The sequence below is a fragment of the Mirounga angustirostris genome, unplaced genomic scaffold (assembly GCF_029215605.1).
Source record: "Mirounga angustirostris isolate CCGP_5_RB_7025 unplaced genomic scaffold, mMirAng1.0.hap1 SCAF_13, whole genome shotgun sequence".
NCBI classification, from domain to species: Eukaryota; Metazoa; Chordata; class Mammalia; order Carnivora; family Phocidae; genus Mirounga; species Mirounga angustirostris.
In genome coordinates this window covers 17639383-17711471 of record NW_026991721.1, presented here as the reverse complement: position 1 = coordinate 17711471, position 72089 = coordinate 17639383, and the positions used below count along the sequence as shown (strand labels likewise).

At 40.7% G+C, this 72089-nt stretch overlaps 1 protein-coding gene and 1 long non-coding RNA gene across 3 annotated transcripts; one reads left to right on the top strand and one right to left on the bottom strand.

Annotated features, from left to right (window-relative positions):
• Positions 1-30895: 30895 nt before the first annotated feature.
• LOC135362325 (uncharacterized) lies at positions 30896-64413 on the bottom strand. The gene is made up of 2 exons (XR_010406891.1): positions 64294-64413; positions 30896-32788 (listed from the first exon to the last, which is right to left on the bottom strand). It is a non-coding gene; the product is annotated as an uncharacterized LOC135362325 (long non-coding RNA).
• API5 (apoptosis inhibitor 5) lies at positions 42970-71601 on the top strand. 2 transcript variants are annotated; one of them, XM_045893879.3, is made up of 14 exons: positions 42970-43184; positions 51057-51218; positions 52439-52532; positions 53009-53074; positions 53700-53851; positions 55654-55860; positions 56577-56681; positions 57564-57653; positions 58829-59010; positions 60210-60303; positions 61101-61157; positions 64358-64434; positions 64961-65097; positions 69477-71601. In XM_045893879.3, exons 1-14 carry the CDS (start codon positions 43116-43118, stop codon positions 69497-69499), a joined length of 1515 nt encoding a protein of 504 aa, XP_045749835.1. In that variant the 5' UTR covers positions 42970-43115; the 3' UTR covers positions 69500-71601. The 2 variants fall into 2 exon arrangements, with proteins under 2 accessions (XP_045749835.1, XP_045749834.1); XM_045893878.3 differs by having other exon boundaries at positions 69472-71601.
• The last annotated feature ends 488 nt before the right edge of the window (positions 71602-72089 follow it).

The following is a 72089-nucleotide window of genomic DNA, read 5'->3' as shown; positions in this document are numbered from 1 at the left end:
TTTTTTTTTTTTTTTTGCCCTGGAACTCAGTAAAGGGTGGACAAGGTGCAGAGCCCCCCAAAATGCCATTTTCTAAATTTTCTTCTTCTCTCCAACCCTCTTCCTCTCCACTTCCAGAGGTCTTGTCCAGGTTGTGGCTTGAAGTTTTGCCCTCACTTATTATTTAGTCCCCTCAAGGCCCAGATTCTTTGTTTTTGTTTTTGTTTTTTAAGATTTTATTTATTTATTTTACAGAGAGAGAGAGACAACGAGAGGGAACACAAGCAGGGGGAGTGGGAGAGGGAGAAGTCAGGCTTCCCGCTGAGCAGGGAGCCCAATGTGGGGCTCGATCCCAGGACCCTGGGATCATGACCTGAGCCAAAGGCAGACGCTTAATGATTTGAGCCACCCAGGCGCCCCTAGATTCTTTGTCTTAACTGCATTCTGTTGCATCAGTCCTTCACTAAGGCAGTAAGCATAAAATACCTTATCTGAATGCATGGGGAGAGCACTGGGGAGGGGCACCTAGGGATATAAGAAATGAGGGATGAAAGGGGAAATCTCCCTTAATATTTCAAAATAGTGCCAAATCACATTTGCTATGGTAGAATTTGCCAATATGGGACTTTTACAGTGACTTAGGGCTCTCAAAGTGTCCGTGCATATTGAACTTCTGAAAAGACGGCCCCCTTTCACACCAGGCAAATTTGGAGGGTCTCTCATTTTAAAAGATCCCTCCCCTACCAGGCAGAAAAAGAGATAACAGACAGAGCTTAACTTGAGCAATATTGGAAGTCTTCTTAGTCCAGAAATGTCTTCCCACTGCTATATTTAGAGCCTGAAATTTATTGAGTATACCTTCATCCTTTTGTGTCTCTATTATATTTTTCTTCAAGAGTCTCAGGGTGATGATAATGTCTCAAGCCTTTAGCAGAGATTAATTCCCACTGCAGTACTGGACAGGACACTGTCTAAGGTCAAGAGACCCAGTTGTGGGTCTGCGACTGACCAGCTGGGCAATATACTTGGAGTCAGTCCATTTTGGGATCTCAAATTCCCTGTCTATAAAATGAAGGGTCTGGACTGCTGCTCCTTATAACTCTAAACACCACTGAGTCCTAAAACACTGTGACTCATAAGACAACTGAAGATCAATGCCTTTGAGAGAAGAAAATAGGATAAACTGAAAAGAGGATGGGTATTGAATGAGTATAGGACAAGAGAAGGCAGGATTCAGGAAGGCTTTGTGAAAAGGGAGGCCAGAGGGCCTCCACAGTCAAGCTTTTGTCTATTTCATGATTTTTTCCTTAGCTGTTTCACCTCTCCCCTATCTGTCCCATCTCTAGCTGCAAAAACAGGTGTGCAACCAGAGACCCAGATGGATAGGTTTACACATGCCCCCTATTCTGATAGAAGCTCCAACGTCCCTGCGACTGCCTTTTCACTGCTCCCTGGCCACTCTCATATCCTCTGTGGCCTGTATATCATTTTTATAGGCTCAGGTACTAAAAACCAGGAAGTTATTAAAGCTTGGGTCTGGCAATTCCACTGAACTTGACAGATCATTAAGAAGATTCATCCTAAATACATTCAGATCAGCTCTGGCACCTTCCCCAGGCCTGAAAGATAGGCTGTAGTCACACAGGGCAGAAGAAAGCTAGCTTTGTCCTATCAGCCCCCACTTTGCCTCTAAGATTGTCAGGGACTCCCGTTGGGATTCTTCGGCATGCAATGCCCAGAGCAAGAACTGGAACTGTAAATCCTGGTAGCCAGCCCTCTCATCACAGGGCATCTCTTTTGCAAAAGAGTGTTTTGAGGTATGTATATTTGACATTAATTTGTTGTCAGTTCTTTGTCACTTCTCAAACTGATGTTTCAGTACTATTTTTCCTTTGAGGGTGTGTCTTGATTTTACTTCTTTCCTTTACATCAAACGTAACGAGCAAAAGTCAAGATGATGAGCAAAACCAATAAGTTTTAAAAACCACCTATTCCAGTGATGTTCTGCCTGATGTATATAAGGGCACTCAATATTTTTTGAATGGAAATGAATGAATGAACAAATGGGCAAACATTTACTCTAAGTGAGATCTTAGCTAGACATTCTTATCAGTTACTACTGCATTATAAGCAACCACAAACATATCCGTGTCATAAAATTAAGCATTTTTTGAGTTGCCTGGGGCATATTCTTCCTGTGGCTGACTTTGAAAGCTCCCAGTGGGGTGAGTAGAAAGAGCAATGACTCACCCCAGCTCAGAAATGGCACCTTGTTACCTGTACCCACATCTGATTGGTCAAAGCAAATCATATAGCCAAGCTCAGCCTCAATGGATGGGTAGGTCGTCTTCTCCCATGGAGGCAGAAAGAGAGTGGGAATGAATACTTAACCACCCCACCCCCCCAAATCATCTAAGCTATCAGAGACTCCAAATATAAAGTAGGAGCAACACTAGTCACCCTAGTTGATGGTCAGGACAAGCTAGCCCATATCTTCTCTAGAAACCTGGCATCTCTCTCCTGCCTTCCATGGTGGTTTCTGGGGCAATTCATCAAGAATCAGGACTCTACAGGACACAATTTTAAAATAAAAGCAAGTGTTTTTATTTACCCAAAAAAATGATACCTAAGTACCAGGTTCATAAGTGGAAAGGGAATTCTAGACTGAGACAAGAAGATAAACAAAAAACAGCTTCTGGGTGGGGGGGTTGGGTGTGTGTGTGTGTGTGTGTGTGTGTGTTTTAACATTTGTCCCAAGTACCAATTACTAACCTTAGTCCATGGTAGGTGCTCATTAATGAGTGTTTGACAAAAATGAATAAAAATCATAGGGAAGACACAGACTCAACCCAACTGAACAGAACAGTTTGTAAAATTTTCAGCTAGGTTTCAACTTAAATTTATCATCAAAATCCCTTGGTACTTCACCCCACAGGCTGCCAGTGGAGTCAGTGTAAGCAGGAGTCTCAAGATGCAGGTAGATTGAATCTTATGCAGGAACCTGGAAGGCAAAAACCTCACACTTAGTTGGCCAGGGAAGAGCAGAGCTGGTTTCTAGGATTCTGAAATGCACTGAGAATTTGCTAAAGCAATGTTGAGGCACACGTAAAAGGCATAAACATACCCATTATGCATTTCATGAAGCAACTAACCCAGATCCAAAATCTTAATCCAACCATTCCATCCAGATACTGCCTTTTGACCTCAGAGCCCCTGGGCTGGCTGACCCACTTTCTAAACGAGCAACTGCTCAGGAAAGCATTCATGCAAACAGACCAAAGGGCCATAAACATCATGATCAGCCTACTTTTCCCAGGTATAATAATTGGTAGCAATGAGGCTGGCTGTATTTACCACGACCGAGATATTTCCAGGTAAGAAAAGCTATTGCTATACAACTTCCCTCCCAGTTGCACTGATGCAGCTTTTAAAATCTGGACTATTTCCCCGCATCCAAATGGGGCCACTTATAGTTTATCATCCACTGATAGGAAAAGTTATCTGCACAGCTGTGGATCCACATTAGTTATGCTCTGAGCAGGACAACACTGTAAATTATTTGCAATATGCTGGAACTCAACACAGATTGAGTTTTTAAATATGATATTAAACTCTTAAGAGGGAGTTGCAGACCTTTTATAAAGCCATTAATTTTTAAAGTGGTTTAGAAGTCCAAATTAGCAGCCGGGTGTGGGTACCATCCAAAAACAGATGGCAATGGCTTTTCTAGAAGCAACAACAAGATCCTCAGATCAAATAAGAAGATCAGGACTGGGATGCCTTTTGGAAATCTATTTCAAAGTCCTGAACAATGAAGAAAATTCAAAGTCCTTCTCCTGGAGGCTTCCCTGGCTGCCCCCAGTCCAGTCTCAACTTCCTTCTGAATGTCTATTACGCTTTGCTGCATGCTCATTCATTTTAAAACTAATCACACACATCATTGCATTATAGATAGTATTTCATTTCTCTTATTTGTATCTTATTATATTCCTGACTGAATACTAAAATGCCAAATGACTAAAATACTTCTGCTTACTATAAAATCTTCTAGAAATATTTTACATGAAAGAAAAGTCCTCCATCATTTGACCTCACAAAGGTAATCACTGTTAACCACTTGGTGCAGAGTTCTTTTGATATTATTTTTGGTCCACATACTGACATACATGTATTTTTAAACAGAAATAATAACATTTATACTATATTACAACTTTTCCTTTTTTTAATTTCTTCTATATTTTAAATAGTTTAAGATTTTATTTTAGTTGTCAGAGAGAGAGAGAGAGCATAAGCAGGGGGAGCAGTGGGAGAGGGAGAAGCAGGCTTCCAGCTGAGCAGGGAACCCGATGCGGGACTCGATCCCAGGACCCTGGGATCATGACCTGAGCCGAAGGCAGATGCTTAACCGACTGAACTACCCAGGAGTCCCCACAACTTTCTCTTTCATATTTCCCCACTGTACATTGGAAACTCCTTGAAGGCAGGGATCAGTCAATTATTTATGCCACACTTATTAAATATCCACTATATTTAGGGTCTAGTACAGATATAAAAATGAGTAAAGCAAAAAGCCTCAAATTGAAGGAGATTACCTAACTGGCAAAAAAAAAAAAAAAAAGGCATGAGAAGTAATTATTATAAAACAATGTGAAGTGGGCTGTAATGCAGGTTCCTCTAAGTGCCGTGAAGAAGGCTTTCAGTCAGCCTGCAGGAAGAAAGGACACACATCTGTCTAATTCAACCAGCTCCACAGAGACCTGTTTGGATCAGGACTCAGCTCTGGACTCTTCTCTCCACACGCCCAAACCTGGAAAGATCAGCTCTAAATGCCTTCTTGGAGACAGTGAGTGTGCAGTGCATTAAAAACTCTTCTCTTGCCCTCTTAGCTGACCACACTAACGCGGAAGTGTAAGATGTTGCTAGTTGCCTGAATCTAACCTTGTGGGATTCCAGGATTCTGGAAGTGAATGTGTTTCCACAAGAAGGAAATCACTGAAACCACGTCCTGCACTTCCCGGCCTCCAGTCTCACCATCCAACCCTTCCTGAATGTGCGATCTGGTCAAGTTACTTCAACTCTCCAAGCCCCAGGTTCCTCCCTGTAAAGTACAAATAATCATGCCACTTCAAACACTAAGAGAAAAATAGCTGCTCTCCTTAATTCTGATGGTTAAATGAGGGAGTATCTATGACAGTTCCCAGCTTTTAGTGGCTGCTCAGTAACTGCTAAGGTAATGGGCATATAAAATAGGCAGGACCCTGGGAATGTAATCAGCAACTTTATTTTATTTTTCAACCCAATATCTCTTTAGAAAGCAGATAAAATTTCAAGTAGATCCCAAGACATTTCTGCTCACTCCAGGGAGTCCTAGGGCTACATTAAGCTGTAAACACAGTCTCAACTCAATAATTCTAAAGTGGAATATTCCAAACTTCAAACTCAATGTAACGATAAATCTCCCTTCCTCAGCTGGAGCTGACTGCAAACTACCCACTTTCAGTGAAAAAGGGGTTGTGGTCTTTCTTATCATCTTCTCCACCTGGCACTTCCATCCTATTTCCTCTTCTTGACCATCAAGGTTTCTGAAGTCCCCGCAGTGGTGCTGGGGGTTGGGAGGTGAAGGGTGGAAGCAGGGAAGCTGGAGATGTTAGGGAATTAGGAACGTCTTCACATGACTGGCATGTTCCAGATGGTTCTGTGCTCTCAGAGCCTGGCATATGTTTAAACCTGGCTTTCTCTCATAGGTGCTTTTTGCTCATTCTTCAAAGACCCCCCTCCCCATATCACCTTGATCTAAGCCGGAGTTCTCAATCTTAACACTATTGACATTTGGGTCTGAATAACTCTTTGTTGTGGAAAGCTTTTCCATGCATCAAAGGATGGTTAGCAGCTTCCTTGCCCTTTCCCTTCTAGATGCCAGTAGCATCTCCCCCAGCTGTAAATAAGGAAGTCTCTGGACATTGCTGAATGTCTGCTGGAGGGCAAAATCGCCCCTGGTTGAGAACCACTGACCTGGGCAAATATATTCTATTCCAGCAGTCTGAAATACTCCCTGTGCTATCCCACAAATCCAGCAACCACTGCCAACTTCCTTTCCACCAAGGTACAGTTGCCCTCGAGGGGGCCTGCTTTGGCTAGATCTAAGTTGACTCTCATACTATCTCCCTTGCATACAAGATCCACATTCAGTCCACACTCCCACATGGTTTTACCTTGAAAGTTTTGGGGTTATATGCCAGTCACAAAACACAGAAAGCTTCCAGATTACATTATCAAGGCACTCACACTTAACCTCTTGTTCTCTGGATTTCCTGGGTAAGACTGAAGCAGACTAACCCACTGTGCCTTCCAACTGCAGAGAACACATATCAAGCTCTCCAAATGGTCCAGCTGAAGTCTCTTGCACTAGATCTGAGAGAAGAAACATGCACTCCACTGTAGCCTCTACTTTGGAGAACATGCTCGAAGAAAACAATCCTTGGAAACTAGTTCCCCATCTTTATTCAATATCCTTTTATGCCCTCAATCTGGTGATACCTAAATAATCTTCTAGGACCCCTACCTTGAACTTTTTACTGTTTGGCCTATAACACAACCTATTTTGGTGACAGAAGTCTATCTTATTACTTCAATCAAAACTCCCAGTTTAACATCCTTTTATATGGGTAACATGCCTTTTATCTTTCCTTTCTAATCAATCCCAGAGGCTGCATGATGATAGTAAGAAAATATCTAGAACTGTATCAGTTATCTCCTGCTGAGATAACAAACCACCAAAACCCAGTGGCTAAAAACTATAAGCATTTATTATTGCTCATGGATCTATGAGTCAGCTGAGTAGCTCTTTTGGCCCCAGCTGGAGACACTAATGCATCCGTGGATAGCTATGGGCTGGGTACACAGTTCCGTGGATCTTGGCTTGGCTTTCTCACACATTTGGGAGTCAACCAGCTATCAGAACTTGTCAAGGATGGCTTTGGTTGGGGGGGGGGGGGGGGGGGGAGGGTTAGGAAAACACACAGCTCTCTTGAAGCCCAGGCTTGAACCAACATACTGTCACTTCTACCACATTGTATCGACTAAAGCAAAGCCCAAGCCCAGTCCAAACTCAAGGGATGGGAAAACAGACTCCATCTCTTGATGAGAGGAGCTTCAATGTCTCATTGCAAAGAGTATGGACATAGGGAGATGTGAAGAACTGGAGCCATTTGGCCCTCAATCTACCACACTGGGTATGGTGGCGAATCTTAGCTATCCATCAAAATCCACCCTCCATTCTTCCATAGTAATAGAACTGCAGCCAGCCATGCAGATTCTATTTCACGGTCTCCTTTGCAGCTAGATGTACCATGAGTGACTAAGCTCTTACAGTGGACTGAGTGTTCACCAATGCAATGTGACCAGACATGACGTGTGCCACTTAAGATATCTGGGAATGTCTGCTGGGAGGTTTTATTCTACCTTCTCACCAGCTGGAATCTCAATGTAGCAACAACCTAGCATTATTTACACAGCTAATAACAATGTCTCAGGGAATAAAAGAATGACTAGCAAGGAGCTTGGGATCTCAAATGACTGAGAGAAGCAGAACTTTCTCCCTGACCTGAATTGTTCACATCAGGATTGTTGTATGAAGGAGAAATAGACTTTTTTGGTTCTTCTAACTGCCCTTCTGTCAGATCTCTATTACAGCAGCTTACCCTCTCCTAACCAACACGCTGGGACAACTGAAAGTACAGTCTCCATTCACTTAGAAAACTGGGTCAACGGACACTTCACTCTGGTATTTTGTAGAAAGAACCCAAAGTCAGCCCTATGGCCCTCCATGGCCCAAGGCATAAGGAGAAAATAAAAATGATCTGAGTATTTTTTTTAAGTGAATTTGGGTTAGGAAGGCAACAAGGGGAAATACCTCTGCCAAAACTTTATAAATACATCCATTCATATAGAAGCTGGTATTTTTCTCATCTGATGAATCCATAAAATGGATCTTTAACCTTTGCCTGAAGTATTTTTGATTATGATTGCTAGGGCTTCATAACACTGGAGCATTGAAATTCTGACATCATAAGTCACTGGTCCAGGGTCTGCCGTCTACTATACCTTCCTCCCAGCTGGAATCTCAGAAACTGACTCAAAGAGCGATCAAATAGAGCTTCCAAATTAAGAGGTGCATCATTATTGAGCTTGAGGGGAGCCTAGCAACTAAAGATTAGGATCATATTGTTCCTTTATTTTTAAAATCTTCAAATAACTCCTAATGTAAAATCTTGAACAAAGGCTACCAGGCCCTGAGCGATCTGGCTCTTTGCTATCACACAGCCTCATTTCATCCACCTGCCCCCTTGCTTGCTTCTTGCCTTTGTTCCTGCCTCACTGGCATTTTCCCTGTCTCTCTATTGTACTAAATTTCCTTCTAGATTTTTCTGTGCCTGGATGGTCTTCTCTAAATTCTCTGCCTAAGTCCTGTTCATACTTCAGATCAAAGCTGCAATGTCCGTTCCTCAGGGAAATTTTCCTGGAACCCTGAGACTAGGATAGAGACCTCATTTTACACTCTCATGGGACCCTTCATAGCACTACCACAATTATAACTAAACAAGTATTTCTTTAATGTTGAATACTAGATTAACAGTCCCTAGAGGGCAGGAAATGCACCTATTTCCCTTACTTTATATCCCAGCACCTTACACAGTATAAAAATAGTAGACTCGCACTAAATATTGAATGGATGAAGATACAAATAAATGAATGAGGGGGCAGCATCGGGAAGAGAAGGAAAGAGGAGATATACATGGAAGAAGGACAGGATGGGCAGGGAATCAGCTTGTGTGAGTGATTCGCATGTCAATGAGATTTGGGGTGGGGGGGCACACCTTCCACTCCCAGTTCCCATAAGAGTCACATAATACCTCCTCTCCATGTCCAACTAGTAATTTCAGATGTCAGGCAACTCAATTCATTCTCTGTGGAGAGACACAGCCCCGATGAATTGGAATACCACACATTCCCTGGTAATAGCAAAAACAGTGAAGTGAATCAGCAGCCTGGGCTTAAGGACAAATTGCATTTGGAAATTGTATTTATGTATCAAAAAACTAATTACTGCCAAGTTCCACCTCAATAGTACTTGATGATTTCATTATTGGATCTAATTGCACTTCTATTCGGGATAAGAGTTTACTGTCTTTTAATTGATAATGGAAATTGAAGATCCAAAAATGTGAATGGCTGCAAGGCCCCTTTCTTTAGCTGACTTCTGGCCTGTGGGAAACAAAATAGCCTTTCCCACTGTCAGGCCAAAAGTATAAATATTTTTTTTCTGTTTATCCATGTTCGGTGGTCTTCCAGGGTCTGCTGGCCGTGAAAGATTAGACTTAAGAGTTTGTACCCACACTTAGGAATACACATAAACAACATACACTTTCAGATCTGAGGTACTCATTTCCACAAAACCACAAATGGCTTATTCCTACAAACATCCACCATCCTTCCTCTGATACAAGAAGGGAGGCAATGGTGGATACAGCTCTTCATAACCATTTGGAGAGCGGGTTGGTGCCCTGTTCCCAGCCTCAGGGCTGCTCTGTCTCCAGCTGGGATGGAAGACACTGTCCATGAGTCTCATGGAGTCCCCAGCAGGAGAGTGGGGGCAGGATAGCTCACCTGCTCACCAACCCTGGGAGTAGGAGGGTCTCCTGTGGCCCATTTAGTCCAGCCACATTTTAATGAAAAAAGCACTAGATTTTCCCTGTTTACATTTCTGATTTGCCATGTTACTGAGTAGCAAAGAAGGCAGTCAGTCAGTAGCTGAAGCAGAAGAACCTGAGCTCCCCAAATTTAACAGGAATATCCTCATTTCGACCTACACCCAGGAAGGAATTTCTCTGCCTCGATGAGTTTTAAGAAAGAATGAAAGAAAGAAAGAATAAAAGAAAGAAAGAGAGAGAAAGAAAGCAAGCAAGCAAGCAAGCAAGCAAGCAAGCAAGCAAGCAAAGCAAGGCACAAGGCAACATCACACAGGACTCTGAGGAGTATTTTCAAGGTGATGGCCTTCCTGTCACCTCCATCCAAGGAACAAATGTTTGGGTGTGTGTTTCTCTGTTATAACCAAGGCCCTAATTCCCTGGCTTCTCACATCCTTTTACCTCCTACGAGGCCTTCTATTTGGCATGTGTCTCTTTAGCCGGAGGGGTATGCAGCCAGTCAGTTGGAGAATGAGAGTGTGTACCCACAGTGTGCAGAGACCCGAGGCCCACAGGCCTCTGGAGGACAAGGGCACTCTCCTCTTTAGGAAGTGACATTTTACAGGGCTCCCGCTCTTTAGACAGGTGCTTAATATGCTGTACTTCCTCGTTCCACCATATGCTTCTCTCAGCAGAGCAACTAACGTGCTCTCTGACTCTCTGTGTGTCTCTGTATTTGTCTTGGTCTTGGTTGTTTTCTGTTTTAAATGTCTTTCTTATTCTCATTCTCCCTCCCTCCCCTTCTCCCTCTCCCTGCTCTTTCTCTCTTTTTCTCTCTCTTAGTCTGTGAATCGCCCATCTCTCTTCCTCTCTCCGTCCCTCTTTGTGTCTCTTATCTTCCTCTCTCTCACTTTTCTTAAGTGGTGGAAATCAAAACCCTCAATTTGCTGCCTCTTCCTGCTGAGCTGCCTTCCCCGGGTCCCTGACATCTCCACAAGTTAATGCTTGCTGGCCCCTCCTCCCCCTTCTCCCTAGAAATCTCCCGGAACCAGCTCACCTCCTCCTTGGGCCCCCACCACCCCTGCTCTACCGCTTTCTAGCTTTCCATAATGATTGCTCCCTACAGCCTTGATCCACTCCTCCTGATGGCAATTGCCCAGCAGCTCAGGCTTCCTCCATTCCTGTTCCTGCAGAACCATTCCACTATTCCCTTCTTTGCCTGCCTCACGGAGTAACCCACCTGGACACCCATGGCTTAGCCTTTCTCAAGAAGCCTGAGCAAAACACAGCACTAAATCATTCCAGTGCCAAGCAAATATGTGCCCATATAACCTCCAGCTTTAGGAAGATTGCTCCATTGCTCCTGGCCAATTCAAATAAGGAAATGTCAAAATCCATACCCAGTGTGAAAAGAGATTATGCTGCCCAACCCCTATAGGGTCTATTGGAAAATATCTCCCCTGCACTTCCGTAAAAAGGATTTATTCATTCATCCTACAAACTTTTACTGAAGGCCTATTACATGCTTGTATACAGTACCATGGACATAAAAATGAAAAGCCATGGTCCCTGACCTCAACAGGCCATGATCTATTGCACCTACCCTTTGTTTAATGACTCCGATTCACTCCTGAAAATCCTGTACTACATTAAGAGTCATTAAATAAAACAATATTTTTATTCATTTTAATGGGGGAAAAAAATTGAATCTACTTCATTCTGACCAAGGATACCCAAACAAACACAGATTGAGTAATATCTCAGTTGAAACAGTGGATTGGTCCATCTTTACCTATAAATGTGATGCTGGAATAGCACTCCTTAGAGCATTTGTTAGTGTGTTTTGAGGTTTAAAATAAGAGTCATTATACCAAAAATAAGAATCAGTGTCCAAAAAAGTAGAGTAACTTTTCAAGAGCTGTTGTGGTAAATAGTCTCTAGCTGAACATCTTCCTTGTGACATGAAACTGAAGGCTAGTAGCTCAGAGGCAGAGTGGGGGATATGAGCGGAAACAGGTAGTGAGGAGGGTGCAGCTCAAGCTACAACTTACCTGAAAAATAGGCTAATCTGCTTCACAGTTGCAACTAAGACAAACTGCTTCACAAGACAGGAACATCATTTGCTCCAGAAAGCTGAGTACCAAACCACAAAGAAATCAAGACCTTCTGCCCGTGAGAGACCTCTCTGCCTGCCACACTCAACTATTACATTTAACCTACCCATGAGAGTAGGTTGTAGCCCTAGTCCTACACCATTATCTGTCAAATGTAAACTGTCAGCCATGAGGAAGCCTGGATGAGAAAGTGTGAACAATACTGGAAATCTGTTTCTACTAAAATAAATAGTATTGCATCCTTTGCATAAGATAAAATAAGCTGCATTATTGTTCTAGAGTCAAATATTTATCCCAGAAATGAGGATCTCTGCTAGCCCATGAGGTGCTTTGGAGCAATTTTGAGGAGTGTCCAATTTGGGAAAATCATTCTGATGCAGCACCAAGGCCCACTTCAGGGCTTAGCAAGTAGAGCCCACTGTGGATTTCAGCTCTCACTTACCTCTTAGCCTAAGTGCTTTTGTGTAGTGTACAACATGCCTCCATATGCATGCAGCAGCCCCAACAGAAAACTATATAATGGAAGAACGGCAAACCCAGCCTACAGGCTATTTATTTCAAAGAATATTCAATTCACTTTTTTTTTTTTTTAGAGAGGGGGGGGACAGGGGCAGAGTGAGAGAGAGAGAGAGAGAGAGAATCCCAAGTAGGTTCCACACCCAGCATGGAGCCCAATGTGGGGCTTGATCTCTCAACCCCAGATCATGACCTGACCTGAAATCAAGAGTCAGATGCTTAACAAACTGAGCCACCCAGGTGCCCCACAATAGTCACTTTTTTTTTCTTTTTTTTATTCTTATGTTAATCCCCATACATTACATCATTAGTTTTAGATGAAGTGTTCCATGATTCATTGTTTGTGCATAACACCCAGTGCTCCATGCAGAATGTGCCCTCCTCAATACCCACCATCAGGCTAACCCATCCTCCCGCCCCCCTTCCCTCTAGAACCCTCAGTTTGTTTTTCAGAGTCCATCGTCTCTCATGGTTCGTCTACCCCTCCGATTTTCCCCGCTTCATTCTTCCCCTCCCGCTACCTTCTTCTTCTTCTTTTTTTTTTCTTAACATATATTGCATTATTTGTTTCAGAGGTACAGATCTGAGATTCAACAGTCTTGCACAATTCACAGTGCTTACCAGAGCACATACCCTCCCCAGTGTCTATCACCCAGTCACCCCATCCCTCCCACCCCACCCCCCACTCCAGCAACCCTCAGTTTGTTTCCTACAATTAAGAATTCCTCATATCAGTGAGATCATATGATACATGTCTTTCTCTGTTTGACTTATTTCACTCAACATAATACCCTCCAGTTCCATCCACGTCGTTGCAAATGGCGAGATCTCATTCCTTTTGATGGCTGCATAATATTCCATTGTATATATATACCACCTCTTATTTATCCATTCATCTGTCGATGGACATCTTGGCTCTTTCCACAGTTTGGCTATTGTGGACATTGCTGCTATAAACATCGGGGTGCACGTACCCCTTCGGATCCCTACTTTTGTATCTTTGGGGTAAATACCCAGTAGTGCAATTGCTGGATCATATGGTAGCTCTATTTTCAACTTTTTGAGGAACCTCCATACAGTTTTCCAGAGTGGAATAAAATATTTAAAAATAAATAAAACATTAAAAAAAAAAGGTGAACTAAAATCCATCAGGCTGAGTTCACAGGACCTCAGTTCATACCAGTGACCAGTGCTGATGCCCTCCCAAGGTAAATCTGGCTTTTCATCATTCCCCCTCATTCCAGTGTCTCCATCTCAGAAATGGGAGTGCCTATTCTTGCCCCTGCTGCCTCTCGGATGAGAAGAAATCGATCAAGGATGAACAAAACACTATGTGTCTGCAAAATACAACAAAGTAATCCCAGCTATTATAACTTGAAAACCCACGGAGGCCTCCTCATCATTCATTCTACAAGTGAATACCAATCACAACATCAGTAGCAGTCCCCTAATTTTTAGATCAGATCACTGCCAAATCCAAACACCAAAGAAATTTTAAAAACTAAGACCATTTTTAGCGTTATGGTACCTTTGGGTCTCTTCCCCTCACGGTAGTTCGGTTTTTCCTTTGAAGACCTCAGTCTTCCCTGAGGATATTCATTCAGATCAACTTCACAATCGATTGACCTTTTTAAAACGTATACATCACACATACACACAATCACCGGAAGGCCCTCTCCAAATACTGAAAAGAATTGCATTTGGCTTATCATGTAGGAAAGAAGAGTTTTTAGAAATTAACCAAACCAGAGATCTAGGTCTGAAAAAGTTGATGAAATAGACCAGAAAGTAAAAGACTGCCCTCACATGCAAATATGTGTAGCCTAGCTCTACCTACATCCAATAAGTATTTATTAGCCACCTTCAGGAAGGCGTGGAAAGAGCATGGGCTTTGGCTAAAGAATGAAGCTGGGCTCTACTATTTGTTAGTTCTTCGGCTTTGGGCAAATTGCTTCATCCCTCATCCTTAGTTTCCTCGTCTATTAAATGGGGATTTTAATATCTCCCTTATAGAGCTGTTTGGAGAATTAATAATCAAATACATATAAAGTGCTTAGCACAGTCCCTGGCAGAAGGGAGACAGTCAGGATGTATTAACTATTCTCATTCTCTGTCCCCTGCAATGGTGAAAGAAGAATAAAGATAGTCCTGACCCTCAGGGGGGCTCACCACCTGTTAGAGAAACTTCCTCCCTAATCCTTTCGTGCTGAGGGAAATACTAAGTCACACCTAGATTGGGCACGTTAGCACCTCATCTGCTTCCAGATTTTAAACACAGCAGAATCACACACACACACAAGGGAGGATCAGAAGACAAGAAAAGCTTTTCTGAGGAAAACTGAGGCCAACTCCTAAAGGCAAAACTGCATTACACCAATTATTCCTGATCCAGGCTGAGGTGTCTGGGTGCAGTGGATAATTAGAGGCTGCCTCAGTCTTTGCACTGACATGACTGGTGCTATTTAATGTAATTACATTACAGTAAAATGATGAGTTTTCCCATAATTGGTAGTTATAGCATAATTGTGACTATGCAGAATATTAACACCCTAATTGCCAGAGCCTTCCAAAAATGTGAGCTAAGTACATGTTTTCCTTCTCTCTGGGCAGCAAACGGAGAGAACGGGTACTTTCTAGGATAGCCTATCACATCTGCCCTTTGGTTTCTTCCTACACCAGTCCCCTCAGACCCTTCAAGGGATCCCACCGCTCCTCCTGCAAGGACGCAATGTCATGCACCTTCCACCTTCCTTCTCTATTAAAATCTGCTCTGCCAAGTGGCAAACATCTCACAGATTCATGTCATTAACAAGTATGACAGCGAGCACTAAGCTCATTGATCGTGAGGCAGGCCTGGTTCAAATCCTGGCTTGCCCACCTATTTCCATGTGACTCTGGCAATCATGTAATCTAGCTAAGTCTGAGTTTCCTCACCTGTAAAATGGAGACAATACACCCACTTCATGGTACTTCTGTATCAAGTGGATGAGGTAGAGCACGTAGCAGACACTTAAGAAATATTTGTTGAGGACGCCTGGGTGGCTCAATCGGTTAAGCGTCTGCCTTCAGCTCAGGTCATGATCCCAAGGTCCTGGGATTAAGTCCCGCGTCAGGCTCCTCGCTCAGTGGGGAGCCTGCTTCTCCCTCTGCCTGCCGCTTCCCCTGCTTGTGCACTCTCTCTCACCCCAACCCCGATAAATAAATAAATAAAACCTTTAAAAAACATATTTGTTGAATTTGAGGGTAATTTACTAATCAAAATTAATAGGATATTGTTCCGGGATTATTTCTACTTTTTATGGTAAAATAGGTACGTTGAATTCAATCAATCAGTCATTTATTCAACAGGTAGGTAAAGTATATAAGGAAGTAGAAGAAGTTTTTCCAAAAATTTCCTAAGTCCCATAATACTGTCTGGCCACTTAAGAGATGGACTAGCATGATGTTTTAATGCACATACCACAAACCAGATGGTCCGGGTTCAAATCCCAACTCTGCCAATTTCCAGCTGGGTGACCTTGGTGAGTGACTTATCTGTGCTACTATACTATCTCCACCTACAAAGGGGGAATATTAATTGTACTAAACTTCTGGGGTTGTTCTGAGGATCATGGATTTTTTTTTTTTACATCATTAGTTTTTAATGTAGTGTTCCATGACTCATTGTTCGCATATAACACCCAGTGCTCCATGCAGAGCATGCCCTCCTCAATACCTATCACCAGGCTAACCCATCCTCCCACCCCCCTCCCCTCTAGAACCCTCAGTTTGTTTCTTAGAGTCCATAGTCTCTCGTGGTTCATCTCCCCCTCAGATTTCCCCCCCTTCATTCTTCCCCTCCTGCTATATTTCTTCTTTTTTTTTTTTTAGAGGATCATGGATGTTAAAACATGTAAAAATAACAGTTGTTGGTGCCTTGTAAGCACTCAATAAGTATCGATGTTGTTAGGATTATTATTCTATTGACTGCTGATCTAATTGTGCATCCTGTGATGAATGGGATAAAATAATCACTGGAACTAGTGGAACATCCCCTAGCATCAGGGAAGCTACCAATGTGAACCTGGAGAAGGAATGGAAGGTTCAGAGTTTCACAGTAACAATAACTCATATTCACTTTATGAAACACACTGTACTCCAAGAGTTGTTATGAAAAGAAGAAAAAAGGAGCCTTCTAAAATCCCACCAGTGATGTAAAGGTGTTAGTATCACTTTAAGACCTCTGAGTTCTCTAGAATAGACCAATGGGAGAGCTCACAACCATAACGGGATGGAATGGGCACAAATGATGAACAAACTCAACAGTAAAGAATATACTGTTATTTTTAAATTCAAGGATTGGATTCATTAGGCTGTAGCAGGGGACACATTAATGCTTCTCCTTTTCAAATTTGACCAGTCCAATGAGATACTTTCAAATGGAATTTTTTTTTTTGCCATATATTTTTGTCAACTTCTATTGCTTTGTATTTGGAAAGGTGGTGGGAAATACTGAAAAAAACCCAGAAATTTGCCTTATGTCATCTCATGAAATAGGATTCATTCAATGAGAGGAGACAGGGTTAGCCCTGATGGTAAAATGACTGTCATTTTGTCTACCCGGCACCTGCTTCCCGGTGGAAATGTCATTCCCTGCCTACCCTCCCCACATGAAAGCTGGAACCATGAGGTTTATATAGAAGGAGCCACATTCGTACAGATCCCAACCCCGTGAGCACTAATATTTGGTCCTGGATGGGGCCCGGACTCAAGCAGGGCCAACAACAGTACCTCATCCACTTGGCTACAAATGACTGGCTTGGGGGAGGCCACCTGAGTCTCTCATCACCCACCAAGCAAGCAGACACTTTCCAAATATTGAGATTGTGTGATTACATCCTCTCCAATGTTGAGCTGTAAGGCACAACACAGATCTACTGATAACAATGGTTTCTCTCCATGCAGAAAAAAAGAAAAAAGGAGGACAAAGAAGCAGTCTCCAGGAAAGAATGCAGGAGACACCAAAAAAAAAAAAAAAAGAAAAAGAAAACCACAACGAAAGGGCTAGTGATGTTCTGGTCCTCCTTCTAGTCCTTCCCCTGTCCCAGATTTCTACGATCTGGTCAGCCAACCTCCCCTAGATTCCATGGGCTAATGACCTCTCCTTTCTGTGCTCGCTTCGGCAGCACATATACTAAAATTGGAACAACCTCTCCTTTCTGACAAGTTGTATTTCTGTCTTTTGCATCCGAAAGAGTTCTGATGGATATGCCCCTAAATCCTGGGGAAGAGCATATTGGCATCTTTAAAAATCATAAGTAGGTGAGCTTTGACCCCTTCACCAAAAACCTTCTCAACTGCTTTCACAAAGGGAAAGAAGAGACAGGCCGTGTGGTGTAGTGAATAAAGCAGGAGATAGGAGAGTCACAGGCTTTGGAGACCTTTCTCTAACATTCCCTAGTCACTTGGGCAGGCCCCTTAGCCTTTTTAAGTCAGAGTTGCCTGCTTATAAAACAAGAGGGTTGGATTACAAGACTTCTAAGCCCCATCCAAACCCCAAAATCCTAGTTTTCCATTTTGTTTCTCTAAATTAATTGTGCCTAAGCTGTGAGGATTTACTGGTGTTTGTCTAGCAGAAGCTGTTTTTCAAAACTTCTCCTTCCCATGCTCCTTTCGTCAGTCTGGAAGCTTGTGTTAGCATTTGAGACATGTAGTGGCTCTCCCTCTCATCCTTTCTTCAGTGAAATCCAACACTTCTTGGAACCTGGCTGGAAGGCTACAGCTTGGATGGCAGAGATGGAGGATTAACAACAGTTGCTCATTGGCATGAGAAGACTAATGAAAGAAACAGTGTGCGGTGATCATTTCTCTGGAGAGCAGTTTGACCTAGGGGAGGCTTGCACCAAAGGTGGCTGAAGACACCGGTCCATTTGAGAAAAGGTTGCAGGAATTAGCGTAGGGTTGCGCTCACTGAGAGAGCCTTAAGTAAAGGCACTTGGAATCTGTTGAAGCCAATCTGTGGGGAGCAGATGTCCCTGGGAGCTTGGGGCTGGGATGTGAGCCAAGGTCGGAGAAGAAGTTAGGAAAACCCTACCTAGTGACAGATATGCGGAGCCAGCAGCCATGTCTGTTAGAAAGACGGGAGGCTTCCTTCCACCCTTCACTGCCAACTTTGCTGTGTCGGAAAAGAGTTGGAAGTCAGATGAACAGATGAAAAGAGCCTGCCAAGCAGCTAGCAGTCTTGCCTGCCGCGTCTGAGATGGTGTGTTTAGTCACTGTAGCCTGTTTCCTCGAGCCTGCAAATGACAGAAGGAAGTTCCTAATGAAGTTATCGCTCTGCCGACTAAATTAATGATTTCCAGTTCCAGTGCTTGTAAACACACCGTGTGAAACGTGCTCACGTGTGAACTGAGGCAGTGCTTTGGAGACACTGACTCCACAGTGAACTCATCACAGGTAGCGAAATGTTGGGAGAAAACGGGGCTAACCAGCGGGAACCCGCCATGGTTGCCAGAACACTCTAAGCCCCGTAAAGTATTTCTGGCTGGGAAAGCAGGGAAGGGAGGGAAGAGGATGGGAGCTCCAACTAAAGACAGGAAGGAAGACACTAGGGGACAAATAAAGCCATTCATGCCCCCAATAGGCAGCCCCTTCCATCTCCTACACCCAACGTCATCCCTTCGACCACCTTCAGCTCCACTCTTTATCACGAATCCCAAACGTTCAAGTTATACTGAGTATGTTTGCCCAGTGGAGAGCCTCAAACTATGATAAAATATATTGGAAAGAGAAAAATGTGTACTGAATGTGTTTTTCAAAGTCATCAGAGGGCATGCATCTTTAGAGGTGACAAGCTCACCTGTGGTCCCGCAGGGTCCACAGCAAGGATGACACACACAAGCCAGTCTCAGAGGTGACAGGCTGCATCCCACTTCCTGAGGCTGCTGCCATTGCCATCTGCATCTGAGCTCGTCAGGGACTGAGCACGCAGCGGGCCCCTGAGCAGCCGCTGCCAAATCACAGAGCAAGGAGCACTTGGGGGGCTGGGGGGTGGGAAGGGAAGGAAGGAGGAAGCTAACTAATAGCTTGCAAGCATGTCTTCTAAAAAGCATGTTAACCAAACAAGTTGTCATCCCTTAATCCCTCCCACTCCTGCCTGAATGTACACTAATTGAAAATTAAGTTTTCAATTTGAAACCATTTTCTAATTCTGTCTCATTCAGGAGCAGTTAGAGCCCCAGTGTTTTGCTGAATTCCCAACGCGCTTTTCATGAGCTCCCTCAGGAAGCCGACAAAGGAGCCTTGTCAACACATTACTGACAGTGGCGGGTGGAAAGGTTTGTGTAGTAGCAGAGAGGCGTTTTGGAAGCCAAAGAAAGCCAGGGCCAGGCTAAAGATTCAGTGAAGCCGAAGACACTTTCTCCCACCTCTCTCTTCTCCTCCTTCCTACAGTTAAACTGTACTTGCAACCTGGCAAAGAGGATCCTCTCACTCATCACTGTCCTGTCCCCAGTGTGGTAGGAAAGCCTCCCCATAAGACCATAAGCTCCAAGAGGGCAAGTTCTCTGATCTCCAAGGGTAATTGACCTTGATCTCCATAGAACGAAGCTACTTTTATAAAAGGAGAGCAAAATGTCACAGTAAATAGCGAAAAAACAGCTTTGTCAGGGGCTCTCTGTTAAAAATGGAAAGTTGTAAAAATTGATTTTTGCTTATGTTTAACAAAATTCAGGTCATTATTATTCCATAACAAAGAATAAATCATGTATTGATTCCTTTTGCATAATTTTTCCACAAACCGTATGACTGCACAATAGTGTATTCTTGATTTCATATTTAATTTGCACAGCAAGAGCAAAGGGAGGCATTTTTGGAAAATATAAAGTGTTCCTCAGTTTTCCCAAGGGACTCTCTTAAGCATTTGATATTCTAAGCATTCTCTCTTAAAGAAGCTCAGGCATCCTTATCCTCGTCAACTGCTTTAATTTTTAAGCGTTCTTCCCAATCCTTTTGCCAAACAATATGCGTGTGATTCAGACAGCCTTCCAACATCAATTCCATTGACTTCATGAAATCCTACACCTTTTGCAGTATTCCCAGTTTCACTTTGCAATTGATTTACATTGAACTGCAGTTATCAGACGTTTACCCTTCATAAATCATCAAGAGCCTGACAGCCACCCACACATATAAGAGGATAGAGGCTAGGGCTGATCAGGGAAGGATGTCTGACTGGGAACTGTCGTAAGTGGTGAGTCCATTAGTGGATACATTCACTTGCAAAGCTTTCTCTACGCAATTTCATAGGACCCCCATGATTTCTTAAGAAACTTAGATATCTGGGGCGCCTGGGTGGCTCAGTCATTAAGCGTCTGCCTTCGGCTCAGGTCATGATCCCAGGGTCCTGGGATGAGGCCCACATCGGGCTCCCCACTCTGCGGGAGGCCTGCTTCTCCCTCTCCCACTCCCCATGCTTGTGTTCCCTCTCTCACTGTGTCTCTCTGTGTCAAATAAATAAAATCTTTAAAAAAAAAAAAAAGAAACTTAGATATCTGACACAGATTTCTCCCAAGTTATGATTTCAAAATAATCTAATTCTAATGAATGGTTGGGCTACCAGGAAGAAAGAAGGAGGCTTTGTTTGGGAGCTTAATTATGAAATCTTCCCAAGGCATCGTTATACATAAACTATGATAAAAGACATGACCGGTACACCCCCTTCTCAAAGTCTATGGTAAGTTAAGAATTACATATGCCTTGATTTAAATGTGAGTCTGAAATGCATATTTTGTGGTTAATTGGAACTTGAGTGACATAAATGGAATGCTGGAGAAGATGAAATCTTGGGGACAGAAGGAAATGGGTGAATAATATGCATGAATTTGCTAGCCTAGGGTTTGAGGAATGGGGGTGAAGCAGGGATGCTGGTGCAGAAGCTCAAAGCAGGATGAGATGGCAGATAGAAGTGAAAAGGTAGGAGAAAACTTTAAGCCCTGACTGGAGAAAAAAGGAAAAGAACAATTTAAGAAGTTAAGATATCAATTCACCTTGCTAGGCAGGGAATAGGACCCCAGCTATTAAAAGTGCTACTCACAGGGTGAAAAATCAGTGGTTTGTGGTTTGAGTGCTTTAGAGAATGTACTTTCAACAACGAACTTGAGAGTTACACTTGCTTTCCGCACCAGATCATCATGGTTCCGAGACTGACTTAACCATTGTAACTTCTCTGGCCATCCGTACTTTGTAAAATGCGGATATCACTCTCCCTTTCAAAGAGTTTTCAAGGGTTAAAACTAATTTCCATGTTATTATATATACTATATAAGTCTGTCACACCTTAAGTCTTTCACTAAGTGTAGCTATTATGATGATAGCTATAAGGATGGGGCTAAGGTGTCCGCAACTGGGGATGGACAGGGAGAACTGTGTTGGGCTGATGCAAAAACAATTACTAATCCCTGATCCTGTTATAAAGCAGACTTGGCTCTCTATACAAATGACTGAGTAGCAAGCACTAAGAAATGGCCAGACACCGTGAAGCGAGGAAGAGCCTGTGGCAGTCCAGGGTGGAGGTAGGGTGAAGCATTTGGGGTCTGCACACACTCTGAGAGATGGCCAGTAGCAATGAAGGAGCTGCTTCCCCTGGGTGTCTCAGCCCAGGAACCAGTCAGTGTGTATGGGAAAAACTTGACCATCCTTGACATTACAAGATTAATGGCAGGAAAAATGAGACCTAATTGCAGTACCAAATCATGGAAAAAGGCAGGAAGACTGGGAGGTCAATTCCTGACTCCTTGAAAATAATATCAATCCAATGCTTTCATCCTGGGCATTCATGTCAAATAGGGTCCCTGAGAAGCAGAACCTGAGGCAGAGCTTCAGGACAATTAACGCCATGCTCTCAGGAAGGACCTATAAAGGAGTAAATATTAGGAAAGAGCTGAGATAAAGTCTCAAAGTCTAGCCTTGGTCAGTGAACCAGGCAGGAGAGATCAACATCCGAGGCATCTCCTACAAGGTGGGTCCCGCAGACGAGGACAAGTCTCCATAGAAGGCTACTGGTGTAAGCTGTTAACAATGGATGGGAATGGGGACACCAACTGGTAAAGGGATCTGGGAGGGACACTGGCAGTTTCTACTACATCATTCTAGGTAGGTGCTGCAGGTGTATTAATTCATGACAAATTCCTATGAGGTTCTCCTGATTTACAGAGGAGAAAACTGAGGCTCAGTTAGTCTAAGTAACTTGCTCTAAGTCACCCACCTTATGTGACAGAGCTAGGATTGGAACCCTGGCACTTTGGTTCTGGAACCCACATGCTTCGCCACTATTCTATCTTAGGAGATGCTGTTATAGGTTAAGTTGTATCCCCCCTCTCAAAAAAAAAGATGTCAAAGTCCTAACTCCAGTGCCTTAGAATGTAACCTTATTTGGATAGAGGATCATTGCAGATGTAATTAGTAAGATGAGATCATACTAGAGTAGGGTGGGTCCTTTATCCAATAAATATCCTTTATTTATGACCGGTGCCTTTGTAAGAAGAGAAAACAGACACATGTGGGCAGAATGCTTGGTGAAGACAGAGGCAGACATCGGAAATGTGTAGCTACAAACCAAGGAACATCAAGGATTACCAGCAAACCACCAGAAGCGAGGAAAAAGTGATGAAGGATTCCCCCCTACAGGTTTCAGAGGAAGCCTTGATTTTTCTACTTCTAGCCTCCAGAACTGGAAGAAAATAAGTTTCTGTTGTTTTAAACCATCTGGTTTGTGGTACCGATGGCCACCATAGGGAATTAATACAGGTACTAAGAGAAGAGACTAAACATTGGGGAAGAAACTGTCCTGAATTATTAATAATTATTATTAATTTTAAGCTTAAAAATGATTTACTCAAAAGTATAAGTACAGGCAAATGTTTTATTTTTTTTTTAAGATTTATTTGACAGAGAGAGAGACACAGCGAGAGCGGGAACACAAGCAGGGGGAGTGGGAGAGGGAGAAGCAGGCCTCCCGCGGAGCGGGGAGCCTGATGCGGGGCTTGATCCCAGGACCCCGGGATCATGACCTGAGCCAAAGGCAGATGCCCAATGACAGAGCCACCCAGGAGCCCCTATTTATTATTTTTTTAAAGATTTTTATTTATTTATTTATTTAATAGAGAGAGACAGAGCACAAGCAGGAGGAGCAGCAGAGGGAGAGGGAGAAGCAGGCTTCCCGCTGAGCAGGGAGCCCGATGTGAGGCTCGATCCCAGGACCCTGGGATCATGACCTGAGCCGAAGGCAGACGCTTAATGACTGAGCCACCCAGGGCCCCCAGGCAAATAAATGTTTTATAATGCCATATATACCAGGAATTCATACAACCCTCGGGGAGAACTTAAGCTATAATGGTTAAACTCTCAGGCTTGGAGTCCTACTGGTGTGGGTTATAATTCTAGATCAGTCATGCATTTAGCAGCGGAATGGCCGGACCAGTGTATCGACCTCTCTACTCTTCCGTTTACTCATTTGTGAAATGGTGCCAATAATAGTACCCTCTCCTTAGAATTATAAGGAGGGTTATATGAAATAATGCATTTAACATAATTATATTACCTGGTACATAGTGAGGACTGAAGGTCAGCTCTTATTTCTTTTCTTTTTTTTTTTAAAGATTTTATTTATTTATTTGACAGAGAAAGACACAGCGAGAGAGGGAACACAAACGGGGAGTGGGAGAGGGAGAAGCAGACTCCCTGCCGAGCAGGGAGCCCGATGCAGGACTCGATCCCGGGACTCCAGGATCATGACCTGAGCCGAAGGCAGTCGCTTAACCAACTGAGCCACCCAGGCGCCCGGTCAGCTCTTATTTCTATTATAGCAGTCCCCGCTTAAGCATGGAAGATACATTCCAAGACCCTCAGTGGATGCCTAAAACCACAGACAGTATCAAACCCTGTGTATACTGTGTTTTTTCCTATGACATACATACATACCTAGGATAACTTTTATTTTATAAATTAGGCACACTAAGAGATTAACAACAATGACTAATAAAAAAATAGGATAATTAAAACAATATACAGTTAGCCCTTGAACAAAGCGGGGGCAGGGGGGCGGGGTTAGGGGCACCAAGCCCCTGTGCAGTTGAAAATCCACATATAGGGCGCCTGGGTGGCTCAGTCGTTAAGCGTCTGCCTTCGGCTCATGTCATGATCCCAGGGTCCTGGGATCGAGCCCCGCATCGGGCTCCCTGCTCGGCGGGAAGCCTGCTTCTCCCTCTCCCACTCCCCCTGCTTGTGTTCCCTCTCTCGCTGTCTCTCTCTCTCTGTTGAAAAATAAATAAAATCTTAAAAAAAAAAAAAGAAAAGAAAAGAAAATCCACATATAACTTTTGACCACCCCCCCAAAAAGAAACTTAACTAGTAATAGCCTACTATCGACCGGAAGCCTTACGATACCATAAACAGTCGTGCGTGCAGCGCATCTGTTGTGTTATCTGTATGATACACTGATACACTGTAGTCTTACAATAAAGTGAGCTAGAGAAGAGAAAAGGTTAAGAAAATCATAAGGAAGAGAAAATACATTTGCAAGACTGTACTTACAAAAAAAAAAAAATCCGCATGCAAGTGGACCCCTGCAGTTCAAATTCGTGTTGTTCAAGGGTCAACTATACTGTAAAGTTATGGGAATGTGGTCTCTCTCCAAATATCTTATTGCACTGCACTCACCCTTCTTGCGATGATAGGAGATGACAAAATGCCTATGTGATGAGATGAAATGAGAAGGACGCAGCGTTGGGATGTCCTGACACAGCGTGAGGCTACTATTGACCCTCTGAGGATTGGTCAGAAGGAGGACCATGTGCTCTAGGCTGTGGTTTGATTCCCACCCCCACCCCCACCCCCACTTCCCCGCGGGAATCTGCACAAAGCAATCAAATAGGAATATATATATATATATATATATAATGTCCTTGGGGAGTAAAAAACACCCCTTGTAAATATGACACCTGATGACAATGCTACCTAATTATTCTCCGCTGAGTTAAAAGAACTAATTACGGACTGGCAGGAGGAATCCTTTTCTCCTGAGGATCCTGTAAACCAGAACTTCTCAAACCTGAGTGAGTATGAGTCACCTCGGTTGCTTGTTAAAATGCAGATGCCAGGGCGCCTGGGTGGCTCAGTTGGTTAAGCGACTGCCTTCCGCTCAGGTCATGATCCTGGAGTCCCGGGATCGAGTCCTGCATCGGGCTCCCTGCTCGGCAGGGAGTCTGCTTCTCCCTCTGACCCTTCCCCCTCTCATGTGCTTGCTCTCTCTCATTCTCTCTCTCTCAAATAAATAAATAAAATCTTTAAAAAAAAAATGCAGATGCCAGTTGGACCCGTCTGGGATGAGGCCCGACATTCTGCATTTCTAAGAAACTCCCAGGTGGTGCCCTTGCTGTGGATCCAGAATTCAGTGAGACAATGTAGATGCCTTGCAAAATACGGTGAGATTTGCCAGTGAGGTGGGGTTTACTTCTTAACCATTAGGACTGGGAGTCCGCTGGAAGATGATTTACCCTCTTTCTGGTAACAAAATAGAAGGTCTCTTGTTACAAATATAAATTTTGTATCTGTGGTTGCTTTGTTGGGCATAAAAATAACCAGAAAAAACTCTAGGGAAGTCCCTCTGGGAAGGAGATGAAGGCCTGTTTGTGCCCTGAGGAGGGCTTAATGTTTCCCAAAGGAGGCTCCTAAGTCTGAATTGTTTCAACCACTCGCAGTGGCCCCCTCCGCAACACAGCCTGCACTAGGGCTGAAGAGAAAATTCTGGATAAAGAACAATGATGGAGGCGTATTGCCACCTACTGGATTAGGAAAGAAAAGAGTATAGCAAAAATATTTCATTGATTCCAGCTGTTAAGTCTGCAAAGGGCCAAAAAGAGGGGTGGATTATAGAACTGCAAAAGACCTTGGCGACTGTAGGTTCAACCCTCTGATCACTGAGTTCAGCCCCGGAACATAAACCATGTAGGCCAGAGGCCCTGTCTTTCCTCAGTCTGTAAGCTCCCAGAAGAAAAACAACCATAATTCAGTGAGGGTTTAATATGGGCATCCAGGGGCATTCTTTATAGTATCTCATTTAATCCTCCCAGTGGCACTCACGTTAAAGAGTATCACTTCTGCAGAGGGGGAAACTGAGGCTTGGAGACATTAGAAATGTGTTTAAGGTCACCAGGTAGTAGTAGGAACCTGGCGTAAACCCGGGTCTGTCTGCCTCCAAAGCCTGAACCTTAACAGCTGTGCTCAGGGCCAACCGAGCACTGCACCTTCCTGATTGTGTGAGAAAGATACAGTCATCGAAGGAGGCAGTCAGGCTGCCTCTTCTATTCGCTTGCCTGTTCCCCCGCCTTCCACAAAACTTGCCCTCGACCTTAGCTCTTGGGAAGACTTCAGAGTTTAGGCTTCTTTGTGCCGATGAGCAAGCTACAGAATGGTCTGCTCTTTCTCTATCCTGGAATGCGTACTCTACTGTCTTAGTTTCCTAGGGCAGCTGGAACAAAGTGCCACGAACCGAATAGCTTAAACAACAGACACCTGTTCTCCCCCAGTTCTGGAGCCTAGAGGTATGAAATCAAGGTATCAGCAGGGCCACGCTCCCTCGGAAACATGTAGGGGAGAATCCTTTTCCTGGCAACCATTGCCATTCCTTGGCTCACAGATCTGTCACTCCAATGTCTGCATCCACCTCCACATGGCCATGTCCCCTGTGCATCTGTGTGTCTCTTCTCCTCTTCTTACTTAAAAGGACAGTGGTCACACCAGATGAAGGGCTCACCCTACTCCACTATAACCTCATCTTGACCAATTACATCTGCAACAACTCTATTTCCAAATGAGATCACATTCTGGGGTTCTGGGAAGGACATGACTGGGGGGACACTATTCAACCCAGTATTTCCACCCTACTGGTTTTTGAGGGTGACTACTAAAGTCCAACTGCCTGGGTTCAAATCCTGGCTCCAGCCCTAACTACCTGTATGACTGGGGACAAGCTACCTAACCTTGTTAAACCACAGTTTCCTCACCTGTAAAATGGGTCTGATCATTATAATCTCCATCTCATAGGGTTATTATGAAGATTAAGAGTTAATACATACATGGTAACTCTCAGAACCTGACAGTATGATATAATTTCTAGAGCCCAGTTTCCCAGGATTTAAACCTTGGCTTTGCTGCTTACTAGCTGGATAGTCTTGGGCAAGTTATTTGACCCATCTATTCATAGCATCCTCATTTATAAATTTGAGTGATGATGATGATAATTGCACCTACCCATGGAGACTGGGGAGGTTATGAACATGTAAAGAGTTAGAATACTTGGTACATAATAAATGTTCAGTAAATGTGATGTAAGATAATCATCTCCCTCAGAGTTCTGTTGATTAAATGATGTAATTCGTTCATTCAGTATATGCTCAATGAATCATGATGATGATGATGACGATGATGAAAAATTTACACTAGGTCCACAAGAAAGAGAGAGAGAGATAGAGCCTTAGGGAAGAGAGACTCCATAGGAAAAATGGAAAGAGCCAGTATTCTTCGCAGATCACTGATTTTAATTCAAAAGTAGAGATTATGAATGTAACTGAGTTTACACCTGGTGGCCTAATTGAGCCTCCAGACTGTTAACTTCCTAGGGTGACACTTTATTCTCCTTATCCAACCCTTTCCAAGAGCACATGCTATGCCAGGCTCTGAGGAGGCAGCACTGAACACTGAACCATCTAGAGCTCTGTTCTCTGATAAAGTAGTAGATAACCACGTTGGCTATTTCAATTTAAAGTAATTTAAATCAAATAAAATTTAAAATTTATTTCCTCAGCTGCACAAGCCACATTTCAAGTACTCAAAAGCCGCAAGTGGCTCTTGGCTACCATATTGGGCAGTACAGATAGAGAACATTTCCATCATTGCAGAAAGTTCTATTGGCAGATGCTGGACTAGAAAAGGAGAGAGACATCGAGGAAATGTACAAACAAAGGGATTAAATAATTGCTTCTCTCAGCATCTCCAGAAAAGGTGGCATCAATCTTAAATGACCTCTGACCACTTAGGAAAAGTTGTGCCCAATGCTCCTCCTGGGCCTCCTTCAGCCATGGGGACTCTGAGAGAGAGGAGAAGGAGACCCCATTTCTTGAATGCCCCCTCCCTGCCTGGCCTGTGAGCTTACAGTAACAGAACGGTACTGGGACCATAATGTCTGCATGTTGCCAACCAAGGCGGCAAAAGCTGAGAGAAGTCCCACAGAGCCCGAAAACAGTGGAGCCAAGATTTGAACCTAAATGTGACTCAAAGCTTGGGCTGATTCCCAGCAGAGTAAGCCCGCTGAGAAGAGGCAGAAGGTACATACAGAGAGAATCTTGGGGTGACTCTGAAACCCAAGTCCTCCAGTATTCTCATTTTTTGTGAACCCTCGAGGGTAGACCTTCTTCGGATTCACAGCCTAGCAAATCTGAATCCTAATCTGGGACCCCACCACTTACTAGCTGTAACTTGGCAATTAGCCTTTCTATCCCTCAATCTTCTCACTTTTATTTTAATGTTTTTAGTGAGGTATAATTGATATATAACATTGTATTAGTTACATGTGTACAACATAATAAATCAATACTTAATAGTCAGTGGTATTATAATAGCATTGTATGGTGACAGATGGTAGCTCCATAGAATGACATATAGACTTGTCAAATCACTGTGTTGTACACCTGTAACTAATATAACATATACTTCAATAAAAATATATATATTTAGGGCACCTGGGTGGCTCAGTCTGTCCAATTCTTGATTTTGGCTCAGGTCATGATCTCAGAGTCCTGGGATCAAGCCCAGCAGCTCCATGCTCAGTGGGGAGTCTGCTTGGGGATTCTCTCTCTTCCTCTCCCTCTGCCCTTCCTTCTCTCGCAAAAAAAAAAAAAAAAAAAAAAAAGTATATCTATTTGTATATATTGAGAAATGATCACCACAATAAGTCTAGTTACAATCTGTCACCATACATGGTTACAAAAATTTTTTTTCTTGTGATGAGAACATTTAAGATCCTCTCTCTTAGCAGTTTTGAATATGCACTACTGTATTATTAACTATAGTCACCATACTGTGCATCACATCCCCGGGACTTATTTATTCCATAGCTGGAAGTTTGTACCTTCTGACCCCCTTCTCCTATTTCGCCCACCCTCTACCCCCCGCCTTTGACAATCACCAATCTGTTGCCTGTATCTATGAGCTTTATTTTTTAGATCTCACATATAAGTGAGATCATATGGTTTTGTCTTTCACTGTCTTAGTTTTAATTTTTTTAATATATTTTAAAAGATTTTATTTATTTATTTGACAGAGAGAGACACAGCCAGAGAGAGAACACAAGCAGGGGGAGTGGGAGAGGGAGAAGCAGGGTTCCCGCTGAGCAGGGAACCCAATGCCTGGCTCGATCCCAGGACCCTGGGATCATGACCTGCGCCGAAGGCAGACCCTTAACAACGACTGAGCCACCCAGGCACCCCTCGCTGTCTAAGTTTTTAAATGAAGGAGAATAGGAGTGCTTTTCCCACAGGATCCAATGGAGTTCTTTTAACTGAGTTATAATTGACAAGATATTTAAAATGTACAATTTATATACATACATATTGTGAAAGGATTGTCCCCATCAAGTTCATTAACACATCCATCACCTCACATACTTTTGTATCTGTGTGTGTGTGAGAAAGAGAGAGGGAGGGAGGGAGAGAAAATTTTGAGTTTTAAATGAAGCAAACTTTACAAACCACTTAGCACACTGTGGCAAACAGTAAACACTCGGTTGTCGTTACTATATAATGACCGGGGAGCCGGTAGAAGGTGGAAGTCAGACCTCTAAGTCAGACAACCTGATTTCAATCGCGGGCTCGCCCAGCCAACACAAGTTTGTTACCAGGGAAGTTACTTACCCTCGTTTGTCAATTAGGGATAACAATACCTACTTTAAAGGGTTATGGTAAGTATTAAACGAGATAATTTATGTAAAGAACTTAACATAGTAACTTATTGGGCACACAGTAACTTCCCAATAACTATTTGCTATTAATACTGTTAATACAGGACAAGAAAGAAGGGAGGGAGGCGATCCAGCCCCTCTGGCAACAGAAGTCTCAGGAATGGAGGGTGAACGCCATCTAGTGGCCCCCCAACTGAAAGCCAACACAGCGAAGAGCACAGCCAAAAGCACCAGATTTCATTGGTAACTTCACACTCCCAGGTAAGATCTTCTAGCTTCTCCCCACCTACTTCCTCGAAGTCGTGGCCAGGTCCTAGGGGCTGATACAGGAGTGGGGGGGTGGGGAGCAAAACAGGGAGGTAGTTTCCTAAAGCCTTCTCAGCAGCCCTAGTGAAACTCTCAAAGCCCATAAACTGTCGCTGTCAGGAAGCATCTGAAAGCCCTTGAAACATCAAGGATGAAGTTAACAGAGTTCAAGAGAAGTTATGCTGCATCTCAGCTGCCATTTCCTCAGTATGTCATGGTCTTGCTCCTTTTTCCCAATGTACAACTTTCTCATTCCACCAGAGCAGCATGGTACCTAAGAAAGAGTACCCCACAGACCTGAGTTCAAGCCCCATCTCAGCCCTCAACTAGCTCTGAACTTCAGGAAAGTCATTTAATTTCACTAATCTAATCATCAAGTTCCTCATCTGGAAAATGGGTCAGTACTGCCCAGTGGGATGGGCACTGGCTCCAATATGAAACAGAGCTGGGTTCGTGTACTGAGCACTAACTTGGCTTTTCAGAACTTCCAATTTTCTCTTCTGAAATTTCCCTTCCACCAGATGCACAAAACAATTCCAACCTTGATGAGCTGTTAAAAAAATTACATGAACTAAAAGCTTGTAAAGTAAACCTCCGGACATATAGGCACTAAATGTATCATAGCTGTCTTCATAAGTTATTCCTCACGTTCATTGTGAGGTTTGAATGAAGTGATGTACATGACGGTCCATAGCACTATGCCTGGCACACAATAGAAGCTGTATGTTGTGGACATGGATGTGTCACAGACCCAAATCACCCCCAAAATCTTCAGCACAGAGTGGTGACAGCGGAAAGCTCACAGCTGTGTCCATCCTGAAACTTGTTCTCAAACAAAGATGGCAGCCTTGCCCCAGGTCACACCCCTTACTGGGGGTGGCCCACACCCAGTGACTGGTCAGTTGGTGGGATAACCAAGACCTTTGTTGCATCTGAATCCCACCCCAACTCTTCCCTCTGCCTGTTCCTGCTTCCTTCCCTTCCCCACAGCTGTCGACCCAGAGAGCACTTTCCAGTGAAATTGTTTCATGGAAATCTCAGTATGCTTCTTGGGAAATTGTCCTGCAACACTTAAATGGTAGTTATTTCTTGTACTTGCCACGCCCCTGCCTCTTTCCTCCAGACGTGTAAACTGAGTATATGGAACAAGGATGGGGACAAAGATACTTGTCTCTTACCACTTCCCTGGGCAAGAATAAAGATAACTGGGACAATAAAAGAATACCTAACACCTCAACCTCACTTACCTCCCCCTTAAATTGAGATTATTACTGAGCTACCTAGCCCACAATTTTTTTAGGCAAATAAATGAGTTAGGGGGAGGTCAGAACACTTCAGGAAATGAAATAAATATTCTATAAAAATCTACAGAATTCAGAAACTCTGCTGAATTGACTGGCAGTGGGTTAATAATTGTAAAAGCTACCATTTACTGAATATTTTGTATATGCCAGGCACTGTGACAAATATTTTACATGGATGACATCATTCAATCATCACAAAAATCATAAAGGTAAATGCTATTATTATCACCATTTTATAACTGAGTTAACTTGGGCATAGAGTATTAAATGATTTGCCCAAGGTCATGTAGTGATTAAGTGGATGGGAGGCAGGATTTGCTTCTGGGCAGCCTGATTCCAGAATCAGCACCAGATATACTGCCAACTAGAACAGAAATAATAACAGGGCAGCTTCTCTATCTCCTTGATGATTAACCCTTCCTTATGCAATAATTCTGATTTTTGAAGACCATTACTTAGAGTTCTAGAAATTCTGGTAGAAATTCCAGGAAATCTGAGGGCTTTTGAGCAATGTGTAGATTGTGGGTCAGAAGCCACCACTTTAAAGGGACAACTGAGTCTTTCTAATGACATAACGAGACCATCAGGCTAGGACACTTCCTAGGACACTGCCTCTTATGCAGCTTGAAGTCATTTTGCTCAGACTTTATGGAGTCTGGGGGTCCCGCGGCAGGACGAGAGTCTCCTCCACTCATTTGGAACTGAGGAGCTGGCACCTTCCACAACCATTTCTTTTTAGCCCTCATAGAACCTTTCGACAGGGAAGCTAAAAACATATGCTGCTGACTTCCGAATTTTCCTAGGGCCAGGCCTGAGAAATGAGGGCATTCCACCCCAGGGAGTCATCAGGAATGAAGTCATAGCCATGGAAATTTCCCAGAACGAGGACACCTGGGAGAAAAAGAAGAAAATGGCAGGTTATTTCCATTATCTACCCCAGCAAAACAAACTGTCCCAAACTTAGGGCCTAAAACAGGGTCAGTAAACTCTGGTCCATGGCTGAATTCGCCTTGCTGCATGTTTTTGAGAATAAAGTTTTCTTGGAAGACAGCCATATCTATTTCTTTATATATCGCCATCAGCCGCTTTCACACTGTAATGGCAGAGCTGAGTCATCGCGACAGAAATTGTATGAAAGCCTAAAATATTTACTATCTGGCCCCCTTTCCAGGAAAGACTTGCTCACCACTGACCTACGCAAAGAATTTTCTGCATCTCACAGTGCTATGGTTTATGTCATTCTGCTGCCATTCTCCTGGGCTCACTCAGCTCTAGGGTGAACCTGGAGGGTGGGTTCAGCTGGGACAGCCATAATAACTGAGCTGCTCTCTCCCTATGTTCTTTCATCCTCAGGAAGGCTGGACCACATCTCCCCCAACCCCCATGCTGGTGGCATCAGCTCCAATGCACAAGTGTTTACCAAGCTTCTGTTTGCGTCATCCTCATTGACGTTCCCTCAGACAAAGCAAGTCACATGAGCGAGCCCAGGGTTGAATGTGCAAGGTCATTACACAGAGTATGAATACTGGGAGGGATGCTCCCCTGGGAGCCCCCAAGGTAATCATGTATCACACTGGCATTCAATATTTGTTGCTGAATGAATACATGCAATAGGGCTGGCTGGAGGATAGAGTTTATTCATCCATTCATTCCACAAAGATTTAATGGGCCCCAACCATTGGCCAGGCCTGATCTGAGTGATTGCATTTGCCTGACAATTTGTCTCAAAGTCAACTGCTGATATATTTTTCACAAAAGCTAAACTTGTGTTGATTCTCTTGTTGTGAAGATATATTGAGCTTTGATGTTTTACATGGCATGGAAGCATTTTAATGTACCCTACAAATATTCAGCTCAATGTAGATGAAATGCTCCCCCAAAAAGGAACTCAGAATCAATGTATCTTTATTGTGTTCAGTTTGTGAAATGAAACTACACTTAATGTTTCTCTCTGTTTCCATGAGGCATAGTCTGGGTGGAGTTGATCTCGGGAACACAAGCTCTCGGTAGGTGTTTAATTTCCCTTATGGTGGTATCATCTCCAGGGAGAAGGGTTCTAGAATGGATGACCAGAGTTCTGGATTCTCATCCCGCTCTAGCAGCCCCTCACTTTGTCTCAAGGTAATGAAGTCAAGATCACTTTTTCACCAGACATGAAACACGTTTCGCCAATGTCCTGTTTCCCTCCCCTTTTGGGCATAAGCCAGGCTGTGCTTCTCTCCTCCTCATCCTTAGATAGAGCCATACACCTTGCTCTCGCCAATGAAATAGGAGAGGAAGTGAGTATTACTTAAATCAGCAGGGCTCAATTCCATGACACTCTTTTCTTGCTGCAGTGACTTTTGGCAGCTCATGTAAATAGAATGTAACACCGAGCCATTTGTATGCAGGGGGGTCGCCCTAAAAAGTCACCCAAACCTACATCTTAGGTGATATAGTCAATAATATTGTAATAGTGTTGCATGTTGACAGATGGTAGCTACACTTGTCATGAGCACAGCATAAGGTATAGAGATGGTGAACCACTATGTTGTACCCCTGAAGCCACTGTAACATTGTGAGTCAGCTACACCCAAATAAAAAAAAAAAAGTCACCCAAACCCACAAAAGACAATGATATGGGCAACCAATCAATCTTCCTTGTTTTAAGCCACTGAGATCTCAGAGATGTTTGTTACTACAGCATAGCAAGACGGAGCCTAACAAAACCAGGTTTCCTAGTAACAGCACCACCTCTGTTTGGGAAAAATATTGCAATGCACACAGAAGGAGCACTTACGCCATGCTCAAGCCACAAAGAAGCTAAACATCTGTGCATGAGATGGGGAAAGAAAGTCTTGCTCTAGAGAGGCAGACAGAGGAAAGGAAGAAAAGAGGAAACGCACAAGATGATGGATCTCTGAGTGCTAACGTCACTCCCCCTTGTGATCCCCAAGTCTTCAGTAAAGTGGACTTTAAACATTGATGAATGAGAGTGCCTGGGTGGCTCAGTCGGTTAAGCATCTGCCTTCAGCTCAGGTCATGATCCCAGGGTCCCAGGATTGAGCCCCGCATCGGGCTCCCTGCTCAGCAGGGAGTCTGTTTCTTCCTCTGACCCTCCCCTCTCTCATGCTCTCTCTCTCTCTTTCAAATAAATAAATAAAATCTTTTTAAAAAAATTTGTTAATGCTTCGTAAGAATGAAATTGTTTTTATCATTTATTAATATGCTTTTGATTATTGTTAATTTGTTTGCTTGTGGTGTTTTTGTTGTTGTTGTTGTTGGTTTGTTTGTTTTGATGAAAGCCAGTGAAGGGCTGAGTTTTAAGACACAGATTGACAGAGGGAGGAATACAGACAGCTCATGCCACCACTACCCAAGGACTAGAGGCAGAGACGGCCATGAAATAAAAATGCAAGCTGGGCAATGATGCGAGCATTTTACATTGAGTTCATTAAATCCTCATCATCTTACCTTGAAGCTCATTACTATCATTATCCTCATTTTACAGATGAAGAGAATGAAACACTGAAAAGTTAAGTAAGTTAGCCATGCAAATAGCTCCCCCTTCTGGACCACTCTCCAAGAGACTGGCTCCTTCTTAACTTCTAGGTCTTAAAGCAACTGCTTTGTCCTCACAGAGACCATCCCCAAGCCCCATGTCCACTGTCATTCTGTATCACAGCAGCTGACATGATCTCTGGCAACTTTTTTTGTATTTTTGATTTATGTATTCTTTTCCTCCCTTCATTTCTTTGCATCCAGTAAGCCTGTTTTGATTAACGAGTGGAGAGCAGGGAGGGAATAGTCTCTGCTCCTTCTTTATGAAGGGAAAGCAGATGGAGGGAAGGGGTTTTCTTGTCAGTTTCAGTTGGCTTCTGCAATGGCAAAAAAGTGGAGAAGACACAAAACTGCAGAATCTAAGAGCTTAGGCTCTGAAGTCAGATGGATCGGAGTTCAAATCCCACCTCTGTCACCAATCAAGCTGAGCCAGCTTGGAAATTCATGTCACTTTCTGACTTCTATGATATGGCACAGAATTAAGCCTATACTTCCCAAACCAGAAGGGGAAAAGGGAGAGGCACAAGGCATAGAGCAAATGATAGGTGAAGTGTCACTTTTGTAATTGTCATTACCATTATTATCCGCAGCAACCGCGGCAACGTCTCAGCTACTCTCCCTCCCTGTCTCACATGCTGTCCACCCTCTGAGACCCCACAGGGCTGGCAACCAATCCAAGCGAGGAAGGTGGGCCATACCCAGGCTTCACTGTGCCTTTATGTTAACTCACAAACTGTTAAATGTCCTAATGATCAAAAGTAAAAATGCCAAATGATCCAATAATTCCACTACTGGGTATCTACCCAAAGAAAATGAAAACACTCATTCGAAAAGATATCTGCACCATTATGTTTATTGCAGCATTATTTACAAGGGCCAAGATACGGAAGCAGCCTAAGTGTCTATATAATGGAATATTACTCAGCTGTAAAAAAAAAAAGGATGAGATCTTGCCATTTGTGACAACATGATGGACCTGGAGGGTAATGTACTTAGTGAAGTAAGTCAGACGGAGAAAGGCAAATACTATGCAATTTCACTAATATGTGAAATCTAAAAAAACAAAACAAAACAAAGACAAATGAATAAACAAACAAAAAGCTGAATCAGACCTATAGCTTCAGAGAACAAACTGATGGTTGCCAAAGGGAAGGCGTGGGGTGGGGATGAGCAAAATGGGTGAAAGGAGTAAGAGATATAGGCTTCCAGTTATTGAATAAGTCATGGGAATAAAGGGCACGACATAGGGACTATGGTCCATGATATTGTAATAGTGTTATAGGGTGACAAACTGTAACTATGCATGTGGTGAGTGGGTGATGTAGGGAGATGTCAAATTACTAGGTTGTACACCTGCAAGTAATGTAACAATATGCATCAACTATACTCAAATGAAAAAAAATTAAAAAAAAAAGAAGACAATATTTATGAAACATTTTGCCCCATATGCCACACTTCAGACAACATGAACTTTCTTTAGCTTAGAGAAACCATTCTCAATGGTTTCTCTGAGTTTACAAAGTCCTTATTTAAGAAACTGAGAGCCAATTTCCAGAGCTTTTAGCACTTTGCAAAACAAAGTGTCCAAGTGTAAGGCTTTTTCAAACGTATGAAATAAGTAATGCCAGGAGTTAATAACTAAGGAATAGTCCCAAATTCCTTAAAATAAAACAAGTTGCTCATCCTCAGAGTACTTTATATCCTTTCAATCTTCACAACATATGAATGTAGGAATTGCTCTTACCTGAAGATAGAAAAAAGGAGGCTGAAGGAGTAAAATGAACTGAGTGATTGGCAGAGAAGCTTTAATAATACAAACTGCTGTCATTAACCTCTCCTGGTCTTACTTAAGTCTCAGTCATTTTATCTGGAAGTTGGGGATGCCCAGGGGCATGTCAAAACATGGTACCAGGGCGCCTGGGTGGCTCAGTTGGTTGAGCGACTGCCTTCAGCTCAGGTCATGATCCTGGAGTCCCTGGATCGAGTCCCGCACCGGGCTCCCTGCTCGGCAGGGAGTCTGCTTCTCCCTCTCCCACTCCCCCTGCTTGTGTTCCCTCCCTCGCTGTGTCTTTCTCTGTCAAATAAATAAATAAAATCTTTAAAAAAAAAAAAAAAACATGGTACCAGTTATTATTATTATTAATTATTATTAGGCCATCACTATGGGCCAGGCTCTGGGGCATGTGCTCACATTTTAACCTTACAGCAACCCTCTGATGTGGAATAATTAAAATTCCCATTTCAAGATGGGAACACTGAGGTTTGGAACAGTTTAGTAACTTGCTAAAAATCACGGGGGTAAAAATGTGATTGGCCTCCTCTGTCGGGTTTCCAATCCAGTGCTGTTAACCACTTGTTGAGTCTGCCTCTCAACTGCCCCTCTGTAGCAGGGACCATCTTGGGCAACATGTGGGCCTACTGTGTTCCAACAGAGGACAGACAGTGGGAGGATGTGAGCTAGCTGACCCTCAGGTTGCTCATCCAGAGCTTTTTCCAGGTAAACAATTCAACTTTTCCTCTGGCTTTTCTCCCAGTCTTGGTTATTGCTTAGGAACCTGGTCTGAGTTCCTGGGCTTTGTGACACAATGGGTCCCCAACCAATGTTTCAGAATCAAATGGTTAAGCCCTGTGATGGTTAATTTCATGTGTCAACTTGACTGGGCCAAGGGTTGCCCAGATATTTGGTCAAACTTTATTCTTGGTGTATCTACAAGGGTGTTTTCGAATGAGAGTAACATTTTAAAGATTTTATTTATTATTTATTTGTCAGAGAGAGAGAGCACAAGTAGGGGGAATGGCAGGTAGAGGGAGAAGCAGACTCCCCACTGAGCAAGGAGCCCAATGCAGGACTCGATACCAGGACCCTGGCATCATGACCTGAGCCAAAGGCAGACGCTTAACTGACTGAGCTACCCAGGCATCCCAATATCTCCATCTCTTGAATGAGCATAATGCTGGAAGCTGCCTCACATAAGGTCATTGTAAGTGAAAGCACGTAAAGCTTTAGGATGAAGACTAGCAGATCTCAGGCTCTCCATAAGATTTAGTTATTGCTGTAGCTCACGTGCTATTAAGCACACAGTAAACACTAAAAAGGATATTTGCTATTGTTATCATCACTAGTTCAATTAAGACCCAGCTAGACCTTAATCTTTCTCTGATATATGTAGGGAACCATGATCTTTTCTTCTGCTAGAATCAAAAAGGCCTCCTTGGAAGACAGAAATTGGATTAAAATAAAAGCTCTCAGAATGTAGGCTCTCAGACTGATCCAAAGTACAAGGCATATAAAGTAATGGCAGAGGAGGAGGGCGGTCCTTTAAGCCTTTCAACGTATATTTAATAGAAAATTAAACCCAATCTCAAAATTACAAAATAAGTAGATTCAAAGGTAATCACAGCACTGGAAATGTCACAATTTTCTAGGGCAAATGCCGCTGATTGGTAGGTAGGTGAGGGAAGGGGAGGTAAGGAGACAGAGGGAATGGTTTGCCTAAAACTAAAATAAAATAATGAAATTAAAAACGAAGTAAAAAATTCCTACTGCCAAGGAATCTGTAGGAGCACTGCCATACTGTAATAAAATGGTCAGGAGAGTTTGAATTCATTTGTTTATTCCTTAGCTCATTCCTTCATTTATTGAACATTTATTGCGCAATAATAAATAGTTCCAAATTTTATTATCTAGTGGTGGTGTATACAAACAACTGCAATCCAGGCTGGAAAGAATTGAGTGTTGTAGAGGAACAATAAAAGGAAAGGGATGTTCACCACAAATTTCCGGGGAAAGTGGTAAATTAGACAATTGTCCAGATCTCTTCGCCTCCCTGTAAAGCTAATTTCAGACTGGGTCATCAGTCACGTACCACTGTATCAGCCTATGAGAACTTTCTCTTGGCTGGTTGTACTAGATATTGATGTTATTGCTTTGTTGTAAACCAAATGCATTTTATTTGAGTATTTTGTTTATCATTTCTCTCCCTCTACCAGAATGTAAGCTTCATGCCTCCTTGGCCTGGTTGCATCCTAAAACAGTTCCTGCTCATAGGAGGTGTTCAATAAATACTTGTGGAATGGTTAAGCCAAAAAAAACACAACTTCTACTCAAGCACGCAGCTTGGCAGAATGAAATCCAGATGGCCTTTAAACATTCCGATTGGTAGAGGATGCCATAGCAATTGCCCCAAAAGGAGATCGACACCCTCCTCATCTCTCCCTTCTATGGGAGCAGTCCCAACCTCCTCCATCTGTAACATGGGCCCCTGGAACTATGTTTCCTTGGTATGATGTTGCATTCTTTTTTTTTTTTTAAAGATTTTATTTATTTATTTGAGAGAGAGAGAGACAGAGAGAGAGCACAAGTAGGGGGAGCAGTAGAGGGAGAGGGAGAAGCAGGCTCCCCGCTGAGCAGAAAGCCCAACGTGGGGCTCTATCCCAGGACCCTGGGATCATGACCTGAGCCAAAGGCAGATGCTTAACCGACTGAGCCACCAAGGCGTCCCATGATGTTGCATTCTTGGTCTTAACTGATTGGACCAAAGCAGATATGTGACCTCAGCTGAGCCAATTCAATTCTCTTTTCTGGGATTTAATTTTGCCTTTGTAAGAAGAGAGGGAGTTCTACAAAAATGACCTCTGAACCCATTCACAGATCCAATGGCAAAGAGAGAGAATATATGTAAAACTACAAAACCCCTTTTGGAAAAGCTGGACAAGATAGAAAAGAACAAAGAAAGAAATAAAAATCACCCATTTATCAGAGTTTGTAATAATGAAAAATGGGAAACAACCTGCATGCCCCAAAAGAAATAAAGTATGGTACATCAATACTAGGCACGACTGTCATGGAAAGATCTACAGAACATATGTTAAGTAACCAAAACAAGGCACAGAACAAAATATACAATGTGCTACGATTTACACATATATGTTTAAAACTATATATTGCATATAAAGGTCTATAAGAATATAAACCATACTGGTCACCATAGTTATCTCTGGAGAAGAGAGATGTGAAGAGGAACATTCAGGTTTTATGTGAAATATTTTTGTAGTATTTGAATGAATTATGACAGTGCCCTATTCTTACATTACCTTGTTTAATTAAAGGAAAAAACTCAAAATTATGAAAAGATACTTAGTAAGTAGAGTCAACTGAGGCTGGAAACAAGGAAACCTTTTAAGAAGCTGTGACCATCACTCAAATATGAGGCAATGGGGCCTGAACCGCGGCAGAAGGAATGGTGAGAAAGAGATAAACATGTGATAGATTTCAGGTATAGAGTTGAGACTTGTGATTGACTGAATGTAGTGGGATGGAGGGGGTGCTGTTCGGGGATGAGAGGCAATATACTTTCATAGTAAAGAGCATGGGCTTTGGAATTCACCTGCCAAGACTCAAAGCCCAACTGAGCCATTTACCAGCTAAGGGACGTTGGGCAACTTAGTTCATATCTCAGTGTTTAAGTTTGCCTGTTTATAAACGGAGGTGATATTGTGAATCAGTTCATGTAAAGTGCTTAGAACTTCATCATTGCTCAGTCTATGTTGGTTATTATTAGAATGACTTCTGTTATTACCATCACCAGCAGCATTATCATGAACATTATCAGTCCTAGGCCTTAGCTTAGGTGACTAGCTGGAAATAGAGAAAAATATAAAATGATTTAAAGCATTCTCCAAGAGTGAGAGTCAGAGAGGAATAAGGAAACAAGAAGAGTTCACAGGCCTGATTACTGTGGCTTACTAATTAATAGACAGCACCAGGAAGGGAAGGACATCGTGCTGAATAAAACTGCCTAGAACGTTAGGTAAGATTAGGTTGGAAAGAACTTGTATGATTAGCTTATATTTTGGAACAGAGGAACACTGATTGAATCTTTGTCTTTTTTTATGTTTAAAATTTTCAGTATGTATATTATATAGAGACATACAAACACATAGCATGTATATATTAGCATACTCTTATTGTAATGAATTAAAACATGAAGCCAAAGCAAAACATGAACACACACAGTCTCACTTCCTGCCCCTGATCCCTTTCTGTACTTTTACACATGTACCCGACACTACATTGAATACCTAACTTGGGGGGGGTGTCATCAAGATACACTTTTATTATTGTCTTCCATGATCTCTTTAAGATTTATTCAGGTGGAGTAATCTCACTCTGGTCCCAGACAGAAATTCTGTTAGACCCATGACTTTTCTGCTCACTTTTAGTTAAAAGACAGTCCTCAGTTCAGAAATTAAAATGTCCATTCCAACATGTGAACCCAAATTCCAAATTTGATTTACAATTAGATCTCTTCTGCTCCAGCTGGGGCCTCCTTCTTGCCCCTCTGCTTCTCATCCATGACTAAATTTGGAAGGCAGTTTCTGAGCCCCCCTAGGTATAAGGGGAGCAAGAAGAGGGAAGAAATGAGTACATAAGAAAGGTCTTGAACTGTGCAGTACTCCAGACATTCTCTGGTCTGGTAGAGACCAAGTCTTTCACGTGGATCACTCTGTAGTGATCTGTAATCACTCTGTAATCACCACCTAGTTCCTGCTGCCATTGACTCTCGTCATGGGGCTTTCTCACTCTCAGGCAGAAGACCTCTGGAGGAGGACTCTGAATGGATCTATTATCTTTCTCTCTCTGTTGCATGGCCCACTTCTGACACAAGGAAATCCTAAAACAGTACCTGCTCACACCCTTCCTCCAGCAAAATCTGGAAATGCAAGTAGGTCCCAACATGGCCACCTCCACTCTGCCGTCACAGGAAACTCAAACTTCTTCAGCATATGTCAGGAACCAGTCTTTTGCAACTCCCACCTACAGGCATCATATTTCAGATTCCTCAGAATGGACCCAGGCTTGAGGGAAGGAGATGGCCACTGCCCTATGCTACTCACATCTCTAAGCACATTTCTCTCAGAAACAAAACAAAACCTCACCGATTCCTCTCCTTCTGCTCCCTAATCCTTTTTAATATTCTTTTATTTATTATGTTATGTTAGTCACCATACAGTACATCATTAGTTTTTGATGTAGTGTTCCATGATTCATTGTTTGCATATAACACCCAGTGCTCCATGCAATATGTGCCCTCCTTGATACCGATCACCGGGCCCACCCATTTAATATTCTTAATCTGACCGAGGAGTACAAGAGCCAGGGAATTGTTTTGTGACCATTGCCTGTGCATATTCTGCATAAACTGATCTGGCTTTGAAATTTATCATCTATAATAGCTTAATGTTTCAACCCTGAAACTCTCCGACCCCTCATTCTATTTTTCTCCCGTTAAGATTACTTTTCTGGACAATGGGAGACCTTTTAAGAGCAGAAACGCAGTCATCTTTGTATTTTCCTCCCCCCGCGCTCCTGGCCAGGCACAATCCTTCAAAGGATCCTGAGCTAATCAATCATCGTTGTCGCTTTTTGCACAGCCAAGCGTTAGAGGGCGCTATAACTCCAGGCCGTGCATCGGCCGTCGATGAAGGCCGCTCCCAACGCGCACGTCTTTACGTAGACGTTGGGGGCGGAGCCGTCCTGAGCGCGGTGACTGGCGGCGGCACTGGCGGCAGCTGGAGGCGTAATAGTGCGGGTCGCGGGCTTGGAGAACTTTAGAGGCGGCGGTGGCGCCGGCGTCGACGACGACAGCAGGAGCGGGCCCTGGGCTTGTCGCTCACCATGCCGACCGTGGAGGAGCTTTATCGCAACTATGGCATCTTAGCCGATGCTACGGAGCAAGTGGGCCAGGTAAGTCCCCGAGCGGCCTGCAGGGCCCGGTGCTCCGCGGCCTCTCGAAAGCGCTCCCCAGGCCGGGCGGGGGCTGCTGCTTCGTTCTCCCGCGGGCTCCCAGCCGCCCCGGCTGTTTCGTCGGGGTGGGCCTCTCTGGGAGTGTAGACTCCGGCTTCGCCAGGGAGAGCGCGGGTCCCGGTCCCAGGCCCTCTGCCTCCCTTGACCAGCCTTTTCTGACCGTGGTGTTTCCTAACTAAGCCTCGTCAGCCCCCGCGTTAATTCTCATCCCGAGCCTTGCCCTGCAGATTGCTCTCAAGTCTTTCTCCTTTCCGGTGGACCTCAGCCCATCGGAAGATTAAACTGAGAGTTCTCAAGAGGTCAGAAATGTTTTTGTCGAGGCAAAAAATCTGCTTTTGATTTAGGAAGAGTGTTTAGCAGACAGAAGTTTGTGAAAAACAGAAGAGAAGCCGTTTTGCCCGGATTTTAACGAGGGTTTACGATTTCATTTATTCAGTACGTTTTTGAGCGCCTGCTATACACCAGGCGCTGTGCCGGGCGCTGAAGGTACAAGATAGAAAGTTACCGTGCGCTCCCCAAATGTACCTTTAGGGGGGGAGACTAATGATAAATAAGAAAGTTGGATACCCGCCTCGGAAAGTGGTGTGAAGAAAATATAACGGGACCGTGCAGTGGCAGGGGGAGGGGGAGAGAGCGGCTTTAAATAGAGTTGTCTGGCAAGAGCTCTCCGCAGTGTTTCCCCAAGACACGCAGTTTCTGCAGTGTTGAGTTGACCATACGGGCTTCTTCGTGAGTCTTCAAGTACTGGAGTATATTGAACTTAAGGAGTTGGGGGGTGTGGGGGGGGGGGTGTGTGTGTGTTTCTTGGGAAAAGAACCAGGCTCTCCCAGAAGTAATCTTGATTATTGTTGTTAGAAATTCTATTTCGGTGCTTAGAACTTAACGTGATTCTTCTGCTTGTCTGTCCCATGGAGTAAGAAGTGGAAGATCCTGTAGTCTGCTACTAACATTAGCAAGGCTATGTGGCACGGCCCCTCCCAGCCCCTTTTTCTGGACATGTGTAATTCAGGGAAATTATTTCCCAGCTGAACACCACCACCAGAAATTGTGATGTCAGGACCTTCCTTAAGCTTAATCTAGAATTGTAAATATACCAGTTGAAAGTACCAGATTATTTTTCTTCCAAATATATTTCCATTTCAGTAGGGAATTTTGACATCGTCAATGAGAAATATACTGACAGTCTGTTGTAGATAAATATAGGGTGTGTGTTAGGTCGGTACTGAAGGAGAAATTTTCTGCCCATTAAGACAAGATTGGAAAAACTATGATCAGTCATATTTTGATTTTGTTGTTGTTCCTAGAAAGATGTAGTAGTGAAGATATTCTCATTCATTGTGACAGATTTGAGGAATATTGTAGCAAATTGTTCTACCTAAAACTGAGTTTGTTGCAGATCAGCAGAGGAGATGGGGTAGAAACCAGGAGTGATCCTCAGTTTGTAGATGGTGCTCTCCCAAAGAGGTAGATCAGAAATTTTTTAGGGAAACTTAGAAACTGTGTACATAGTCATGTCCCATACCCCCTCCCTCATTCTTTTCTGGATAGCAAAAAGGTTGACAGCCACCTAGTCTCTTAGGGCAAATAGAATCCAAACTGGAATTTACATATACATTGTGAATAATTGAGAGTTGCTCACATTTTCCTCTTAATGTCATCTTTAATCTTAAATACCAGGTAGGATTGAGAATTCTCCCTCAAGAGGTCAAAAATGTCTTTCTCGAGGCAAAAAATCTTGCTTTTAATTTGGAAAGAGCGCTTGGGAGACAAGTTTGTGAAAAACAGAGGAGGGGCTCTTTCATTCAGGTTTCAATGAGGGCCCACAGTTTCATTTATTCAGTACATTTTTTGAGTGCCTACCGTGTGCCAAACACTGTGCCAGTTGCTAAAATTTTAGCACAGTTTCTTAGCATGATGTGAGATCGGTACCTTCATGACACTGTAATGACAGCTGTCAGGCAACTATTTGAGACAAAAAGACCTGTGCATAATGAAGTGTAGTGATTTTCTCAGCCTCAAACAGTGAATTCTGGGAGGACTGAAGCTGGACTAATCCATATGGCTACTGATGCTGCTCTATTGTGTAATAACGTTTCCCCTTTTAGAGAAAGTCCTAAAACTGCTCACCAAAAAAGATAGTGGGTTTCAGGATCCTGCATGTGAATTTTAACTAAAAGCAAGAGCCAACTTAATGGAAAGAACACCACTGACGATTTTTTAAGGAGAAAAAGTATTTACATTCTTAGCGTAGCAAAGCCTGATTTTCGCTTAACTTACAAGGTTTGCAGTCAAGGTCGTTGAGTTTCCTGGCAGGTACCTATCTGGACATTTCTGAGACCATATTTGAGTTTTTATTCTAGAACTTCCTTCTAACATTTATTTTTATTTTTATCCTTTGTCAAAGAGCCGAGTACCACAGTTGCTCGTGCTGCTGCCGTGAGGGGAGTGCCCTCCTCACTACTGTCGATTCTCCTCTGAGAGTAATGCTCTCTGAATATGTTAGGAAAAACACAAGTTCTCTGAGGTTTTCAGCTAATTTTCCTCAAACAGATCGGATGTTTCTCTTGATGAACCTCCTTGACACTGTGTATTCATTTATAGTACTTCAGATTTATATTTTATTTCACGTGAGGACTTCTCTTCTTCCCTTACCAAATTATAAAGTCTTGAGGTTAAGACTCATTTTTTTGTTTCTCTCCTTGCACTGTGCCTTGCTCTTCAGTAGACATTTTTTCTTTAAAGTTGAAGAAATATATTCAAAGAAAGAGCAGGTGTAATTATATTAATAATAAAATTTGTAATTACACAGTTAATATGTTATATAATAAGTGATATATAAATGTAATTACTGTGTGTACACATATATATATATGAATGAAGATGAGAACTTTATACTCTCGCATCATATATTTAAACCATGAGTGTCTTTTCTTTCTTTCTTTTTTTTTTAAAGATTTTATTTATTCATTTGAGAGAGAATGAGATAGAGAGAGCATGAGGGGGGGAGGGTCAGAGGGAGAAGCAGACTCCCCGCCGAGCAGGGAGCCCGATGCGGGACTCGATCCCGGGACTCCAGGATCATGACCTGAGCCGAAGGCAGTCGCTTAACCAACTGAGCCACCCAGGCGCCCGAGTGTCTTTTCTAATAAGCAAACTTCGAGTGATAAATTCTAAGTGAAGCATTATTTAATACCTCAAAACCCTCCAGTCTGTCTGCTTCCCTCTTGTAGCTCCTGTTTTCCACCTACTATTCGGCTTCCCTTCCCCCAGCTCTGCTTCTGCTACTACCCCTTCCGTTCTCCTTCCTCTGCCAAGTGTTCCATTACCTCCCTAGCCCCCTTTCCACTGTGCTCTGCCTAGAGCAGCCAACTCGCCATCATAGAGCAAGCTGTGGTCCATTATCTACATTTGTTTCTAATTTTTCTGAATTTACTTAATTTTTAAATGTAGATATATTTAGTTTTTTATTATGTAGTCAAAAAAATTTTTTTAAGTTTAAAAAAAACACCTGTGAAAGGACTGGGGCAGTTAGGCTGAGTTAAGATCAATATAATGCCAGGTGCCTGGGTGGCTCAGTCATTAAGCGTCTGCCTTCAGCTCAGGTCATGATCCCAGGGTCTTGGGATCAAGCCTAGCATCGGGTTCCCTGTTCAGCGGGAAGCCTGCTTCTCCCTCTCCCACTGCCCCTGCTTGTGTTCCCTCTTTTGCTCTCTCTCAGTCTGTCAAATAAATAAATAAAATCTTTAAGAAAAAATCAATATAATGCCTGAACTCCAATTTCTCCTTTGTTCTCTCACACGGGAGTATGTTGGCTCTTCATGGAAGAGTGTAAGCTTGATTGATTTATATTTCATGAAATAGCACTCTCTTTTTTTTTGTATGATTAAGCTAAAATCACAGACCAAGTTTATAATCCCTCAAAAATAGGTAAAAGTATGAATAGTCAATAATATTGTAATAATGTTGGATGATGACAGCGACTACACTTAATTGTAGTGAACATTGAGTAATATATAGAATTGTCAAATCCCTATGTTGTACGTCCATATGTCAGCTATACTTCACTAAATAAAGTGTTAATTCAGTATTACATACAAACTAGATTACAAATTGAAGAAGAAAGTAATATAGCTTAGCATATCCGTTTTCTTTTTATGTCATACTTGAGAAATACGTTTGTTGGAACTATATCATTTCTTCTCTAAAATAAGTGTTTAGGGGCACCTGGGTGGTGCAGTTAAGCAGCCGACTCTTGGTTTTGGCTCTGGTTGTGATCTCAGGGTCATGAGATCCAGCCCCGTGTAGGGCTCCATGCTCAGGCAGAGTCTGCTTAAGATTCTTTCTCCCTCTCTCTCTCCCCTTCCCGCTGCTGCTCTCTCTCTCTCTAAAATAAATAGATCTTAATAAATAAAATAATTGTTTATTTCCTAGAAGCTGCATCCTGGTCTCAAACATGGCTTTACCTGGCATGTCACTGATCACTTAAATATATTGGTTGTGTTTTGACAATCACTATCACAAATTTCTTATTGTAGAAGGTATCTGCTGAATGTGGATCTTATTGTAGCTGACTTTTTACTTGAAAATATTTTAGTGATTTCTTTAGAGTTTACTTTTTTAATTAGCTATTAAAAGCACACAAATACATAGTTTCAGAAATGCATTAAAATATTTACAATTAAAACTTATTAGGATTACAAATTTATCTAGCTAAAATATACACTTGTGGTGGAAGAGAAAAAAATAAGCAGTGCTGTGTAGTATTTGAAATACTTTATTATGGTTACAATCTGTCACTAAATCACTGTGATCATTGAAAATATCACTTATATTTTGTTTCCTACTTGGAAAACCAGAAGTAATAACTACTTTAGGGAGATTGTGTAAAAAGTCTTGTCCCTATGCTACAGTTAATGAGCTGGCAAAGAAGAGCATTTTATTTTGCATTATCTTAGGGTAATCAGTGTGAAGTCTGTTAGTAACGTTTATAGAAATTATTTGATAAAACTGATGCCTACCGGGCGCCTGGGTGGCTCAGTCGGTTAAGCGACTGCCTTCAGCTCAGGTCATGATCCCAGGGTCCTGGGATCGAGTCCCGCATCGGGCTCCCTGCTCTGCGGAGAGCCTGCTTCTCCCTCTCCCACTCCCCATGCTTGTGTTCCCTCTCTCGCTGTGTCTCTCTCTGTCAAATAAATAAATAAAATCTTTAAAAAACAAAAAACAAAAACTGATGCCTACCAATGGTAGAAACTTAGATTTCTAGTTTGAATATGTTAAAATGCTTAACTTTTCAAAGCACTTGCTGTGTTTGGGATGCTGTATCTCAGTGTACATGCTTGTATGGAGCCTATATTTAGGATTCAAGTTTTCGCTCTGACAGTCCTAGATCTGGCAAGCTTTCTTTCTCTCTTCCTTTGTTAACAAAGATCTCAGAACTTAAAGAGGCTTGGTATTAGGCACAGATCTTGACTTTAGAGCCTATCAGAACTATGTTCAGGTCTGGATCTGCTACTTGTCTAGCTGTGTAGCTCTGGACAAATTATTTCACTTTCTGAGTCTTGGTTTTCTCATCTAAAAAATAGGGATAGTAGGAACACCTAACTCACAGGATTACTGTGAGGCATGTACACAAGGCATTACTCAGTCCCGGTAGGCTTTCAGTAAATGTCGCTAATGATTCCTTTTTACTCTATTCAGATATTTTTTTCTTGACAAGAGAATGAATTGTTTGAAGTAGGGATTCTTCAATTAATTTTAGATAATGTAAGGAATTTCTTCAAAAGGCTTTATAAGTAAAGCTTTGTTTGATTTAAAGGAACTTGGATTTGATACCCTGCAAAAAGTAAGGGTGTCAGAACTGTTTAAAACTTTGATTTTACGAAGTCTATCTGGAAGACATGAGACAAACCACAGGAATGTACAGTGGTAGAGAAGGTAGCCATAATTTTTCAAACCTTTGCATTAAAAAGTGTGTAATATGCTTTTGAAGTAGTAACTCCTAATGACTGATTTTGTGTCTGCACTTCATGAGGAAGCTAACCTAATTCAGGAAATGTTTCTTATTTAGGAGTTGGTGTTATGTTTAAGATATTAAAAGGAGTGTCAATCAGTTGGTGGAATTTTAGTTTTTTGGAACTAATTTTTAGAATTTATGTTTTTTAGATAGGTTGGCAGTATTTGAAGTTTCAATCTAGTATTTTTGCAGAATATATTAAAACCTGTACCTTTAAAATATCCAATTGTGACTGTAGCCTTTTTGATACTAGAACACTTTATTTCTGTTATTAAAGTCCTTAATTGAGATCCTACTGTACCCAAGTAACTTTGCATTTTGCTTTATTTTTTCCACTTAACATAGTATTGTCCATGAAAAGAGTTATTATAAAACTAAAGTTTGGGCAATTCTATAATCCACTGGATTTTTATTGGTTATTTTCCTTTTGATGGCATGGAAGTATCTAAAACACATTATCTAAAGCAGAGCATTGCCTTGAGCAGAGTAAGTAAACACTATGCTGTGTGCACATTTGGTATCATTATTATAATGTTTAATGTTTTTCAGTAATTAGAAGTTTTATTCATATGTCCAAACAGAAGGTGTATCTATAATCTCAGGATTTATTACTCCTGTTTGCCAGCTTGATCATTGTCACTTAAGAAAAGGACTGGTTTGGAGGCGAGGTGTAAGGGGGATTGGGAACTTGTTGACCCTTCACATTATAAGTATCTAAGGGAGAGCACTTCTGAAGTTTTTTTTTTTTTTTTTTAAGGAAACAAATGAGGGGCATCTGGGTGGCTCATTCGGTTAAGCATACAACTTTTGATTTCAGCTCAGGTCATGATCTCAGGGTTATGAGATCAAGCCCTGCGTTGGGCTCTGTGCTGAGCATGGAGTCTGCTGGAGACTCTCTTTCTCTCTCCCCTTTTCCCCTCTCCCTTCCCCCTACCCCCTTGTGTGCTGTCTCCCTCTCTCTCTCTCAAAAATAAATAAATAAAAGGAAACAAATGAGTTTTTAATGTATTCTAATAAAAAGTAAATATGTGGGCGCCTGGGTGGCTCAGTTGGTTAAACGACTGCCTTCGGCTCAGGTCATGATCCTGGAGTCCCGGGATCGAGTCCCACATCGGGCTCCCTGCTCGGCGGGGAGCCTGCTTCTCCCTCTGACCCTCCCCCATCTCGTGCTCTCTCTCTCTGTCTCATTCTCTCTCTCAAGTAAATAAATAAAATCTTAAAAAAAAAAAAAAAGTAAATAGGTAACATTAGAATCTATCTTAATCCAAAGTTAACTATCTAGAATGAATTACTGTTTTTGTATCATAAAATAAATGAAACCAAAAAAGCTTCCTAACCTCCCTGTTATTGCTTAATTTCAAGATTGTATTCTCTCCACCTTCATCAAGGCGCTAGTTGAAATCAGATAAATATGATTAAGTAGATGTAACACAATTCTTTGAGAATTCTATGATATGATATTAATTATAATGTTTAACCATGAATATGGTCACAAGGTCAGGTCAGTAATCACTAGTACAAGGAAGCCTTGGTGCATCAACAAACTTATTTGCTTTCTCCATTTAAAATTCAAGTCCTCCTTCTCTCTTTCCCAACTGACAAATAATGCATGGGGGCGGGGAGAGGGCAGGGGAGAAGATGGTAGGAATATAGGTGTCCAATTTAAACAGTAAGACTCCAAAAATAAGCCCTACTTTTTTTTAGCCTATGTAAAACTTTTCTAATTTAAAGCAGACTCATGTTTGTTTAGCTTCCTATCCTTAAAAATTGTTTCTTTTCTGCTTTATTCTTTCTTTCAGCATAAAGATGCCTATCAAGTGATACTAGATGGTGTGAAAGGTGGTACAAAAGAAAAAAGATTAGCAGCCCAGTTTATTCCGAAATTCTTTAAACATTTTCCAGAATTGGCTGATTCTGCTATCAATGCACAGTTAGACCTCTGTGAGGATGAAGATGTATCAGTAAGTTTATGATTGATGCTTTCAGCAAGCTTTCATATGTCTCACTTGCCATTTTCAGACACTTCCTATGTGCAGCCAATGTAATTGAAGCACCAGTCATATCTGTGCACAACGAAATACTGCAGTGTCGTTTGGCATGATGCCGTCCTGAGGCTTCAATCTATGTTTGCGAAAATGTATTCTCTCTTTCACCACCTTTCAACTGTGAAAAATGCATAGAATCGCAAAATATTTTGTTTTGCTTATCTGTTATCCGCTGGAAAAAATGGGTTGTGGCTCACATTTTTTCATAGATTGTTATACATTGTGCACATGAAATTAGACTAATGTTAGTTTTCAATCAATTTATACTTGCTTAGATATTTAAGTGTTACATCATATAGTTTCAGCACCCCTAAATATTGTGCATAGCAAAAAAATAATTGGTTTGTGTAATCATTACATGTGACTACTAGAAAAAGAAGAAATAGTTTTTCCTTGAAACAGAATTAACTGTTAGCATTTCTGGCTGCTGATTCAGGTTCCTGAGAACTTTCAACTATCACCTCCTGGCTTTTCAAGTGAAATTAGTTAATCGCCACCATTCCATGCACAATTTGCCAGATATTGCATTGAGCACTGGGTGTTATACGCAAACAATGAATCATGGAACACTACATCAAAAACTAATGATGTAGTGTATGGTGACTAACATAACATAATAAAATTAAATTAAATTAAAAAAAATAAGTCATATCCATTTTTATCTTAAACTAAATAAACCAGGACCACAAATTTGGAATTAAGTACACAAAATATATTCACAGATGTTATATTAAGTAGTTAATACTGGAAATTCTGAAGTAAATATAGTTACTAGATAGGTCATTGCCACTCTAGCCATTTTTAAGGACTACTGTAGTATATGCCCGAAGGTAGTAAAGACCCAACAGTTACATGTACTCAGTATATAAACTTTGCTTATGATCTCAAATCTGTCTACTCCAGTCGGGTAATTGTATTTAACATTCCTTTCTACCACATATTTATTCTGTGAAGCTTGACTATTAAATTGGAACAAATTATTTCTAAAACTGCCAGAAGTCTCATGTTTTATATTTTGGTGACTCATATGCCCCTAATTGTGGTTTCTCTGTGGTTTTAGTTTTCCTTAAAAGTTGGGATTGTTGTTTCTGTTGATGGTAGTATTTGCTTAATTTTTTGTTTGAAATCGTATTCAGATTCGACGGCAAGCAATTAAAGAGCTGCCTCAGTTTGCCACTGGAGAAAATCTTCCCCGGGTGGCAGATATACTAACTCAACTTCTGCAGACAGGTAAGGAATTTTATTATTACCCTTTTATCTAAATATAACTTCTCTTTGAAAAAAGTGAGTGTTTTTAGCTTTTTTTTCTTTATGGCTGGAGGTACTACTTCTAATAGAAATTAAAATTCTTTTTTTCAATCAGTAGTTTGAAGCTTATTGGATTGTGATTATCTAATTCCTAATGCTGTTTTCCTTTGTTTTTAATTGTTTATAAAGACAGTGATTCTTTTGGGAATGTTGATTTATCATGATTTGCCCCCCAATTTCCTGTAGTTTTTTAATTGTACCATCTTAATGTAAAAGCTTTCCTGGTATGCCAGATCAGCTGGGGCAGGTGTATTTTCTTGGTTCTTGAGCAGAATGCTTAATTGTATCTCCGCTTTCAATGTAGTCTGTGAGAAACTATGTTGAATTTTAGGTTTGAAAATGAAGCAAATGATATTTTTCATTCATTTTATACATTGTACTACTTTTTCTCTCTCCAGATGACTCTGCAGAATTTAACTTAGTGAACAACGCCCTGTTAAGTATATTTAAGATGGATGCAAAAGGTAAGGCCACCTCTTGTTCTGAATTGTGCTTGATGTGTTAAAAAAGAATTGGGCAGCTTGGCATTATTCATTAAGGATAAAGTCAGATTCACCCTGAGTTCTGTTTCATAAAAGTTCTAAGTGTTCTTTAAAAAAGCTGCTCAGCTGGGGAGCCTGCTTCTCCCTCTCCCTCTGCCTGCTGCTCCCCCTCCTTGTGCGCTCTCTCTCTCAATAAATAAATAAAATCTTAAAAAAAAAGTTGCTTAGCACAAGATATTTGTGACTCAAAAAACCAGCAGAAGTAATTGCAAAAACAGATCACACTTTTCCATTGGTAATTTGTTGGAAGACTCCCTTCGCCACATTTAAGAAATTCTCCAAAATACCTGGGTCTGTTTATTATTAATAATTATTAAAAAGGGAAAGTCATGCTCAAGTTGTTTCTGAATCCATGAACAAGCATGTGATAACTGTTATGGTTGGGGCTGTAGACATTTCAGACTTAATTTAGCCAGAATCAATGATATTCAGGATGCTTATTCACTGGAAAAGAAATAACTGTTAAATAATTGTTAAATGAGTTAAAGGGGAAAACTTCATGAAGATATAGAATTGACTTGCTACACACAACTGTTTTGTTTTGCAGGGACTTTAGGTGGCTTGTTTAGCCAAATACTTCAAGGAGAGGACATTGTTAGAGAACGAGCAATCAAATTCCTTTCTACAAAACTTAAGACTTTACCAGATGAAGTCTTAACAAAGGAAGTAGAGGAACTTATACTAACTGAATCCAAAAAGGTAAGCTTCAGTCATCATTTAACAGGACTTTTTTTTTTTTTTTTTTAAAGATTTTATTTATTTGACAGAGAGAGGAAACACAAGCAGGGGGAGGGGGAGAGGGAGAAGCAGGCTTCCTGCGGAGCAGGGAGCCCGATGAGGGGCTCGATCCCAGGACCCTGGGATCATGACCTGAGCCTAAGGCAGACGCTTAATGACTGAGCTACCCAGGCGCCCCTAACAGGACTTCTTTAAAGCAAAAGAACGTATTTGAAATTAGCAGTATGTGTGGGGTGCCTGGGTGGCTCGGTGAAGCGCCTGCCTTCAGCTCAGGTCATGATCCCAGGGTCCTGGGATCGAGCCCTACATCGGGCTCCCTGCTCAGTCTGCTTCTCCCTCTGCTTCTTCCCGCTTGTGCTTTCTCTTCCTCTCTCTCTCTCTCTCTCTCTCTCAAATAAAGTCTTAAAAAAAAAAAAAGATGAAATTAGCAGTATGTAGCTTATGTATAAAATGATATATTCTGTTAAAATCACCATAGAATGTCAAGCTTTTCTTATATTGTATTTTGCACTTTGGTCACCAGTAATGATGAATCAGCAGGTTAATTTAAAGGGATGTGATCACACTTAAATCTTTTGTGGTGTTATCCTCAAAATTTATGCATTCTTCAGTACTCTGTGCAAATCATTTCCTTCAGGAAATTTTACGTAATTTCCATTCCTCTCCCCACTTTTAGGATATTCTCCTATAGTCTTCTGGGTCATTTCAAAATGACAAGGAAACACATTGAAATGCCTTTTTTTTTATTTTTCATCTTACCCCATATCACTATAAGGAGACCATGCCTGTTTGTGCTCCCAGCACCAGCATAGTTAGAAATGCTAAGATTCACAAGGTTTGTCACAGCTAACTTTTCACTCATAAAGTACCAAAGTTTGAAGATCATTGCTTTTATATATATGTTCAGGAAAATTCAGAATTGTCTCTAACAATATCACTCACTTGCTTACTGATGAGATTTCTTCAGTGAGAGCGAAAGGAGCAGCTTTCCAGGTGGGAATATCAACATATTTTACCTATGCCCCAACTAGTAACCTGGTGGAGTATGTCATGATTGCTTGTTTCTTCGGTCAGTGAATAGAAAGGCTTAGACCCACTGATGTGGAGCACTTAAGACTTGTATGGTCTCCTATTTTGTATACAGTTGCCATATTAATGTGAATTAATTAATTTATTGTTGCTTTTATGTATTTTTAAAGTTTTATTTTTTTAAGTAATCTTTATACCTAAACATGGGACTTGAATTTATAACCCCAAGATCAAGAGTCACATACTCTACTGACTGAGCCAGGCAGGCGCTCTGAGCTGCTTTTAAATATAGGAAGCTGAATCTAATTTGGCAGTGGACTATAGAATTCTTCTACTTTTTTTTTTTTCTGCTCTTACCACCCCCTCCCCCCCCAAAGAGAGCCTTTTTGGACTATTTTTTCTTAGCTGTTCTCCTATGAAATTTTAATGCCACAGATATACTGTTATCTGTTTATGCACTCTGTGTATCTGTACTTTATACATAAAAAAAGAGTAAATTTTCCAAGAACCAAGTTCTGCACCTTTGGAGACAGTGTAGCGCTCCACTGAGAATGCCTGGTGTACTCTAAAGCTAAATTGACTGAAGCCAGAAATTGTCTTCTCATCAGTATTTCAGAAATATTAATAGTAATCTGACTTTAATAAGGGACAAATTTGTTACACTGTTTCAGTATTGCTCTTTCTTTACCATTCAAGTGATACCAATACTGTAATTCTGAATTGTCTCTTTCTAGGTCCTAGAAGATGTGACTGGTGAAGAATTTGTCCTGTTCATGAAGATACTCTCTGGGTTAAAAAGCTTACAGACAGTGAGCGGAAGGCAGCAACTTGTAGAACTCGTGGCTGAACAAGCTGACCTGGAGCAAACCTTCAATCCCTCAGATCCCGACTGTGTGGACAGGCTCTTACAGTGCACTCGGCAGGCAGTGCCCCTCTTCTCTGTGAGCTCTTTGTTTTACCTAGTTGCTATTTTGATTACTCTATTGAAGCTTATATTTCTATAGATACTCACTTGAGCATTCTCCTCAAACTTTTGCATAAAATAGTAACACAGTGGAGTGAATATTTACTTTATGGAGGCCTTGGTGGGGTTGGTGAGAGCCCAAAGCAGCCAGAAATTTCTTTTTAAAGTCTTGCTTAGAGATTTTTTTAAAGTCTAGAGAGTTTTGCATCATACTTTATGGTTTGGCTGAGTTTTTAAACCATTTGGGTTAGTAATTTAGCTTTTTTTTTTAAATTTTTTAACAGATCGTTGTTCTAGGTAAATATGCTCTTTTTCTCTGGCTTTGTGATTCCCCTGGCCATGAGTCTTCCAGGATGTGCATAGAATAGTTTGAAAAACACTGTATAAAGGACTCCTCCCTTTTGAAAAATGTACAAAATTCAACACTAAAATATCCCCAAAAATTTGACGTAAGAATTGAGGAAGAGTTTGAAAACTTATAGATGTCCAAATGCTCCAGATTACTTCGTAACAGAGTATGTATTGTCTACCAGGGTTATTTCTGGTGTTCACTGGGGTATGCACTGTATTGTATTTATAGCCACAGTACTGGATGTCATGCTCAGCCTTTATTGAACAATATTCTGCTATTATATTTGAAAGAGTATCCCCCCCCTTTTTTTTGACAACTCATTGTTCCTCGGATTTTTACAGAAAAATGTGCATTCCACAAGGTTTGTGACTTACTTCTGTGAGCAGGTTCTCCCTAACCTCAGTTCCTTGACTACACCAGTGGAGGGTCTCGATATACAGTTGGAGGTAAGAGAAAAACGTCTGCTTTTAGTACTAAAAAGGCATTCCCATATTTTAACATAAATAACATAGAGAGCTGATTTCTAAGAGAATAAAGGTATGATGGCTAGCTAGTAATCTGTCCCAGGATTAATCACATAGGAATGCTTTATGAATTTATGAAAGTTTGCTGCAGTGGGAAAGCACTGCCTATAGTGTTCATGATTCTCTCTTTGTAGCCTTAATATTTCTAAATAAGGGATTTAATTCATGACTGTTCCTACCTCTATCCATAATTGAGAGTCAGATTTAAACTGGGTTAATACAAAATATCCTTTATCCATTCTCCAATATAATTGACGACTCTCTCCTTTGTATCTCTGCTGTAATGTACATATACATTTTTTTCACAGCACATGTAACATTTATTTATCTCTCCACATTTAACTGATTCATCTCTGTATCCCCAGAATCTAGTGCTGAGCCAATTCTGAAAGGCACTAAATAATGATTATTGAATTGAGCTGAAGTGTGGAAATGTGTGCCATTTCCCTCATAGGTTTTTGGGAAAGAGAGGAGACCCACTGTATACTGTTGTTGTCATTTGCTTCAGATGTCTTGGGTTTGGCTTATTAAAGACTGGGATTGAGTAAAAGAGAGATGGACCTCAAGAATAGTAGCAGTTACCAATACTTTGAGTTAGTGTCCAGAGACTAAATTTAATAGCAAATGAAGCCTATTCTAAATGTTAGTAAATAATTCTTTGCTGTTAAGAGTTCTTCCTTCGTAGTACAATATTAAGCTGTAGCAGGAAGCAGCCTTAAAAAGTTATCTAAAATCATTCTTATTTTACAGCCCTTGCCCATTCAAAAAAAAATAATACTAATAACAGTGAATTGTGTGTTTTAGGTATTGAAACTATTAGCAGAGATGAGTTCATTTTGTGGTGACATGGAAAAGCTAGAAACAAATTTAAGAAAACTATTTGACAAGTTATTGGTAAGAACTTTTTTCTTTTCTTATGGCATAATCAGTATGTAATAGTGTGATGTAATTTCTAGAGAACCAACTTTTGAAATTCAGATTAGATAGAATAATTCTAGCAAGTGTTTTTAGTTGTTCAGGCCACATGTTGTCTATTTTTTTTTTTTTTTTAAGATTTTATTTATTTGAGAGAGCATGAGAGAGGGGAGGGTCAGAGGGAGAAGCAGACTCCCCACTGAGCAGGGAGCCCGATACGGGACTCGATCCTGGGACTCCAGGATCATGACCTGAGCCGAAGGCAGTCGCTTAACCAACAGAGCCACCCAGGCACCCCTGTTGTCTACTTTTAAAAGAAAATCTTTGGCATTGTTTCTGTTGTTGATGGTTTGTGTAAAAGATAATACAGGATTTTTATAGTAGGTGTTTCTGCTATTCCTTTAGCAAAATATTTTTCACATTTGCTCCAGGTTGCCATCCAGGTTGCTGCCCAAGGCCAAGTAGCTATAGCAGCCAGGAAATAAAATCATTTAAGTCATAATTGTGGAAAAAATAGGCCATCTGATAAAATAATTATCAGCATCACCAAGGGATTTTCTTGTTGGATGTAAGCACTTGTATAACTGATACAGTGAGTGAGGAGCATTAGACCTATAGTATGAATTGAGTCATCCAACATCTGGAGCTCTTCCAGACCTGTACACCTTACTGGAGTATGACAGCCTTTGGCAGTACTTGGAATGTAAGGAGAGTCAAACAGTGTGGGAAAATGTTCAGAAAAGATTTTTGGAATTAGCATAATAAAGTGGTTAAAAGCGTCAGCTTTTGGTGGCAAACCTAGATTGAATCCTGATTCTTCATCTTACTTTTTCACCATAGAAAAATTACCTAAGCTGTCAGAATTTCAGTTCCTTCATTTGTGTAAGTGCCTAGTAAATGTTACGAGCTACTTCACTGTCGGTAATAGTAACGGTGGTGGTGGTCGCAGCAGCTACAACATAGGTTAATATGGAGGGGTTGACGGGCTAGGTCATTGATCCGATAGGTAAAAGGAATATCTTACCTGAATTCCTGATTTTGGTAGTTTTTAATGCTTCATGCCTTAAAAGCATGCCCTGTAGTTATTTCACTGTGTGTTTATAATTAGAGCATTTACAGCATATTGCAAATACCTCTATATTTTCATCTCTTAGGAGTACATGCCTCTCCCTCCAGAAGAAGCAGAAAATGGGGAGAATGCTGGTAATGAAGAACCCAAGCTGCAGTTCAGCTATGTGGAATGTTTGTTGTACAGCTTTCACCAGTTGGGCCGAAAACTTCCAGATTTCTTAACGGCCAAACTGAACGCAGAAAAGCTGAAAGATTTTAAAATTAGGTGATGTATGATTGAAGTGGCCCAATCCTTGGCAAAGATGATGGCTATCTTGATACTCCCTTGGTTTTCTTTTCCTTTTACAAGAGCTGTCTCCCCACCCTTCCTTACCTGGCGGGACAAAATAGAAGATCCATAAAACAAGAATGTATATAAACCTGTGGTGCAACAGATAGATCTATGTGGGGGAGAGAACTTTTTCAAAAACAGACTCACTCTCCTCACTTGCTTTATGATCTTGAGTAGGTTCCCAACCTCTCTAACTCCCTGATTTTCCTCAGCAGTTACATTAAATGGTAACAGCACCTGCCTCGTAGAGTTGTGAGAATCAGACAGTGAATAGAAAGCTTTGAGCACAGTGCCTGGTACATAGTGGGTACTTTGTAAATTGGAGCTGCCGTTGTTAATGTCTTAGCGTGTTCTAAGGGAGCAGCACTGGAGAAATCATAAGTTGTTTCATGAACACACTTTGTTCATTTTATTAACAACTTCACATCTTAAATTTTGAAATGCTTGGCCACTGTACCATCTGTTACTGTCCTCTATTCTTAGGTAAGGCAGTGGTTTAATACTTGGTGAAACATTTGGTCAGAAGCTACAAGTTAAGAAATTCCTGCAAAAATTAAAAAATGATGCCAGGTTATTAAGCAGAATTCTAGAAGTCAGCAAGATGGGGCTGTATACTGCCTTTCTTCACATATTATCTGGGAACAAACTTGAAAAGGGTATTTCTTCGAACCCGTTGAGATTTATATGAGTTTATAATAATTCTCAGATTAGCAATTTTGTTTTATTTTTAACTAGACCTTGGGGATCAAACACTGTGTGCAGATAAATACATAGAGGGTAAGTGATCTAAGGTCACTTGACCTTCAGTTGGCCAGTGAAAGAGTAGAACCCATGATTCTAATCCATGGCTCCTGAATGGGTCACTCTGACCACGCTTTACAGGTTAACATAACAAACACAGTGTTACAAATCTTTCCCTTGCCAGGTTGAGTATGGATTTATTCCCGTTTTTGGTAAAGGAAAACTTTTTATTTCGCTTATTTATGTATCTCTTGGGATCATATATTGATAATAAAAAAAATTTCCTCAAAAATTTATTAGTTAAGAACATTTAGCTATAGTAGAAGATTGTCTGAGTTTAAAAACAAAGTTGAAGTAATGATTTGCTAACTAACCAATACTTTTTTATTTAGGCTGCAGTACTTTGCACGGGGACTGCAGGTTTATATCCGACAACTTCGCTTGGCTCTGCAGGGTAAAACAGGCGAGGCCTTAAAAACAGAAGAGGTAAGAATACTGGGTCACATCTTGTAAGGAAATTTTTTATAATAGCCAGCATGTAGTACAAATTCAGGCTCAATTCATATGTTGAAATGTAACATTTGACTTCATTTGAACTGGTAATACAAGTCTTTGTTGAAGATACAATATGATGTTAGAAGACATCATATTGTCTAAGTGCCTAGTGATTTGCTAAGTTATGTTTTTATCCTTGTTGAAATATTTCGAATATTTCCAGGTTTATGAACAGTCTTCCCAAATTTAGATACATACCAGTCTTTCACTAGGGTCTCATTAGCACATTTTGTTCAAATATTTGATTGATGTTTGTGATATTTTAATTTTTACCTTTTGGAAAACCCAGCATCAATTTACATTGAAAAAAAGATTAAATTGCCAATTCTAAACCAAACTGTATGTGTGTTGTGTTGGGATTTTTGGATTTCTCTGATCTCACCTATTTTGATCAATCTTCATCCCAATTCTAATGAAATATTTTAAGTTTTCATTATGTCTTCCTGTAACTTAAGCTGGTGACTTCTAAAACAACTCCTGTGTACATATGACCTGTCTCTCACTCATTTTTCCAGATAAATGGTAAATAACAGTTTAATATTCTAACCTGTCAAGGGAACATAAAGATTATTTGCTTTCTTTGCCATCTCTACACTGGTTTAGAGTCAAGAAGTGGGAGTAAGCAGAAATGATTCTGAAAGAGAAGTGTAATTACTCCAGTTCTATATGGGAATGAGATATGCATCACAAAAGTTTATTGGCACTTTAATTTTGTTTTCCTTTTGCAGAACAAGATTAAGGTTGTTGCACTGAAAATAACAAATAATATTAATGTTTTAATCAAGGTAAGTGTTCCTTTCTTACCCAGTCCTTCCAGCTAGCTAGAAAGTTAGTGCAAGAGGTTTAGGTTTATCCATGTGTTTTTAGGTCTGTGATGATACTGTTAAAGGGGAGATACCATTGTATTCCAGACTTTTGGCCTTTTAAGGCTTTATCCTTTTTACAATACCAAGTTCCATTTCTGTAGCTATCATAAAATCATACTCTGTATTATTTATTTAAACGTTATTGCAGAAAATACTGCAAACAAAGGCATGCAGATTTTCTCTGACCCAAAAGCATTGGAACAAATACGTGTAGACTCAGAAATTTCACTGACTTAAGTTCGGGTGGTCTGTTGGGTCCTTTCAAATGGCCAGAAAAGCCTGCTTTGCTTACATTAAAGATGGACAAGCCTGTGTGGCCCATGAAATGTTTCCCTGTGGTCTTTTCTGTTAACTTGTCTATGTAATAAATTGAGCGCTTTCTGTACTGTCGACTAAGATGTACCTTACCATTAAACCATAAATACCCTTCAGTTCTCTTTATCCTCCCCAAGTATCCATTAATCTAAACAAACTGAGGGGGAGAAAAAAAGAATCACAACAAAGTAACCATCATCTCTTCCTCTAAGTTAACAGTATTGTAGCCAGATGGAAAAAGCACTGATGTTTGTAACACCTAGAGCACAAAGCCTGACAGTAACAAAATTAGGACTAGTGGTATACCCTAATACTAATCTGGTAAAAATCCCATGGAATAATTACTTTTTATCAGAAGAGAGGGAAACTTTTCAGAGAAAGCAACAGTGAGACATTAAAGAAGGAGTATCATGGAAAGAGAAGAGGTACAAATACTCCCATCTCCTAAGAAAATTTTTATAATTTTACTTTTTTTTTTTTTTTAATTTAAATTCAAGTTAGTTAATGTAAGTGTAGTATTGGTTTCAGGAGTAGAATTAGTGACTCATCACTTACGTATAACACCCAGTGCTCATCCCAACAAGTGCCTTCTTTAATACCCATCACCCATTTAGCCCATCCCCCCACCCACCTCCCCTCCAGCAACCCTCTGTTGTCTTAACTATAAAGTCTTTTATGGTTTGCTGCCCTGTTTTTATCTTATTTTTCTTTGCCTTCCCCTTGTTCATCTGTTCTGTTTTTTAAATTCCACATATGAAATCATGCTATTTCTTTCTCTGACTGACCTATTTCACTTAGCAAATACACTTCTGTTCCATCCACATTGTTGCAGATGGGAAGATTTCATTCTTTTTGATGGCTGAGTAATATTCCTATACACACACACACCCCACATCTTCTTTATCCATTCATCAGTCGATGGACATTTGGGCTCTTTGCATAATTTTAGCTACCACTCATTTCAAAACCTTAAAAATAATAATTTCAAACAGTGAATTCATAATCAAAATGTGAGCTATTTTTGAGAAATAATTTACACAGTCACTCTATCAGTTTAAAGTATAGAATATGATTAACATACATATATATACCACAAATAGATATAGCCAACATCCATTTTCTCATATAAAGTAAAATCCCTTTAATAACATCATATGTTAAATCAGTCCAGTTAGAAACCTCAAGCATTTTTGATCCAAAGGACTTTACCACTAATTCCCTGCATTTATCTGGCAGAGTAGACTTAAGTTTCATATAGTAGGTGATTTTATTAGTATGTTTAACTGTGGAAAGAACACAGTTTATTTATTTATTTATTTTAGATTTTTTAATTTGCGACAGAATGAGAGAGAGCGCACATGAGAGGGGGGAGGGTCAGAGGGAGAAGCAGACTCCCTGCTGAGCAGGGAGCCCGATGCGGGACTCGATCCCGGGACTCCAGGATCATGACCTGAGCCGAAGGCAGTCGCTTAACCAACTGAGCCACCCAGGCGCCCCTGGAAAGAACAGTTTAATCAAATTTTACCTATATATAAAAATCAGAGTGGGCTACCTTAGTGGCTCAGTCGGTTGGGTGTCCAACTCTTGGTTTCAGCTCAGGTCATGATCTCACAGTCACGGGATTGAGCCCCGTTTTCGGCTCTGCGCTCAGCGTGGAGTCTGCTTCAGGTACTCTCATCCCATCCCTCCCACTCACTCACTCTCTCAAATAGATACATAAAATCTTCTAAAAAACCAAAGTTAAAGCTGATAAGAAAGGTAAAATACTAAGAATAAATATATTTAGAAATGCATCCAAGTTTTGAGGATATCATGAGGTTAGATTATTTCAGTTCTGGATTACTTTAACTTTTAAATTCAGCAAACATTTGCATTACCACATACTAATAATTTGGTATTTAAATCTTGTGTGTTTTTCCCTTATTGGTAATTTATAGATATTTGAGAAGAAGAAAAATATGATTAGCCAGGCCTTTAGTTTTCTAATTTTGTTCTAATTTTGAACCACTTAAAAGTCTGCAAAAGCAATGTAGTTTGTACCATTCTTTTTCCCTTAAAGCACCTTGGTGACTGCAGCTGTGCAAAAGAAATACTTAAGACATCATTTAATACAGTTGATATATTTTATCCTGGAATTCTAAATGATCATCATTTAGAAAAAATTTAGCTAGGGACGCCTGGGTGGCTCAGTCGGTTAAGCATCTGCCTTTGGCTCAGGTCATGATCCCAGGGTCCTGGGATTGAGCCCCATGTCAGGCTTCCTGCTCAGCGAGCAGGGGTCTGCTTCTGCCTCTCCCTCTGCCCCCAACCTCGTGCTGAAGCTCGCTCGCTCTCTCTCTCAAATAAATAGGAAAAAAACTTAGCTACAGTTTCTGAAGTGATGTATACAAAATGACATTAGTGAAGTTTAATAGGTATAATTTGTAAACAAAATCATCTGTTTATTTTTTCTCTTGCAACTGTTTTTTTTTTTTTTTTAAAGATTTTATTTATTTATTTGAGAGAGAGAGAAAGCACATGAGAGGGGGGAGGGTCAGAGGGAGAAGCAGGCTCCCTGCCGAGCAGGGAGCCCGATGTGGGACTCGATCCCGGGACTCCAGGATCATGACCTGAGCCGAAGGCAGTCGCTTAACCAACTGAGCCACCCAGGTGCCCTTGCAACTGTCTTTTTTAGGTGAACAAGAAGAATAGATCAGAGCTTACTCTCTCCTAAACTTTAAGATGTCTCCATGTTTCTTACCCTCATCACCATTCTCTATACCACCAGATATATTAGAAATTTTGTCTTCATTTTGTCTTTTTAGGATCTTTTCCACATTCCTCCTTCTTATAAAAGCACAGTAACATTATCCTGGAAACCTGTACAGAAGGTTGAAATTGGGTAAGATATATTTAAAAGAGATTTAAGGGTTCTGATATTTAAGATTTATAAATACAAAAATCAGAATTCAGATGTTATATTCACTATACAAAATGGTACCTTACCAGTTAAATAATCTTAATAAGATGTTAAAATATGTAAATAAAATAAGCATGGCTTAAAATATAAAGTCTAATTGCAGTGTTTATCAAATAAACGGGTGGAATACAACCCTGGAATTTTCAGGCTTGTCTGTACTTCTGCAGCATAACTAGACTTTTGACGAATTTTACAACTTAGTCACTTGCCCTTACATAAAATTTTGTAGCCACATATTCCAGATTATTTTCAAGCCTTGTAAATGCCCTCTGGCACTGTCTGCATAACTAAGGCACAGTTAATTTGATGACCTCAGAACGTTATTTCCTCTTTTCTGATATGACTATCATCTTTAGGATGTCCTTTGTAAGTGATAATGCTAAATTACAAGTGTTTTAATGTCCTCCGGTAATAGAATTTTTTATTGCCATTCTTCTTACCATTATAGGCAAAAAAGAGCCAATGAAGATACAACTTCCGGTTCACCACCCAAGAAATCTCCAGCAGGACCAAAAAGGGATGCCAGGCAGATATATAATCCTCCTAGTGGGAAATATAGCAGCAATTTGAGCAACTTTAATTATGGTGAGCGTTTCCGTTTGGGTACAAGCAATATGAGAAATTAGGCAGAAATTGTGTTGTACTTTAATTATTATATATATTACATACACAATACTTTTTTCCACTGACTTCTGATGTAGCTTGGGAAACTAGAGCTATTGGGGAAACAAGTTACCCCATTCCTTTCTGACCCTCCCTTGTGGGCTCACTGAATTGAGCATGCAATACTTAGAAAAGAACTTAGAAAAGAAAAATATGCCTCTTGTATTCAGAGGAAGTAACAAAACAAAGGAAGTTGGCATGAACCATCCATTCTTGGTTTTCCCTGTTGTAACTTCAAGGAAAGACATTGTGTGCATTCTCCCTCAGGAATAGTTATAGGTTTTAGCAGATGTGATGATATTAATGATCTTAGACCTTATCTGCCTCCTGCTTGTCTTCCATCTTCTTAACTATTTGAAAAGGAGAAGTCCTAGAAGTGGAGTCAGATGTTAAAAGTATCATCTGGCAAGGAAGGTGTGTACATTGCAGTCTCTCTCCACTGCCCAGAGTGCAGTCTCCCTCCTAGCATTAGCCATTGGTGCCAGGAGAGCTTCCCACTAGTCCATTCTCTCCCAGTGCTGGTGAAGAAGCAAAGTTTGTTTCATTTGACTGAGAATGTGATGGATCCTTTCAAAGAAGAATGGGTGAAATATCACTGAGTCAGCTCCTTAACCTTGCTTAAGAAGACAAAGCTTAATAATACAACCAAATATGCTTATGACTGGTCTAATTTACCAGTCAGAGTTAATGCTGCAGTAATTATTCTTAAAACACATTCTGAAACATACACTGTCTGTAATCATTTGCAAGGTGAGATAATCGTGACATTAAAATCTTCCTACAATAACTAAATAAAAAGCAAACATCATGGAAAGGCAGTTTTTAGATTGTGAAATGACCCTTCTACTCCAGTCAGACTTGGAGGCAAATTAGTGTAGGAAGGATCATTGAACTTTTGTACTTATTATGTAAATGTGCATTTCTTAGCCTCTTTTCTTACTTGAAAAATAGGGATAACACAGAGCTCTTAAAAACGTCAAATAAGAGGGGAAAAAAACGGTATTTGTGAAAACATTTTGTAAATGGAAAGGGTTCTGCTATTTCATTGCAAAAAAGATTGTCTTCAGTCACTTGTATGATTTAATGTGTCTATGAGAATTATTCTTAAAATCCAACTATTATCTCAGATCCTATATTTGACTTAAAGTAATTGAGAGCAGTGGCAATACATAGAGAATTATATTCCTTGTCACTTGGGCAAGTGAGTTACTCTTGAGTTTCCATGAGGATTCTGCCCTAAGAAACTCATTGGCTGCCTGATGGTGAGAATCAGATGACATAATGCATGTGGAAAAGAGATGTGAAAAATACAAAGCCTTGGATTGTGATTGTTTTTCACTGTCAGTAGAAAAAAATCTGAGTCCCTTATAACTACAGTTGTTCATAGTCCTCAAAGTAGCAAGGGCAGAACAGGCTTGCCTGTTAAATTGTTTTTTGTGTCTGATATTACAGCACTTTAATATTCCTAAAGGGGTCAGCCTTGTCATTTGGGTGCTGGTCATAAACAGAATTACAAAGCAAACTAAACTCTGACTCTTTTTATTGGAATGGAAAGTAGCAGCAAAATTTCTGCTAGCATTTTACATTTCAGAGTTGAATGTTAACAGGTTATAGGTATTCTCACAGTAGGAATTTCAAGAGTTTTCTTCGCTTTCTTTTACCTATCCAATTGAAAACAGTTCTTGATACTACAGATGAGATTTGGAAGGCCTACCTACGTCAGGTTTCTTTCCACCTTTTTTATGTCCTTTTCTTAGGGAACTGACATTGTGTGCAGAAGAAAGAAGCACGTTGCTTTTTTTTTCTGGGATGTCAGTGTTGCCTCAAAGTTGGAGAGGAGAACATGTTTTGTGTTCTTAATGTCACTTAGTACATAGATTTTCTTAACCACATTTGGTAAAATCATTGTAATTCCACTTTTCTGTGTCTGTCAAGCTCACGTTTTGTTTTATCTTTCTAAAGACTGGTTGGATGGTCTTTTTAATTTTAAAGTCATGTATGCTGAGGGGTTAGGAAATTTACTCTTTTTGGTTATTAGAGACTCAGTATTGATATACTGTCTTATTACAGTCAAATAAATAGACTGTGCCACTGTCATAGGCCTGAACTTATTCATCATAGAAGAGGAACCAGAATTTGTGATTGTTCTTTGAATCCAGGCAGGCTTATGTAGACTTTTTTTCCTTATCCAAGTTTATCACTTTACTAACCAAGGTCTCTTATTTGCTTTATAAATATGAACTCAGTTCAACTTCCTGGTGCATTTTCAATCAAAGTATTTACAAACACCTACTCATGTTTAGTTTTCCCTCCTGCATACAGAGTTGCCCAGTAACCCAGAGGTACTAAACATGCTATATGTTGTGACTTGTGTCCTTCATCTCTTACCTTTCTAGAATGTAAAAATAACTGAAAGTATAATTTTAACTGGGAGCAGTGGTTTTTCAAGTTAGTAATGTAAGCTTGAAACCACTGAAAAGATCCTGAAAGTGCAGAATGGTCCCTCAGGATGGAGCCCTTCAAAAAAAGAAAATTTGGAGACTCCCTGAACTACAGAAATGGCTGCATCCATTGCAGATCAAAAAGAAATAGCCAGTAGGGGCACCTGGGTGGTTTAGTCAGTTAAGCGTCTGCCTTCGGCCCAGGTCATGATCCCAGGGTCAGGCTCCCTGCTCAGCGGGGGAACCTGCTTCTCCCTCTGCCTCTACCCTTCCCCCCGCTTGTGCTCTCTCTCTCTGTCTCTCTCTCAAATGAATAAATAAAATCTTAAAAAAAAAAAAAAAAGAAAAACAATTGAAAGGGTGTATTTTAGTAGTCAGCTAGCTTGTAGATAATAATGATATCTATGAAGATGTTAATTTGTTAAAAAAAAATGTTAATTTGTTAAGTGTGTTGTTAAATTAACCGAAAAATGAAGGTTTTATAATGAGTACAGTAGGGGGAAAATGTGCTGACATCTGCATAGATGAGGCCAAGTCTTAAACAGTCAAAAATGCAAGAGTTAGAGCGTACATAAGGGTTGCTACACTCCCTGCTGCAGTTACTGCATCAGTTACTGGGAACATCTTACCCTCAGACCACCTCTGATTTTCTGAATATGTTCAAGGGGTAATAAACATGGTGGTGTCACTTAAACGGCTTTCAAATAGATCAGCTTAGAAAAATGTGCCATGACATGAAAGATGACTCTGAATCCGATCCCATTCTATTAAACAGATAAATATTGGCTAAGGTGGGGAAAGGTCGAGTTAGTTTTCTAACTCATGGTTGCTGGAGGGAAAAAAAAAAAACATCAAAACATTACCCAAATTATATTTCCAGCCATAATGGCAAAAAAATGATTGCAATATGGACTTAATAGGAATTTTTCAAGCATTCAGCATTATGGATCCAAAACGGCAACGCCAGGTGGTTTTTATTGCTCCTAACAAGATTGCTGCAATGAGGAAGTTTGAAAGTTCAATGAAGAGATTTGATCTCTGGAATTAGAAGTTTGAGACTCTTATTTATGTATGATGAAAAGTCCAACCTGGCGGATAACTTCAATCAGTTTTCTTCACTGGAAAGACTCTTTAAAGGAATATTTCTCTGGAGCTATAAAAGAGAGTAACCAGTGAATGAATCAAAAACTCATTCAACTGTATGACACAAGTGACTTGATTTTTCAGCAAAAGATATTCTTAATTTACATCAGTGTGCTAAACACTGTGTACATAATCACCTTTTTGGCAGTACTCTGAGCAGCTCACGTAGCTGATAAAGCAGTGAGAAAAGCTATTGGCATTTATACCTGCATTTTTGTGAGTCCAGGTGTCTGAAATACTGTGACCAAAACAGATTGCCTATTCATTGCATTTGAAAGGTACGCTTTTCAGTCTAGCTTAATTTTTCAAAACTGATCATTGATAATTTAAGATATTTTGCATTCATGGCACTAGCTTTTGAAGACCAGTGGCTTGTTAATTTCATATCAAGTATAGAAATTTTTATAGTTTAATTATCTTTAGTAGTGATAGGCATCAAAATAAAGAACGAAGAAATGTAGTTATAACATTGTCACCTTGAAATATCTTGTTAGTGGGATACATTTAATTGAGTACCTACTCTGAATATGTGCTTTAGTATATATGTTGCCCTGGTTTTATGTACAGATTGAATTTACAGACTAGCAGAATACCAGTGCTGCTTTTATAGAGCTTACTGCTATACACTCAAAGCTACGGGCTACATTTCTTCTGTGTTTGCTGTACCATGAAGTCCTGAGCAAGACCTAAACTCTTGTTCGCTTTTTCGTAGAGCAGAGAGGAGCCTTCAGGGGAAGTAGAGGTGGCCGAGGTTGGGGAGCACGAGGAAATCGTAGTCGGGGAAGACTCTACTGAATAAGACATCACATTCTTCAGCATTGTCATGAGCTTAATATACTTAAATTCTACTACTCATTGGATTGCCGGGGATGTCCCTTTAAAAGGACTGCTGCCTTCAGCTAAAAACTTAATGTTCTTTATACCTTTGTATGTATGATCTACTTTTGTAAACAGACCATGGTTATGTCCAAGGTAAAAACCACAGTGATATTTTTGGATGCTTTGTCCACAATCTTGACTTGTTTTTGCAATATCATCATTATTCAGACTTCATATTGTGAATCTTTTACTTTTAAACATCTTGGTAATTTGTTATTGAAATCTATTCAAGTCTAAAATATAATGAAATTCAGTCTGTTTCTGATAACTGGTAAAGATGATCAGTTGAAAGGTTACTGATTTCCTCTACCCTCTGTCTTTTTTTCTTCCCCAACATATGGAGAAGAGTCATGGTCAATCTTAACATTTTATTTTCATTGTTAATTTTAATAAAGCTGCTAGGCATTTCCTACCTAGTGTTATAAAAGCAAAATACTTATCAGCTTTCTTAAAATGTAGAAATGACATTACATTTTTAGGAGGAAGTAAGTTGCTTTGCACTGCTTACTTAACTCTTCTCCATATGTTGTGATATAAACTTTTGACTATGGGATCTTACTATTTGAATAGAAATGTGTATGTATAATATACATGCATACATAAGCATATGTGTGTGTATATATACATGCATGCTGTGAAACTTGACTACACAACATAAATCATTTTTTTAAAATTCCTGGAACGGGTAGTCTTTGACACGGTGATGATCCTTTTTGAGGCTGAATCCATTATTAACTTGTTACCTAGGTTTTCCTCCCAGTAGTGAGGAATTTTGAGTCAGTTGCACTTACATGATTATTGTTATTTAAAACTAAAAATAAACAAAGGCTGCATTTTCAAAGATAAATTTGGAGATCCCTGCTGGAGAAATACAGCCAAAATATTGAATCTTATGTACATATAGGTTTCTACAGGATGAGATAGAATAATTTAGAATTTGGGGATTTAATAACCAGGGCAACCCAGGAAAAGTGACTTGAAAACATGGTGTACCAATAAGAAAGGGATGCTCTCTCGGTTTGCTTTTGCCACTTTCAAGATTTTAACTTCTCAGGTTATTAATCAAAATTATTGTATAAGTTAGCTAATAGATTCTTTAGGTTAAAACAACAGACGGGGGGTTTGTGGAGTGATTAATGTCATGGGCATTTTTAGTAGCATAGGCCCTTTGCTCTGCATTTGAATGTTTCATATATTTTTGTTCCACAGTTAATCTTCCCTCCCCAAGTTTGCTATTCAAATTCAATGCCTGAATGACATTTTCTAGTAGTTTGACATATTTTTTGAGGAATAGTTTGTGATTCTAATGCAGGTGTCTTCATTACTGTTACCTCTACATTGGGGGAAAAAGCAAAACCCCTTTGTTAGAATTACTGCACATGTTTATGGGAAAAATATTTTTTAAAGACTAGAATGATACAAGTGAGCAAAAGAAGTTGGTCAGCTTGACTATGGAGTGGTGGCAATAATCTCTTAAACATTCCAAAAGACTATGAGCTGAACCTAAAGCTCCCTTGGAATCTGAACAGACATAGGAACATAGAATTGCCATTTGAAAACTGTGACCAGATAGTCTGGACCTCAGAGGCATCAGCCGGTGGCCTAAAGCCATTTCAAATACAGAAACTGTATTGGGACTACAGTTATATAAATTTGAACATTAAGTCTAACTTTTCCTCTTTTTCTTTTTTAAAGCATATCTGTAAACTCAAAGCTGAGCAGAAGTGACTTTACTTTCTCAAGTTTGGTACTGAGTTGACTGTGTTCCTTCCTTTACCACCTCATTGTTCCTCTTACCTTTCCAAAGGCAATAGTGCACAACTTAGGTTATTTTTGCTTCAAAAATTTGAAAGAAAAACTTCATGCCATGAATTTTTTTTCTTTTGCAAGACACCTGTTATCACCTTGTTCAAATGTAAATGTTCCCTTATGCTTTTGAAATAAATTTCCTTTTGTAATTTTGTTTTGTGTCTTGATGTGTTATGATTATGATAACTTAAGATTCCTGCATATCCACTAAACATTATTGATTATTTCTGTTGTGCCAGTGTGTTAGACCATGAAAATATAAAGATGGACAAGTTATGGCTCTGCCTTCAAGGAGTTCAGTCTTGCAAGTTATCTTTAATTTTCATTTTTGGAGATTTATTTTTAAAAGTTAATACACTCTTCTGAAAAAAATGATTTGGTTATTTTTATTGAAGCAAAACATCAGATACATACTTGCCAAATTGTTAGGAAATAAATAATTTCCATCTTCAAGTTAATATGTAAAGCAAGTCAGAACTTCTTAATTTGACAACCAGCCTTTATTAAAAGTCTTCCTGAAGTAGCACCAAGAATGGTTAGGAGTGTTCTAAAGCCAAAATTTAAATGGATAGAACAAGATAACTAAATTCCCCTGGTGATCACATCTAGTCCTCTAGCTTTAATACCACCTATATGCTGAGG

Bases quoted from the DNA above. Each gene is read 5' to 3' on its own strand.
- API5 (XM_045893878.3), top strand. From the start codon at position 43,116: ATGCCGACCGTGGAGGAGCTTTATCGCAACTATGGCATCTTAGCCGAT. The intron at 59,011-60,209 runs GTGATGTATGAT...TTTTTTATTTAG, and splicing joins CTGAAAGATTTTAAAATTAG to GCTGCAGTACTTTGCACGGG. The intron at 65,098-69,471 runs GTGAGCGTTTCC...GCTTTTTCGTAG, and splicing joins TTTGAGCAACTTTAATTATG to AGCAGAGAGGAGCCTTCAGG.